Below are 52,194 nucleotides of genomic sequence, written 5' to 3'. Positions count from 1 at the left end.
GCGGTAGCTCATATTTGATTAACAAACTAAACCCAGTATCATCCGCATGCTCAGCTTTATGTGCATGTAAGGGCTGACGATCGTACTCAGATGACTAATTTAGAGTCCGGCCCTGTGATGGCCTGGCGGCCTGTCGACGGTGTCTCCTCGCCTGCCACCCAATGACTGCTGGGATAGGCTCCAGCCTCCCCCCGCGACCCTGAGAGCAGGATAAGCGGTTTGGATAATGGCTCGAATGGATAACTACAAGTCTATTAATTTATTCCCCCACACGTCTGTCGTCGAATCCAGCTACCGTAAAACGCTTTCCTGCGTGCGTCCTTTGCGACAATACGCGGGTGTAGGCTGTTGCTATGGTTACGATCACCACGGGCGACCTCTTGCCACGACACAGACAGAACTTGACGAAAAGTAATGAAGTAAGTTAATGTTGATTACTGTTCCTGGTTTTAGTCATTGATAATTAAACGTCCAATTTCACACAGTGACAGTTGCTTGTGAAAAGTTTGCTCAACTACTTGGAGAGAAGAGAATATGCTAGCTAGCTTCTTTTGCAACGCTACCTACCAATGCTAACCCACCCGCCTCCTTCACCGGGCCGATAAATCTCATGGCAAAACCAGGCCAGCGCCGTAAACATGTCCGCCCGGATGTTGGCAGGTCGAAATGTGTCTTAGTACCCACCAACTTGCAGTTTTTGTCAGTCACTCACACGCAAAATTTACGAGTAAATTCGTTCGAGCAGGAAAACTTCCGGGCGATGGTAGTTTTGATGTAGATGAGTAGATGGTAGATGCTGGATCAAATACATCTATTTGATCCAGCATCAAATAGATGTATTTGTATAAATGCATTTATACTGTGTTCACAATTGAAAAGAATTAACTGTATGCAAACTTATTTTGAATCATTTATATATATTTTCTCCACTTAATTTTTTGTTACATTTACTATGTTCCCTCTTCTATTCCCTGTTTTTGTGCCAGCATTATATTGGAGAACGTTGCACAATCTATTAGGCTATATTATAATGATATTACATACACTCCACCCATATCTAGGGTTGCCAACTCCTTGAAATGGAAATAAGGAACAGGGGACAGGGACAGGGGTTGGATGGACGAGGCGGCGCGGGCACAACAAATATAATGTGCCTTACACTATACACACACACACACACACACACACACACTATATATACATATATATATATATATATATATATATACATATATATATATATATTTTATATGTAATAAGGAACGATTCCTTATTTTAAGGAACGGTTGGCAACCCTACCCATATCCCTGGCAGAGGTCTCTGAGGTCGTTAAAAAGCTCATCGGTGGCAAGGCGCTGGGTGTAGATGAGATTCGCCCTGAGTTGCTGAAGGCTCTGGACATTGTTGGGCTGTCTTGGTTGACACGCCTATTCAGTGTCACGTGGAGGTCAGGACAGTACCTGTGGAGTAGCAGACTGGGATGGTGGTTCCCATATTCAAAAAGGGGGACCGGAGGGTGTGCTTTAATTATCGGGGCATCACATTGCTCAGCCTCCCTGGGAAAGTCTACTCTAGGGTGCTCGAAAGGAGGCTCCGACCGATTGTTGAACCTCAGATCCAGGAGGAACAATGCTGATTCCGTCCTGGCCGTGGAACAACGGACCAACTCTTTACCCTTGCGGAAGTGCTGAGGGGGCATGGGAGTTTGACCAACCAGTCTACATGTGTTTTGTGGACTTGAAGAAGGCTTACAACTGTGTACCCCAGAACACTCTGTGAGGGGTACTGCGGGAGTATGGGGTACCGGGGCAGTTGCTACAAGCCATCCGGTCCTTGTATAACCAAAGTGAGAGCTGTGTCCGTATTCTCGGCACAAAGTCTAACACGTTTTCGGTGGGTGTTGGACTCCGCCAAGGTTGTCCCTTGTCTCTGATTCTGTTTGTGATATTCATGGACAGGATCTCAAGGTGCAGCCAAGGTGAGGAGTGTGTCAGTTTTGGGAACCTCAGAATTGCATCTCTGCTCTTTGCAGATGATGTGGTTTTGTTGGCTTCGTCGAACGCAACCTCCAGCGCGCACTGGGGCGGTTTGCAGCTGAGTGTGAAATGGCTGGGATGAGAGTCAGCACTTCTAAGTCTTGAGGCCATGGTTCTCTACTGGAAAATGGTGGATTGCTCCCTCCGGGTTGGGGATGAGTTGTTGCCTCAAGTGAAGGAGTTCAAGTGTCTCGGGGTCTTGTTCACGAGTGAGGGTAGGATGGAGCGGGAGATTGACCGGTGGATTGGTGCAGCATCAGCAGTAATGTGGACATTGTACCGGACGGTTGTGGTGAAGAAGGAGCTGAGCTGGAAGGCAAAGCTCACACCTATGGTCATGAGCTTTGGGTAGTGACCGAAAGGGTGAGATCGCGGATACAAGCGGCTGAAATGAGTTTCCTCCGTAGGGTGTCTGGGCTCAGCCTTAGCAATAGGGTGAAGATAGCTTGGAGTAGAGCCACTGCTCCTTCGCGTCGAAAGGAGCCAGTTAAGGTGGTTCGGGCATCTGATTAGGATGCCTCCTGGGCGCCTTCCTTTGGAGGTTTACCGGGTACGGCCGACTGGGAGGATACCCCGGGGTAGACCCAGAACTCACTGGAAGGACTACATGTCCAATCTGGCCTAGGACGTCTGGAGTGCCCTACTTAGCTTGCTGCCACCGCGACTCAACCCCAGAGAAGCGGCTGAAGATGAATGAATGAATGAATGAATGAATGAATGAATGAATGAACTTTACAGCACCGTTTAGAAGAACGCCAAATGAAAACGCAAAAACATATGTTACTTAACGCAATGAATGTGCTGTTAAGAGCATGCCAAACCAACAGGCAGCGATATAACCCTAACCCTAACGCCAATCAGAAGACGGAAAAAAGCCAGCAACAAGCCAAAAACGAATTTTTCCCTGTCTACACGTCAACACTGAAAACGGAGTGTCTGGAATTCTTCACCCTGGAAGGAGTTTTCCAAAAGGTGTGTTTTCAGTGACCTAGAACGCAGTTTGCGTGTAGACGAAAGGCCAAAATGCATAGAAAAAGCTAAGTTTTCAAAAAATACTCGTGTACGTGTGGACTAGGCATGAGTCATTTCGGGATGTTGCAGGTGTGTGTGAGGCGAGAAGAATGACTACATTCTGTGAAGGAGGACAGTAAGTCTGTGCGTTTGACCTTTGAAGGGGAATTGCCGGAAAGAGTGTACCTTGATTATTTGAGTTGCAGGGTGAGGCGATATGAGAGAGCTCCTCTCAGGTATTTTTCGTTAAGAATATGGACATGTTGCAGCAGTATGTAATGGAGTCAGAAGATGTGAGGGGAACAACTGCAATGTGGAAGATTGTAAAGTGGAGAAAGCACAAGCAAAGTCCCTGCACTGCAAGGGAAATCACGATACGGGGTCAGCACAGTGTCTGAAAAGAATTAAGGGAGAGAAAGTAAGATGAGAGCAGAAAAGAGATTGTCATATGCTGAAGCTGCTAAAATAATAGAGCGAAACAACGAGAATGATGATGCGAAACAAGAAACTAAAGGAGGACATGCCAGTCAAAATGCATGGTGAGTTTTGCTTTTGTAAAGACCAGATGAACATTTTGGTCTTTTTGATAATGGTGATTAACTGTACTACTGGAGTAGAGATAAATTGACATAGCTGTAGATGCAGCATGGACATTTCTGAGTGTTGTGTGAGTTTCTGGAGAAGGTGTGCAGCAGCTTCTCAGAAAGACTTTTAGTCCCTCTCAGAAACCTGAGAAATAACTAGTTTCATGGAGAAAATATTAATTTTTTTTTTTTTTTTTTACATAAATAGACGTCCTGGTCCACTTTCCATTCCAGGTGGGGGCAGTACTGCACCAAATTGTTGTTTGCCAACCGCCAATAAACCAAAGAAGAGCAAGAAGAAGGTATGAAAAGTAACATTAATATGGTTTACTTTATGATTGTTGGAGTTGAAGTGTTGTTGTCATGATTTTCAGGACACCGCCATGTACATTTTTAAAAATGTTAGCTGATGAGGTTCAGTTGCAAACGTGGCCACAGCATTTATGCAATGAGAGCCATTTAAATGGTGTCTTAAAGTTAATCTAAAAGATAAGTCAAGTCAATTCTATTTGTGTAGCCCAATCTCAAGGGGCTTTACAGCGACACAACATCCTGTCCTTAGACCCTCACATTAGATAAGGAACAACTCCCTTAAAAAAAACAAAAAACAACATTTGAAATAGAAAGATTTTGAAAGGTAGAAGAATTACCCTCTTGATGAAGCGAGTATAGAAAAAAGATTTTATTTTCTAAAACAAAATGAGCCTCTTTATTTTGTTTTACAACACTTTCAGGGTGCTTCATGCATTAGCTAAATTAAATCAGCCAACACAATAACAGTTATATCTTTGTCCAGTTAGACTGCTGTTAGCCTAAAGTACATGCAAGCAAATCTGAGTCGTGCTTGGCAAAAGTAACCCCTACCCTTAGACTGATTCAGTACTCAAAATTAAAACAAACCACTTTTTTAAAATTTCATTTATTTCATAAAAAACATAGACCAACACAGAATCAACAACCTCACTGAAGCACACAAAGTGTTCTCCAAATGCTTTTGATTGCAATAACAACACAATAAAGATGAATAGTTCTTTGTGTCTACAGTCGTCAGAAAACCCCATCAGAACAGGAAAGTGAAAGAAAAAAAAATTCCATTACAGAACTGGTTAGTTGCATTTCACAAACTTTTGATTTAGGTTGTTTTTATTACTCGTGCTATGAAAGCAAATAATTTGATTAATAATCAAAAGCAGAGGCTTATCTAGTGGAAGCATACTGTTAACCTTGAGCGCGCTCCACCAGAAAGTCTGAAGTATTTTGCTCTGGCCGCACAATAGTTTCATTTAACTACTGAAGTCTTAACAATTACCGTGAGACACATTAGTGAGGAAATCAACATTTCCGTAATGAAGCTATCTCATTTATTCAGTATTGAAGAGAGACCGCTTTCTAATGTTGATCATGGAGGAGCGTTGTCGTCGTTGAATGACAGAAATGGTCTTTCCAAAAGTCCCGTTCATCACTCGGTGACATGTGGCCATAAGGGAGATTACATCTGGCTAGTGGCTCGCCATCCTCAGAACTGAGTATTTCTTTTATTCCACTAGAGGTCAACCTTTAATTCATTTCAAGATGAGCATTTTGGTTAGCTGATCACAAGCTAGGGCTGTTTTTAAAAGTGGCCCGCTACTCCAGGCCTGATTTGTTTAAGTGGTGGCTAATCAGCGACAGGTTTGTGCGAGTATGTGTGAATAAATTTATGGGTGTTGGTGTGTCTCTGCTGTGGTGTGCAAACATTGCAGCAGTTTGATACGTGCAAACCACAAAGGTGGTGCAAACCCCATACGCTGCCTTGCACCGAAGATCTAACACACTACTATCAATACAAATCCTTCTGCCGTCTTCAAAAGGATTTACCATATGACTACATTAATTTAATATTTTACACCATGACAGACTTGGATGAGGGTTAGGGTTAGGTGATTTAATCAAGAGTGACCAAATTTACGCCATGCCCCATTCCTATTCACTCATACACGCTAGGTTATTGCCTCTCTGTTTGCTCTCTGTGGCTGCATTATCACTTCTGCAGGTTTGGTAGTTGTCGTCATCGGAGGAGCCTCAAGTTTTGAACTGGTTTTCACTTACCTTTAGTTAGTTTCAATCTCACATTGACAGTCGCGTTTCCTGGATCCGGATAGGAGAGAGCTGACCTTATGATGAATGAAAAACGCAAAACAAACAGAATGTTTCCCTGTAACTGGACCTGATTTTCCCATCACATGATGTCAGCAGACACAGATTACGGGCCCCTGACATTTGAATATTGCATACAGAATACTGTTATTTACACGGATTATCACTTATGTCAAGGCCAAAAGGCCTACCTACCAGAATAGGTGGGTCTTTTTTTTTTAGTCAAAGCACAGCATCTCCTACACAAGCCAGCCTTTTAACCTGTTACGTGCTACCAGTACATTATTTACCCTGGTAGCAATTTCCCACTTTTTTTCCTGCCGTTAAGATAGAGAGTAATTCTTAGTTATTTAAGTCAACTGTGGGCTGGTTTAGTTAAAGTTGGATTCTTTGGACCTTTCGTTTTTTGGGGTAGGGCGGGTAGCGTAGCAGTCTATTCCGTTGCCTACCAACACAGGGATCTTCGGTTCGAATCCCCGTGTTACTTCCGGCTGGTCGGTCGGGGCACCTGTTCAGGGGGGAGGGGGAACTGGGGGGAATAGCGTGATCCTCCCACGTGCTACGTCCCCCTGGCGAAACTCCTCACTGTCAGGTGAAAAGAAGCGGCTGGTGACTCCACATGTATCGAAGGAGGCATGTGGTAGTCTGCAGCCCTCCCTGGATCGGCAGAGAGGGTGGAGCAGCAACCGGCATGGCTCGAAAGAGTCGGGTAATTGGCCAGGTACAATTTGGGAGAAAAAAAATGTCTGCACCCCCTCCCATCACCGAGAGAGGATTTGGATTCCAGCTAAATTATTCATCAGAATTGGCTGTTGAATAGTTTACATATTGCACATTTTAGATGTCCCAAGTCTCTGCTGTTGTTATCATATGAAGTAGATTTCCTAAACTGGACAAAGTTAAGCCTTTCAACAGCCACAACTGAAATCAGACACAGAGTCCTTCATGTGGGATAGGCCGGTGTTTTGCCCTGTATTGCCATATACTACTGTAAAACCATTGGAGACTCTGTGCTGTTTTCACGTGTGGTTAGTTTGTCAGTCTACAGTGTAGAATATGTGTACTCCTAAGTGCACGCACCGTTTGCACATGCAGCAGAGGCACATTCTCTTAACTTGTATGAGGGGCTCTTGCAAAAACAGTTGTGAGGACAGTTGTAGTCACACACACACACACACACACCCACACACATACACACACACACTCACACAATGATGGAGGTAGCACAGTACATACAGGATGTGTGATGCGTGGAAGTCAGGTTTTGAAACACCCATTTTTTGTGCACGTACACAAACACACACACACACACACACACATTTTTACTCAAAGTAAATCTAGAACAAGTTTTTTTTCTGAAAAAAAATATTTCTTTTGCATAGCGTTACAGATTGATTTACGGGAAGCCGTACAAAGTCGGATGGCAGTATTAACTACTAACAACAATGAATTATTCATGTAACTATATTTGTGATCAAAATTGAAGCTATTATAAGATCAAGGACACGTTGAGCAAAATCAGCACCTTTTTGCATACGTTCTCAATTTCCCACTCAAAGCTGAACAATCAACAAGGGTCAAAGGTTATTGCATTACATTTATAAAGTAAATATTATTAAAACTGACATGTTTCATACATGACTCAAATTACCCAAGAAGCAAACGAGAGGTAGTAATATGGTAACAGTTATGCTGAAGTCAGTACCATAAAACGTATTCTGCCGAGTTTGTATTAACATAACTGATTTAATTTAATAAAAGACAGGAAATTGAGGCACAGATGTGCAGCAGCACAGAATCAAATATGCAGTATGGAGCCTGCCCACTCTTTCAGGCCCACCTGACACACAAGACATGCATATTAGTTCTGAGTCCAGGCCATCTTCCAAGAAGATGTGTTCTTTACTTAGACGGTGAGATAACCGTGATGCAGAGTACGTGGAAAGATGGGAGACGGAGCAAAAGAGAGAGCCACGTTTGATTCCAATGCAGGAACACTGGGCCACAATCTGAATAACAGCTAGCAGGACTGCAAGAAATGCAAACATCTATTCTCATGTGGCAGGAGAGGGATCAGCACCAAGAAGATGAAGGATAATTCTGTTTTTTATGGCCTGGGTCTTATATTTGTTGTTTTTGTCAGCGTGCATATTGGTTATGGTATTATTTTACTTACCAGTTTCATTTAGGAGATTATGAAAGAAACAAGAAGAAAGCCACTCTATTTTGTCATTTTGTTCTTACAGCGAATTTGTTCTCCACATTTAACCCATCCTATTGTATGGCAGCAGTGGGCAGCTGCAGTGTCAGGGGCCAACTCCAGTTCTTCTTTCTATTGCCTTGCTCAGGGGCACAGACAGGAGTATTAACCCTAACATGCATGTCTTTTTGATGGTGGGAGGAAACCGGAGCACCTGGAGGAATCCCACGCAGACACGGGGAGAACATGCAAACCCCTCACAGGAAGGACCTGGGGCTGGGGCGGCCTGGGTTTCAAACCCAGGACCTTCTTGCTATGAGGCAACAGCGCTAACCACTGGGCCAGCAGTTACAGCTTTGCAACTGTGTCTTTTGGGGCCATGGAACATGAGAGTCAGATATTTGTCAACAAGTCCAATTCAACCCAGTTATGGGAATAGTAACAATATTATCGTAGTCGGTGAATGTCCTACCATTGCAGTAGGTGTACTGGGATTTGGGTTTTACACGGTAGTTTCTGTAAAGGTGAGCCACATTATGAACAACAGTGCGTGCACACATGGATGCCTAAGGCTAGTATAGGCTGCTCATTTCTGCAAGTTTAACCAGGAAGCCACTTAGCATTGCGTTGGACCACTAATAATGCTGGACATTTTGGGTTATAACTTTCAACTTGCACTTTAGTTTTCACTTCCATATACGTGATTTTATATTTATTTCTGATTTCTCCCAATTTAGTGGCCAATCGATCCCTATTTTAATTCAAACACCCACCCTCGTACTGCATGCGTTCGCCAACTGCATCTCTCCGGCCGGCAGTCTGGAAGGAGACGCCTCCCCACTTCCGTGACAAGGCGAAACCACTGCTTTTTCCGACACACACACGAGACGCATTCACGTGACGAACACAAGCCGACTCCGCCCCCTCCCGAAGACAGCGTTGCCAATGATTGCTGCTTCATCGAGTCCGGCCATAGTCGGATCTGACGAGACCGGGGCGCGAACCCCGGTCCCCAGTGGGCAACTGCATCGACACAAAGCCGATGCCTAGACCGCTACACCACCGTGGACATTTACGTGATTTTGATAATTTGGTTAAACTGGATTTATTGAAAGAGATGGAAACAGATGGTCCACTGTGGCGACCCCTAATGGGATCAGCTGAAACTAGCAGTAGTAGTGGATTTGTTGAAACATGTCTGACGCTTGTATTCTGTGACCCCATAAGACGCTGTTGTAAAGCTTAGTTTAGCGGTGCTGCCGTATCCAAAATCTCCACAGTGAAGCCAGTGAACAAGATGACATCACAACCAGTATGCAAGATGCCAAACATTGAGAAAAGATCCAGATAAAGAAAACCTGGATAAGATCCAGGTTGTTGAAAAACAGAATTATCCTTTAAGACAGAACAATAGCCGCGTACTCTGAGGTGTTTTCCTTAGGCCTCTGTGGCGTTTTGGAGGCCGCAAGCAGCATCTGGTGGTTCAGCGCGGCATACAGGACAGGACTCTCATCCTCCTCTTCCTCCGTCTCGTCCTCTCTTTGTCTTCGTTTCACTTTGCCATAAACAAACTCATTCTCTCTAGACACCCTCGCCTGATGGACCGGACGATCCAAGGTTGCATTTCCTTCTCGGTCAGCTCGCTTTTGTGGTTTTTGATAGATACATTCTGGATCTTTGCTCAGCTGGTCGCAATGGGAGTGAGGGACTCCTCTTTGGTATGGTGGTGTTCTGGGTTGTGTGGATGGTTGATTGGACATGGGTATGGCCATGTTCTGCAAGCATACACAATATAAATGTATTCGTGTCTCAGACATTTGTAAATTAATAACCAAACATATGTATATCAAATAGTTGCCCTGTATCCTTGTTGTACCTGATTTTCTGTTTGTCTGTCTTTTCTTGATCCCCCTGCATGATGGACATATCCCATTAGTGTCACGTGGAAGATGTTTGAGTAGACCCATGACAGTGAACATGTACCATGTGGCACATTTGGGGCACTTTCTATTTTGAACAGCTCACCTTTACAAAATGTTGCCGATAGGACTGATATTGTTATCACACCAGCGACAATCAACACGACCCCAACAGCAGCGTAGACATATTGCCACCAGATGTCTTTGGGGGTTGTTTCGGCAATCACCGTGCCATCTGCAGCGGAGGAGGATGTGAAATACATCATGAGTTCAGGTTTGCTGAAGTTTAACACATTTGGAAATTAATGTCACTTCTCCTTTTTTATGTAAGTGACATGCAGAACCAACATCACGGTGAAGATGTGTGATTAAAATCGGTCTTACTTGTAGTTTCATTTCTCCTTGTATCTGTGAAGAGCTCAATGTGATCTGAAAAATGTTGAAAGTGCACGATTTGAAAATCAGATCTACCATTACTACTACTTTTGGCTGCTCCCATTAGGGGTCGCCACAGCGGATCGTCTGTTTCCATCTCTCCTGTCCTCTGCATCTTCCTCTGTCACATCAGCCACCTGCGTGTCCTCTCTCACTACAGCCATACACCTCCTCTTTGGCCTTCCTCTTTTCGTCTTCCCTGGCAGCTCCATATTCAGCATCCTTCTCCCAATATACCCAGCATCTCTCCTCCACACATGTCCAAACCATCTCAATCTTGCCTCTCTTGCCTTGTCTCCAAGCAGTCCAACTTGAGCTGTCCCTCTAATATACTCGTTCCTAATCCTGTCCTTCTTCATCACTCCCAGTGAAAATCTTAGCATCTTCAACTCTGCCACCTCCAGCTCCACCTCCTGGCTTTTTGTCAGTGCCACTGTCTCCAAACCATACAACGTAGCTGGTCTCACAACCGTCTTGTAAACCTTCCCTTTAACTCTTGCTGGTACGCTTGTGTCGCAAATCACTCCTGACATCCCCACCCACTTTGTGCCTGCACTCTCTTCCTCACCTCTCTTCACCTCTCTTCCGCACTGCCCGTTACTTTGAATAGTTGACCCCAAGTTTTTAAACTCATCCACCTTCATTACCTCTATTCCTCACCATTCCACTGTCCTCCCTCTCATTCACGCATAGGTATTCCGTCTTGCTCCTACTGACTTTCATTCCTCTTCTCTCCAGTGCATACCTCCACCTCTCCAGGCTCTCCTCAACCTGCACCCTACTCTCCCTACAGATCACAATGTCATCCGCGAACATCATCGTCCATGGAGACGCCTGCCTGATCTCGTCCGTCAACCTGTCCATCACCACTGCAAACAAGAAAGGGCTCAGAGCTGATCCTTGATGTAATCCCACCTCCACCTTGAACCCATCTGTCATTCCTGCCGCACACTTCACCACTGTCACACTGCCCTCATACATATTCTGCAGTACTTTTACATACTTCTCTGCCACTCAGCAAACATTTTATCTGTGGTGCTCTTTCGTGGCATGAAACCATACTGCTGCTCGCTAATCATCACCTCTCCTCTTAACCTAGTTTCCTATATCTTCATGCTGTGACTGATCAACTTTGTACTTCTGTAATTACTTATGCCCCTTTTCCACTACATGGTACCGGCTCAACTCGACTCGACTCGCAGAATGTCGTTTTCCATTACCATAACAGTACCCCCTCAATGTAAGCTGGTCTGCATTGATTTTGGTACCCGCCCCATTTTTTTTGGAACCTCGACAAAGGTGGTACCAGAAAAGTGGTAAAAGTTACCAAAATGCCAGTACTTTCCAGTAATGGAAAACAAAAAAGTCGAGTTGAGTTGAGCCGGTACCATGTAGTGGAAAAGGGGCATAAAGGTCTGCATATCACCCGTATTCTTAAAAATCAGTACCAGTATGCTTCTTCTCCACTCCTCAGGCATCCTCTCGCTTTCAAAGATTGTGTTAAACAATCTAGTTAAAAACTCCACTGCCATCTCTCCTAAACATCTCTATGCCTCCACAGGTATGTCATCTGGACCAACCGCCTTTCCACTCTTCATCCTCTTCATAGCTGCCCTCACTTCCTCCTTGCTAATCCACTACACTTCCAGATTCGCTATCCCCACATCATCCAACCTTCTCTCTCTCTCATTTTCTCCATTCATCAGCTCTGCAAAGTACTCCTTCCACCTTCTCAACACACGTTAATGAGCAAAAAATGCAAATGGAGGTAATTAAACTCCCAACTGTAAGCCACGTAACGTGGCACAGGTCTGTGTTTGCACATTTGTAATTTCATTACCCATTGGAAATAGAAGCTGTTTATTATGAACAGTTTAGTTCAGTGTCGTTAAAAATTCCTGCTGTGGGGGCGCCCTGCTGGCTCACCTGGTAGAGGGCGTACAACATAAGGCTGAGTCCTCACCACAGCGGCCTGGGTTCAAATCCGGCCCGGGCCCTTTGCTGCATGTCATCCCCTCTCTCTCCCCTGCCTTTCCTGTCTCTCTCTGCTATTGCTATTAAATAAATGTGGATAATGGCAACAAAAAAAAAAAAAGGCTAATATGAGGAAAGGCTCATACTTACTTGAGACAGACACGTTGATCAAATGACTGACTTCGTCTCCATATTCACAGTGATAAGAACCTGAGTCACTTGGAAGTATGCTTTCAAACACCAGATATGATGTCCCCTCAGAATTTTTGCAGCAGTCCCATCGTTGTGTAATGGCAGTGGTCTTGTTGACATTGACCTTGGTTTTAGATTTAAACCAGTTGACAGGCATTGGTGAGTCCTTGCAGGTACGAACCGTGCAGTTAATCTGAAGTTTTTCCCCTTGTGAAGCTTTATACGCAGTGCCGTGACGTACTTTAGTTCCCGTCTCGCATTTAGAAACTTCACCTGCATGGGAAAAATAACAAGGAAAAGGGACTCTGATGTGGAGTAATGAAAGATGGCAGGACAGTTCAATGGCAAGTTTCTCACTTTCAGTGCGATCTGTATGTTGATGGCTAGCGATAAGGCAAGGATGGGCACAGTTTCTGAGGATTGAAAAAAAAACTGATTTGGTGATTTTTCTTGCATGAAGAGCAGAGGACACAATTTGCATTAGACCCAGGGGGTTAGAGAAACTGAACTATAATCCCCCGGTAGCTGTACTTCCTCAAGAGAACCACTCACAGTCATAATTATACCTCAGTTTTAAACCTGTTTGCTTTTAAAATTCCTTTATACTTTGTACTTAGATTCAATTATGGAAGTACTCTCAATACTGCCCTTAAAGGCTTGTGAGACGAATTGCAGATGCAACTGTGTATAACGATGCATTGTTTCTTTATCGGGTGGTGTGTGTCAAATATCTCAATCTTGAGATGCTCAAAGTCTCACACTCGTTCTTGCCCCGGCCTAAACAACTTCAACACAAGAAAAGTCACACTTACACGTTTACATTAAATGTAATTGTGCAGGGGTGTTTCTATTCCTAACATCACGCCATTGAAATGAAGAGCGTCTCATTATCGTGAAAACTTTGAACAGACTAATAATGGATCTTCTAGTGTGGTTCTGGATGACCCACAAGCTCCACTGTATCTTACAATGAGTGTGGTTGGTATAGGTAGCAGGTTTAATACATTTTGTGGTAACTTACTTTCGGCGTCCGAGGTGAGTAGGAGCAGGGCGAGGACAGACACCCGCAGGGTGGCCCAGGAGGTGTCGGGTGTCATGGTGGCAGCCCTCCGAACCAAAAGATCATCTCCCTTAGAGGGGTGATGGCAACAAGACTGGACATAAGCAATCCAGACACAGTTTAAAAGAAATGGCACTTGTTCCTCTCACCGTTTCCCTCTGTGAACAAATCAAACAGACTGCTATAGATAGGCTGGAGTGACGTAGCTGCCGTAATGCATTTGCTCAGTGTGTGTGTGTGTGTGTGTGTGTGCATCTCTCTCTCTCTCTCTTTGTACCTACCTCTTCCTCGTTCTCCTTAAGGTAAATGCAGAGGCTTATGGTAAGTCTAGCGCAGGTGGGCGCTCGGCGTGTGTGAATGGTTGGGGTGCGAAATTTTGCTCTTGTGCCTAATAGTGTTGTGGGCCTGATTCTATGAAACGTCTGACATGGGGGGGGCTGGGGGGGGTTACCGCATGACAACCCAAATGAGCACCCCCACACCACCCTGTTTCACCTCCTCTATTCTTGGGCCATCCTTTGTAATTTGTCAACATTTCGTAGCACATGGAATAGTTACATCAGAGAACCTCTCTCTCTCTGTCTGTCTGTCTGTCTGTCTGTCTGTCTGTCTGTCTGTCTGTCTGTCTGTCTGTCTGTCTGTCTGTCTGTCTGTCTGTCTGTCTGTCTCTCTCTCTCTGTCACACACACACACACACACACACACACACACACACACACACACACACACACAGTCGTGCAGATGCTCTCGGTTCCACACTGCCTTTCTTTCTTTCACATCTGAATCTTCAGGCAGTGTTTTGTGGTTCAGCCTCCCCAAGTTAACTTCCTCTCTCCTCAGCCCTCTTTTCATCTCTACCATCTGCAAGTTGATGTGGCCCTCTGCACAGTAAGTGTGGCGATTGCATAGTTGGTTGTGCCGTGTACCTTCCAATTATTAATGGTGTCTAAAGCTTGGTAAGTGGGTACACAAACCAAAACACTGGAACAAGTGCTGGTTGCGGTTTGCAACGTGCCGTTTATTTTGTAATAGCTTACAGCGGGAAGGCTGTGATTGGTGTCTGCTGACACAATCCACACAGGTTGCTTTTACTGTTAGTATGTTCAAGATATTTATAGTGGACTTGTTTGGTCCCCTTAGGTGCTGTAAGAAGGAGATAAGAGGAGGAGGAGGAGGAGAGGAAAGCAGAAAGCCATTTTCTTGCTCACAACATTATTATAACTCATTAATATAACTGAGAATGAATAAATAGGAAATAGATAATGAGACCAGTGCTCTTTCAATAGCAGTACATCATCACACAATCATTTGAACATGTAAAATATGTGAATTCTTCATGTATTTCCAGAGGACATTAGATGAGTGATACGTTAAGGAGAAAAGACTGATACGGGGTGACAGGAAAGGTAAATGGCATGTTTCTCACTTTCAGTGAAACTGTTAACATTGATGACTAAAAATGGGGGAAATAAACTGATTTGATGACTTTTCTTGCGTAAAGAGTGGAAACACATTTTTTATAAGACCCCCGGAGCTTATGCCTAGTCCACACATACACGGGTATTTCTGAAAAAGGGGTTTTCCCTCTGTTCTTTAAAAAAAAAAAAAATCCCACCCGGACAAGATCTCGCTCCAAATGAAAACGCAAAAACACAATCAGAATCAGAATCAACTTTATTGGCCAAGTGTGCCTATGCACACGAGGAATTTGACTCGGGTTCACAGCAGCTTCTAGCACTTGCAGACATAATTCATACAAAAAAAAAACAAGAAGCAAATGGAACAACAATCCACCTAAACATTGTGAAAATGTTGATATACAACAGTACATCTGTTGCCATCTTACAATGCTGTGATTGCAACTCTTCACCATTGTAACTCTAGTTAATGGTCACAGCAATTTGTATATGAAACTGATCATTGGTTTCGGTCGTTACGCCACTGTGTTGTTTTTCAAGGTGGAGACTGAAGACGTCACTTAGACGAGTGATGTCACCGGGCCACCGGGCCGCCCATATGGGTGAGTTTACGGTAAACATCAACAATCAAATGTCCCCCATCACCAGTTGCTATTTCAGTCTAAGAAGGCTAATCTGCCATTTTTCACATCCTCCCTGGTGAATTTTTTTTTCTTTTTTCAATTTTCCCTCTTTTTCTCCCAATTGTATTTGGCCAATTACCCTATTTTCCGAGCCATCCCGGTCACTGCTCCACCCCCTCTGTCGATCCAAGGAGGGCTGCAGACTACCACATGCCTCCTCTTATAACCATGTTAGTAGTCAATAGAATAGACCACAATGCTACCCGCACACCCCTCCCTGGTGAACTTGATGTGGTTGTCCGCAGAGTTAATGTGCAGAGTTAATGTGGTTGGTGAAATGTGGTACGTCCTTTTATTCTTGGTATATGACAGTAAGATGTTTTTCTTTTTCTCTCTTGCCCTGGTGTTTTGATGTTTTTTCTTTTTTCTCTTATTGTTTACAGTAGTTAGTTTGCATTGTGCACCACAACTTTTTTTTTTAAGTTTCCTTTATTAGTCCCATTGGGGAAATTCATTTACTGCAAATTAACCCATCCTGATCTGTGTAGCTAGCAGCAGTGGGCTGCCATTTTCATGCTGTGCCCGGGGACCAACTCCAGTTCTTTTCCCATTGCCTTGGTCAGGGGGAAAAAGACAGGAGTATTAACCCTAACATGCATGTTTCTTTTGATGGTGGGGGGGAACCAAAGCACCTGGAAAAACCCCCACTGCAGACACAGGGAGAACATGCAGACTCCACACAGAGGAAGACCTTAGGTGACCCCCAAGGTTGGGCAATCCTGGGGTTTGAACCCAGGACCTTCTTACTGTGAGGCGACAGCGCTAACCACCATGCTGCCAACTTGCATTGACTTTGAATTATCCAGTACAGTGGGAATTGAGTTTGAAATGTACAGTAGCAGAATTAATTTAAGAGTAGGTGAGAAGGGGTAGGAAAAAATAAGTGTATTCTTCCTTCTACTCCTTTTCGAACATGTAATCTGATGCATGCGGAGATTTGTTCACTGTGGATTTGTTGATCACTTCAGATTACTGGCAATGGTTTATCTGTATGTTATATTCTGCTTATTTACACGTTCAAAATAAATCTTCATTCATTCATTCCTGAGATTTAATTTTAACTCAGGTGTCGTCCACAAATCTGAACCAGTCATAAACGTTGTATCCACATGAACTGATTCAACTTTCTTTGGTTTTCTTACTTGGATTACTGAGCATGCATAAAAACACATTGCCACTGTAATTCTAGTTAATGGTCACGGCAGTTTGCATATGAAACCGATCGTTGTTTTCGGTCCTTGTGCCACTGTATTGTTTATAAGGGTGGAGAAACCTGCAGTCAGTTGAGACTGAAGAGGTCACTAACATGAGTGATGAAATGTTTCTCTCAGTAAACGCTGTATCCAGATGAACTGATTCAACTTTCTGTGATTTCCATATACCTGGGTTATTGAGCATGGATTGAGCATGCGTCAAAAAAGGAATATAGTTTTCCTAACGTCATAGCGCCACCGTGGGGCGCTCAAGAGCAGCGTCTGTGAGTGGCGCAGCTGGCGCATTGCACGTTGGTTTTACGTTTGACGTCAGCACGACGCCCCCCCCCCCTACGAGGCGAAAATGGCGGAATATTTGGCGTCCATTTTCGGCACCGAGAAAGACAAGTAAGTTTAAAATAGCGTTTCTTGCCGCTTTTTTTTACGGCAGCAAGAGAAGGAACCGAGGCCATACATGCGTTTGTCCGTCATTTCGGCCAGCTACGACTGCTCCTAGACTTGTATTGCATGTGCTAGTCAGGCATAGTTACCCTGCGAAGCGTTGAATGACACCCGGGAAGCTATCCGTAGTGTCGCTCTGCTGCGCCAAATACGAGATATTTATATTGAACCATCCTGAATCTCTCTTACAATCTCAGGAAACGTGTCTGCGGAGCGCTGTGGTCACCATAAAACAGCCGTGTGTGGTCTGCACATGTCGGATGGCGTCTTGACTGGCTAACGTCTAGCTGAACTTGGTTATCAGTTCAACCAATTAACGTTGATTAGTTAAATAGCCCTCATTCGATGGCGACAGGCATGGGCGCAAGTCCATGAATACTGGAATGGCATCCAGCGCTTTACCTGTGCCCCCGTCCATAGGGTTAGTGGTTGTGTCAGGAAGGGCATCCGACGTAAAATTTTGCCAAATCAATATGCAGATTGACAAGCCCATACCGGATCGAACAACGGTCAGCATTGGTGCTGTGCCCTCACAGGGTCCTGATGGAAACTGTAAAATCTGCTGTGGCGACCCCTGAAAAACAGGGAAAAAGCTGAAAGAAGAAAAAAAAGTTAAATAGCCCTCATTCTAGGTCGTTCCCGCTGATATCAGACTGGTATAAGCAATGTACAAATGTGGAAAAATGTATATAAAAATAAACAAATCGTTTTACTCTCTAAAACGTCGCTTTTACTGACATTGAAAATGACCAGAATTCAACATTTGACGTTAACCGAAGCCGCGTAGCCGGCAGAGTTCAGAAAGCAGTCTGTCTCCTGTAGGGGGGGGGGGGGATTTACAAAATTGAATCTTTACTTTTGATGATTAACAACACTCAGTGCTATATAATAATAATAATAATAATATTTAGATACTTTTTTTGTTTTGCCAAATGGATTATTTTTCTGTTTCTTTCATGGATTTCAGTGGAGTGGGGGGCCGTGGACTGGGACCCAAAGGAGCGTCATGTTGCCATCATGTCCAGACCTGTCTGTCTCTTAGACAAACTATTTATCATCTTCGTGTTGATGAAAACTTTTTTTTTCTAGGGTCAATTGTTCTTTTTACTTTAAAATTGGAGCCTGCAGACATGGGGACCGCTGCTCCAGATTGCACAACAAGCCAACCTTCAGCCAGGTGAGTATTGCACCGCTGTTCTTGCTTGGAGGCTTTTATACAGCACAGTGTATCTCATTATACACTGACGCTACATTCAGACAACTTGTTTTGATCACTGACTTGATGAGTAATGGCAACCAAATCTAACTCAGTATTGTATCTCTTAATCTATATACTTCACTCTTTTATAAGCATTTCTTTAAATATGTTTTCACTGAAATGTCTAATTGCCCTTATTGATGAATATCTCTTCCTTAAAAAGACACTTGGAAAATAAGCAAAGTGGGTTAATCAAGCATCTCACTTCAGATCTTGCCAAACAGTACAATATTACATTTGGTTTTTAAGATTCGGTGTATTTTTATATCACAGGTTGGTTTCCCAATTGAGTGCTAACTTGAATTTTCATGACATACCTAGGAAGCTTCTTGAAGATGTATCGTGAAAATTTTGCAATTTTTTTGAAAGTTTCAAGGTAATCCTTCAATACATTCTTAAAGCTGCCACACTCTTTGGAAACCCACTCTAGTCCTCTTTTATGTACACCCAAAAAGTTATTTCTTTAATTAAGGTTGTTGTATTGATGTCATTTGTTGAATCACATGATCTAATATTACTGTAACGATAGCATCAGTAGAAAAATGGAGCCGCAAGCTCAGTGAGCAGCAGTTTACAGTTACGAGGGATTTACAAGTAATGAGGTCAAAACAAACCTTTGCAAACATCAGATGAGCCTAAGACCAGATCAGATTAGATACAGTAAGAGTAATTAAGTGTGTAGGTGCAATGTTGCAGAGGTAGCTGCTTTGAGTTATAACTATGCTGTTTGTTGGTGTTATGAGAAATTTGACAGATCCTGAGAGGACTCATCACTGAAGTCTTTATTTGTGTGCATATCCAAAATTTCAAAAATTTTGTCATTTTCTATTTCCTAATGCTGTTAGTTGTGTTTCAGCTCCTAAGTTCTGCTGTTGTGAAACTTAATCTTTTGTTCTTTTCTTTTTCAGTGAAGTCAGGCTTTAAATCGACCAGAGAAGATGGGCGAGGCTGTTTTATCGTATCATAACTGTTGAAAAATTGAAACATTCTTTGAATTGCCTTATAAGAAACTGTTTTGTTTATATGAAAAAAAATGCAGCTTGTGATTCACACACAAACCCACACGCACCAAGGCACACTTCCTTGAACCCATTTAACCAGCCAGTATCAGTGTTAGGAAAATGGCAGGAGGTGAGGCTGAGTTTAACTTTTTAGTGGACCACAATTAACAAGTTCTTGCACTGGCTCAAGTAACAGTTGGGCACAGAGGGGCAGCCAGACTTGACATTATCAGAGCTACTGGAGAGCTAGACTTTGATCAAGCAATCCTCTCTGACCATGTGTCTCTTTATTTTTCCCTCTGCAGACCATCTTGATTCAAAACATCTACCATAATCCCCAAAACAGTGCACAGACGGCCGACGCCTCTCGCTGTAAGTCCACAGATTTGTTAGCCTATGAGGTGTAGGAGTCCCTCCTCTTTTCATCCCCTTGTTCCCTAGGATACAGGGTCACATAGCAGCAAGCTGGGCTCCTAGAATATAGGGACACATAATGGCTGGTTGGCTACGAAAAACCTTTCCCATGTGCAGGAAGACCCATTTAATTGCACCTCTGCACAAGATCAGTTACCATCTATATATCCCGTAGCAATTGTGCATGGTCCCTTGTTAAAATGGTCCATTGTAGTGCTCTGCTTCAAGAGTTATTTCTCTGGCCTCTCACACACCTCCTTGGTCACATATCACTAAAAGCATAGACGAACACTTGTTCACCAATTCCCCGTTGTCTTTCACTATTTGATTCTTCATAAAGAAAATAAACTGGTCATATGACAGTGTAGCTTGGCCCTCACGTGATCAGTAGTGTTGGTTAGATAGGTCTGTGTGTATTTTGCCCTATCTAGCTGAGCTGAGAAAACCTGCCATACAGGTAGGTTGTCAAGTGTTTGACTCATTCTGTGGGGTTGTTCTTCACTGTTCTGACATATGACTTCTGTTTCCAAGCAGGGATCTCAGAATTAGCCAGACATCTGCCTTTGGGACCTATACCACACATCTACAAGAATTCAAAGGATTGAATTCACCATTTCTGTACATGTCAAGGCACTGTCAAGTTGAGCATTCGTTTGAACCTAGCCACTAAGAGCGGCTCTTGTGTCCTTTATCAGGGCCCTTACTCCTAGAGGCCGGATCAGTATTGGTTCTGGGTGTCTTATTCAGATAATGTGTATTATTACAGACATGTAAAGATATTTAGCCAATTAGTCTACCCAAAGGTAAAGGAATGGCTTGTTGTGAGATCCCTGTGATTGCAGCTATGTACGATGCCCCAGCAGAATTCACCTGAAAAGAAGTTCCCTCTCGGCACTTATGCTCATATTGATTCCTCTTTTTTTTTCCCCCAAGCACCCGACTCATGATTAGCTGATACTCAGGACCTGTACTGATTAAGGACCGCAGTTGAAAAAACTGATTTGATATATGTAACTTCAACTTGTTTTTTTTCCCTCCCCGCCTCCATATTTTGCTTGATTTGTGTCACAAAAGTGTACGTTTTGTATTTCAGACCATTGCCCTCTTGAACATTTACCGTAACCCTCAAAACTCTGCCCAGTCTGCCGATGGCTTGAACTGTAAGTTCTCCCTTCATATGCAGGGCCCTGCGGCACTGACTGCACTTAATTTATTATATCATATGCCCCAAAAGTATAAATATTTAAGACCTCATCAGTCCAAGTGTAACATGTACTTAAGGCTTATCTGAATTGTTCCATCTTTTCCTGGATACAGAAAAAAGCTTGTCAACATTTTGTCTGAATTTCTTACTGGCCACAAGTTGTTTTGTGTGTTTTGAAGGCCTCACTCAAAGTATTTGAGCTTAAAACAATGCAATAATTGGCTTGCACCTATCCCTTCTTAAGACTTTTCAGATGGGAAACAGAAGTGATGCCTAACAAAGATTAATTTTCTTTGTCTAAGTGTGTTTTTTGCTTTGCCCTTACCAATTCCCTCTGTTTCCTACACATTAAGAACACATTACTGTTTTAATACAGTAAAGCTTCCTACAAGGGCTGTGCCCAACTTTTAAGTCCACAAAAAGTTACATTAAAATATTGAACTTCTTGAATTGATAGCACGGTGGGGGTGGGGGGGGGTCTGTTTCAGTAACAGTTTAGTCGTAAAGCAAAAACCAAGCACTGTTGCAAAAGTCCTACCAGCCAATCAAGTTGCAGGGGAAATCTGTAGTTTCCACCTATCAGTGAAATTGCTACAGTCTTCCTTTTAGAAAAGGAATACTCCCAAAAAGATGGCATAACTGGCTGAAAATTCCTCCCTTTTGTTGTGTGCATGCATTTTTTTGCAAATCTGCTGCATCTGTTAAGTTTCCAGAGAAGGGAATAAATGTATGACATAGAACAAGTTGAGAAGTCAAAGCCGAACTGTCTCTTTATATTTAGTTTTTCTCTTTGGATTTTCAAAGTCGGCCCTGTGATGGCCTGGCGGCCTGTCCAGGGTGTCTCCCCGCCTGCCGCCCAATGACTGCTGGGATAGGCTCCAGCCTCCCCACAACCCTGAGAGCAGGATAAGCGGTTCGGATAATGGATGAATTTTTAAAAGTGCAATACAGTTATTTAAAGGCTCCTTTGTTTTCCACATGTGCCCATCACATTTTGCCTTCACCCGTTTTGAAATGTTTAGGTGCTGTCAGCGATGTGGAGATGCAAGAGCATTACGACGAGTTCTTTGAGGTGAGCGACGCTGTTTCTGCCGTGTTAGTTTCTGCGGATTCAGCAACACAGCCACTCACAACTTAGTCTTTGAAAGCTGCCTATCTCGTGTTTCTATTGCTCCAGGTAGCAGTGGGAACAGTGTGACATTGCCAGTATTGGCCCAGGTTTTTTGTTTGATGAATCTTTTAACAACTTAACAGCTAATATTTGAGCAGTAGGATAACGTAGCAAGTTGTCAGTTGTTCCTCTGGTCACGTGGACAGCATGACTGAATTTCAAAAAGTGTTTAAAAATGTCTCACCCTTTTTCTGATATCTTTGCATACATTTTAGTTGCATTTTGTCTGCTGCCTCTCTGTGTGGTCCTCATTGGATGGTAGAGGGGCTTAACACTTCCAAGATTTGTTTGAAAAGGTGGGACTAGAAACAAATGTTGAAATGCGAGGGAAACCTTAAGCTTTCACCCCGCGTCTTAATAGATCTCCTAATCCAATATGAAATGAAAATCTCTGTGCCAACACTAAAGCGTGTTTGATGGGCGCAGTCATACTGAAGTATACACATTCTGTTTTTCAGTATCATGTATCATTTGTATTTCACATCTGAGGTATCTGAATCTCGTGTACCATCTTATTTTTCTGTCTGCCCTCAGGAAGTATTCACAGAGATGGAGGAAAAGTACGGAGAGGTGGAGGAGATGAATGTGTGTGATAATTTGGGTGACCACCTGGTGGGCAATGTCTATGTCAAGGTTAGTGATGGAACCAAAATTGGCAGCCATTTTGATTTGTGTCATTTGGAGGTTTTATTGAGTAAGGAGGATATTACCTGTTGAGCTAGCCATGCATGTGTGGGTTTTTTTTCTTCTTTTTTCTGTAGTTTCGTCGTGAGGAGGACGCAGAGAAAGCGGTCATGAACCTGAATAACCGCTGGTTCAATGGCCAGCCCATCCATGCAGAACTCTCCCCAGTCACTGACTTTAGGGAAGCTTGCTGCCGCCAATATGAAATGGGGTAGGTGTTATCTGTTTTAAATACATTTATTTCAGATTTTTTCCCTTTTTCTCCCAATTTAGTGGCCAATCGATCCCTATTTTAATTCAAACACCCACCCTCGTACTACGTGCGTTCGCCAACTGCATCTCTCCGGCCGGCAGTCTCGAAGGAGACGCCTCGCCACTTTCGTGACAAGGCGACTCCAGGCCGAACCACTGTTTTTTCCGACACACCCAGAGACGCATGCATGTGACGAACACAAGCCGACTCCGCCCCCCTCCCGACGACAGCGTTGCCAATATCGCTCCTTCGTCGAGTCCGGCCATAGTCGGATCTGACGAGACTGGGGCGCGAACCCCAGTCCCCAGTGGGCAACTGCATCGACACAAAGCCAATGCTTAGACCGCTACGCTACCGCGGACTCTTGGTGTTATCTGTTTTAACACCTTGTCAAAAAATGTAATTAGGAACAGTCAACTGAGAGCATATGCACCTTTTCAGCAACATTCACACAATTACACACATTCATGCTAGGGAGCAACCCAGCACAGCCACAGTCTAGTAACTGGCTACTGGTCTGATAGTTGGGGGGGGGGGGTAGTCAAGTCAATTTTATTTGTATAGCCCATTATCACAAATTACAAATTTGCCTCAGTTGGCTTTACAGCAGTTGTTAGTGCAGTCGCCTCACAGCAAGAAGGTCCTGGGTTCAAGCCCCGGGGTAGTCCAGCCTTGGGGGTCGTCCCGGGGTGTCCTCTGTGTGGACGTTGCATGTTGTCCCCGTGTCTGCGTGGGTTTCCTCCCACAGTCCAAAGACATGTAAGTCAGGTGAATTGGCCGTACTAAATTGTCTCTAGGTGTGTGTGTATGTACTGGTGGGGGGGGGTCTGGTGGCCTGTCCAGGGTGTCTCCCCGCCTGCCGCCCAATGACTGCTGGGATAGGCTCCAGCATCCCCGCGACCCTGAGAGCAGGATAAGTGGTTTGGGTAATGGATGGTTGGATGGATGGGCTTTACAGCAATACAACATCCTGTCCTTAGACCCTCACATCGGATAAGGAACAACTCCCTAAAAAAAAAAAAACCTTTAACAGGGAGAAAAAATAGGAAGAAACCTTAGGGAGAGCAACAGAGGAGGGATCTCTCTACCAATACAGATAGACATGCAAGAGATGTTGTGTGTACACAATTTGCAGAATACAACACTGAAATAGGATAACAGAATTGTAATGGAATTTTAAAATATATGAAGAGTATTATGAGGAGGATGCCAAGAAGTGTCCCGATGCCACCAGAACAGCCTAGGACCTGAGCCACACAACCACCATCACCATGTAGACCTGATAGGAGGACAGACTGCACATGCACACAAGAGACAAGAAAAGACAGTCACACATCAGAGAGAGAGATGGATACAACATTGAAACAAGATAACAAAATTACATGGATTTATGATACATAAGAATGTGATGAGGAGAATGCCAAGCAGCATCCAGTTGGCAACCACCATCACCATGGAGATCTGGGAGGAGGACAGACTAAACATGAGAGAGATTCACACCACACCATTCACATACGCAGGAGAAGAGACAAGAAAAGAAAAAAAATAGTCACACATCAGAGTGAGAGAAGGTAATAACATTGAAAAATTTTAACAAAATTATATGGATAAGAAAGGTATAAAAAGAAAATGTGAAAATGCAATGTCCAGGTGGCAATCACAAGTCAGCAGAAGCCCCTTGAATTAGTCTAATATGGTCAAATTTTCTAGTTTTAGTTAGGATTCTAGCTGCAGCATTTTGAACCATCTGAAGACTTTTAGTACTAGCATGTGGCAGACCTGAAAACACAACGTTACAGTAATCAAGTCTGGATGAAACAAATGCATGTATTAGAGTGCGTCAGCCATAGACAGGAAAGACCGAATTTTAGCTGTTATGTAAGTGAAAAAAAGGCAGTCTTGGTGATTTCTTTAATGTGCTTATCAAAGGAAAGGCTGGGCTCAACCGTAACACCCAAGATTTTTGGCTGCCACACTTTGTGAAATCACAGTTGTCGATTGTTATTGTTACTTGATCAAATTGGTGTCTGTCTAGCAGGACATCTCAGACCAGCGTTTTAGTTTTATCCAAATTTAAAATAGGAAATTTAGTGACGTCCACTTTTTCATAGCAGCCAAGCAGGTCTAATTAAATTAGTCATTTGATGATCCTCAGCCCTTACAGGCACATACAGCTGAGTATCATCTGCATAGTAATGGAAATTTTTTCCCATGACTGCGTATAATTTGGCCTAGAGGTGAAATATAAAGAGAGAAAAGTAGAGGGCCAAGAACCGAGGCCTGAGGTATGCAATATTTAATGTTATTATAGCAGACACAAAATGTGTTCTTCCAGATAAGTGGGACTTAAACCAAGAGAGAGCTAAGCCAGACACCAAAATTACAATTTATTCTGTCTAATAGTATACAGTAATCAGTGGTGTCAAAGGCTGCACTGAGGTCCAGTAGTAGAAGCACAGAAGTGGAATCAGAGGCCATAGCTTGTAGAAGATTGTTCACCACTTTGGTCAGAGCAGTTTCAGTGGAGTGACAGGCCCTGAAAGCCGATTGAAAAGGTTCTTATAGATAGTTTTCTTCTATATGGGTTGGAAGTTGTTGATACACAACTCTCTAGTGCTTTAGAAAAGAGTGGAAGATTAGAGACTGGTTGATAGCGATTAAGAGACTTTGGAGAGACTCTAGAGCAGTGTTTCTCAACCCAGTCCTCAAGGAACCCCTATCCTGCATATTGTCTTTGCAACCCTGAATTGGTACCTGTTTGTAGTTATTCAACCAATCAGCAATGAATTTTGTCAGATGTTGCCCACCTTGTATAATTAAGTACTGCGAGATGATTGGTTGAGTAAGTACAAGCAGGGCTACCTATGCAGGGTTACAATGAAAATCTGCAGGATAGGGGTTCCATTAGGACTGGGTTGAGAAACACTGCTCTAGAGCAGGGCTGGCTAACCATGTGCTATGGAGAGCCATGTATATGCAGGTTTTCATTCCACACCAGGTGATTTTGAAAACCTGCATACACATGGCTCTCCATGGCACATGGTTAGCCGCCGCTGCTCTAGGGAGCTATTCATTCACTGTCCTTTTATATTTTCTCTAAGCTTGATGCAGTTGTATTATTCTTTGGCTTGGGGAGGGCAGGGGACGAGCATCGTTGTCAATTTGCCAAAGTGGTTCCAAGTGAACTAATTGATCCATAGAAGCAAACCTGGCAGGTTTAAACCCCTCACTTACTGTTTGCCCACAGAGAATGCACCCGAGGTGGCTTCTGCAACTTCATGCACTTGAAGCCCATTTCCCGGGAACTGCGTAGAGAGTTGTATGGCCGCCGGCGGAAAAGGTATGGAATTCCCGGGAATGCAGAATTTATATTGCAGGATCACCCTGTAACTTTACATCAAACGCCAGTGTTCTTGCACTGTAGAGGTTTTTTCTTTTTCTTTGCTGTCTTGAGTTGTAATGAATTTGCTATTAATTGGCTCCATCTCTCTAACTCTCCCCACCCTGCCAGGCACCGCTCTCGCTCTCGTTCCCGGGATCGGCGTTCCCGTTCAAGGGATCGAGGACGTGGAGGACGGGACCGTGAAAGGCGAAGGTCAAGGGACCGGGAACGCTCAGGAAGATTCTAATAGAAGCCAAGATTGACCCGGTGTCCTGGGGGAACAAAAGAAAAACCCACCCCTCCTGCCCCTTATTAGTGATTTTTTTTTCATTAGGTGAATTGTTGACAATGTTTGATTTTCTTTTCTTTTATCTCCATTTTCTAAGATGAACTTGTGTTGTTTTCACAATAAAAAAAAAATTGTTACTCTTCTCTGGTTCTTCTCGTATGTTTGATCAGCGCAAGGTCATGCTTCCCCACCGCAGGTTTGAATTCCATGTCCATGTTTGCATTTAAATGAAATCTAGCAAGCAATATGGTGGCAAATAGCATAAATAAAACTGCAATAAGCAATTTATTACAAATGGTGTCGATAGCATTACCCCGCTCGGAAGAACCTTGCCGCAGGGTTTCTGTTGATGAGGATGTGGGAAATATTTTCCAAAAGGCATATTGGGAAATCATGACTTTGGTTACTGGTATATGTACCTAACAAAGTCCACCTGGCGTTACGGGTGTTATTGAAAAGCTGCAGGTGAGGCGACAATACGTAAAACGTCCGTTTTCCCTGAACTGTGCGGAGGCGTCTCCCTTCCTCTGATTGGTGGAGGAGACTAAGAGGGACGCCCTTGCTGCAGCCAATCAGCGGAGGGCATACACGTTCCCCATTCCTCCCAGTAATCGACCAGTATCATTAGGCATCTTCATTATCAGCTTCCCATCGCTTGGCATCAGCAGTGTGAGGATACCCTAACGGGAGGTGCTTCGGCGACAGTGTCCGGTGAGTGGCTGTTCTAGAGGCAGTTTGACATTAAAACCAAGCGCCACGTGTTTTCTTGCTCAGATTGTGTGGCCATTAGTGATTTTCACACAGAGCCGCTTGTTGACCCGATCTCTCGTCTTCCGAGGGCCGTTTCTTGTGTTTTCCCACCAATTTCCCCCAAAGCGTGTATGCGTCACTCTACCCCCGACCGTTCCCCGGAGCACGTCTTTAAAGTTCTTCGAATGTCTGTTTCTTCCCATCCAGGCAGACAGACAGCCGCGCATTTCCCCGCACATTTTACTGGGGTGTGGAGACGACCTCGCAGAGACTTGAAACCTGTTGGGAGACGGGTCCTCCACCCGTCGCCGTGAACGTCAAGTGAACTTTTGTTCTTTTTTTTGTTTTTGTCAAAGTTGGCGTTACCGTTGTGCGACCACGCGGCTGAGCGCGTGGACATGTTTAGTAAGTTTTCCGGGGCGCTTCTAAAATGAAGGACCTTCCTCAAGCAACGTGAACTCGCATCGCACCAAGTGTACGGGCCTGGCCGTCACCTACACCTAAATCAGCTCAGATTTAACTGAGGGAATTTTAAATTCGAGGTTTAAAGCGTTACATTTACAATCCAAACGGGTTCATAGTGCGGTTTCTATTTTTTTTTAAACAAAATTGCACTCTTGCAAATTGGTGTGCCAATTTCTTTTTTGCAGGCTCCTAAGTGTCTTTATTGGTCACTTTAATGTGAGCTCCTTATTGTGTATTGTTCAGCATGCCTGCTATGCACATGCATCTGATTTTCCAGCTCTGTTGCATTGGTAGTTGTTGCTGGAGTTACTTTCAGATTGGTCTATATGATTTACTTTCATGCACTTTGGTTTTATAAAAGTGTTGCTCAGCTAAATGGGTTAAGTTCTTACCACTGATAGGCTTTACAGCCCTCCACTTTGTGAGCTACTGCTGCCAATGAAAATAGGTTATAGTAAGTGCACTGCATCTCTTTCACAGGGGATCATGTTGCTAGATTGACCCTGTTTTAGGGCCATCAGACCCCACCCCACTGTACCCCATATTTGTCTCGGCTGTAGTGCTCAGTGTAACCTTGGCAGCATGACCAGTTGAGACTGCTTATATGTCATATTGCGGATGTATGACACTCAGTATTATTTACTTTGGCCATCCTATCCCATGCTAAGCTATTTGTGTAAGGGCACGAATGTTATGCAGTTGGTTTACTGTGTAGCTGTCACCTAGTATTAGGGCCGTCAGGCGTAGTGTGTTGACTCTGTGCAGGTCAAAGAGGGCCCATTCACGCTTCATCTTCTCAATGTGCACTGCATGTTAGTGTGGAACCTCCAGTGCCAGTTCAAATGGAGGATGGGTAAAGCCTAATGGATCCTTTTGCGCAGGGGGAAAAAAGAACCAGTTACTTATTAATAGGTGGAGGAGAGTCTTTGCCAAGGTCTTTAAGGAGCCAAGGGGTTGGAGGGCTTATTTTCTGAGTTCAGTGAAGATAAATTCCCCAGTGGGTATCTTTACTCGATGTCTATTGTCTAATGAAGTCAGGTGTGAAGTCTGAAAGCGATGAAGTGTTCCATCTAGTCCTTTTCTGAAGATATTAGTAGTCTTAATTTCAAATGCAATATTTACACGTGTATCCACTGAGACATGGTTAACTCATTAGTTGACACTTCATCAATCACATTTCAAAAACAGCATCTTTTAATCACATTGTAACCCGAGTAGCAATCCATACGTAATGCACTTTAGTGTCATGACAAAAATAATTAGCCAACATTTTTTGCAATCAGTTGTTTATCCTAAATTGTAGGTGTAATCCTTTTCTCAAATAGTGTATGTCCCGTTTGGAATGAACGTAATCATTTGTCCTTTCAGGCCACTAATATTTGCTACTTTGTACCCCAAACACTCCTGGTTTGTTAATGTTTTACACAATATTTGTTGAAATAGACAGAATTAGCTGATTGTTTATTTGCTCAAGGGTTCAGTTTAGGTTTAAACGTCTCACTCCACCATAAAAACCTCAGAGACGATATGAAGTTCACAGGGTCTGCAATGCAACATATAGCAACATTAGCTCTGCATTTTTTCTTTTTCTTTTTGGGGTTGTTGTGATGGGAATCGTTTTGTGAAAGTAGGCCGCGTGTTTCTCAAGCGGGCCAAAATCTCATTTGAACCATCCTTAAGTTTATCATAATTGTGAGAAATGCTGGCTGCGACCCCCAGGAATAGCTGCCGAATTTCTTTCTGAACCCCCTAAAAGCTGTAGTCAGTATTACTAATTAAATGAATTCCTAAAGAGGAAAGTGTTAATGATGGCAATATTGAATAATTGTGGGAGAGTAATAATACCTGTTCCTACATAGTAATTTTAATGTGTACCATAGTATAGATTTAACAGACAAAAAAAAAAGCACAAGTGTGTATCATGATGCCATTGTTTGACTTGATTTGTTATTTTATTGACCTCAAGATCAATGAAATACCATTTGTCGCTAACCATTTGTTTGCCCCAGCGGCACCTAAAAAAAACGAGTTATTATTATAATGATGATTTTGTCCTTCACCCCTCCTCTGGGTTGTGTCCAGGTGAACCATGCCGTCAGTGCCCTCCTCCAAAGAGACCAGTGCCAAGGGCCCTGTGTGCCCCCACGCTGCCAAGCTGCACACCCATGCCAACGAGGATGCCAGACTTCAGGATGGCCTGTTCCCTGTGAATGGGCTAGACATGGAAGAGGCTGAGGACGGGGACGGACCCATTCAGCTCAATGCAGGGAGAGCCGCAGGCGAGCGGAAGTGGATCCGCCCGGACCTGCCCAGCCGATGCACGTGGAGGCTGGGAGCCTCGCATGCCCTCTCGCCCCATATGCACCCAACAAAGTAAGACAGGAATACTCTGTTAAAGCAAAACAATTACAATTTTCAACATACACGTTTAAGGGATTACACTGCATTGGGCAGGCATAGTAGTGATTGAGCAGTCTTCTGTGTGTCTCTGAAATGCCGCTGAAATTTTGCCCACCAATGACATGACTAGTGGACGATCTGTGGATGTGAAAACTTGCTTCCTGGTTTGCTGTTAGTCTGCATTGTATAAGAAAATGTGAATATCAACACTAAATTCAGCTATTCGGCTGAATTTTATATATAATATATATTACATATGTATATAATATATCTATGTTATATATTTAGATAATAGTGCTTTATATAACATATAATATCATAATAATATTTGTATAAATTTGGAGAGCCTGGAGAGGTGGAGGTATGCACCGGAGAGAAGAGGAATGCAAGTCAGTAGGAGCAAGACATAATACCTATGCGTGAATGAGAGGAAGGACAGTGGAATGATGAGGTTGCAAGGGGTAGAGGTGAAGAAGGTGGATGAGTTAAAATACTTGGGGTCAACTGTCCAAAGTAACGCGGAGTGCAGAAGAGAGGTGAAGAAGAGAGTGCAGGCAGGGTGGAGTGGGTGGAGAAGAGTCTCAGGCGTGATTTGCGACAGAAGGGTACCAGCAAGAGTTAAAGGGAAGGTTTACAAGATGGTAGTGAGACCAGCTATGTTATATGGTTTGGAGACAGTGGCACTGATGAAAAGCCAGGAGGCAAAGCTGGAGGTGGCAGAGTTGAAGATGCTAAGATTTGCATTGGGAGTGATGAAGAAGGACAGGATTAGGAACGATTATATTAGAGGGACCGCTCAAGTTGGATGGTTTGGAGACAAAGCAGGAGAGGCAAGATTGAGATGGCTTGGACATGTGCGGAGGAGAGATGTTGGTTATATTGGGAGAAGGATGCTGAATATGAAGCTGCCAGGGAAGAGGAAAAGAGGAAGGCCAAAGAGGAGGTTTATGGATGTGGTGAGAGAGGACATGCAGGTGGCTGATGTGACAGAGGAAGATGCAGAGGACAGGAAGAGATGGAAACTGGTGATCCACTGTGGCGAGCCCTAACAGGAGCAGCCTAAATATATATTTTTCTTATTTTATATATATATATAGCTTATTTGCTTATATAGCACTTTACCTGTGCCCCCGTCCATAGGGTTAGCGGTTGTGTCAGGAAGGGCATCTGACGTAAAATTTTGTGAAATCATTATGCTGATTGACAAGACCGCCATCGGTGCTGTGCCCTCACAGGGTACCGATGGAAACTATCAGATCCATTGTGGCAATCTCTGGGAAACGGGACAAGCCGAAAGAAGAAGAAGAAGAAGAAGATAATACATTTATATAATTATAATCATAATTAATTTAGCTATTCAGCTAAATTCAGCTAAATTCACTAATAGCTGGACTGGGTTTGGAGTTAGGGATGTTTTTTCAGCAATCTGGCGTCATCTCTAGATATGTGAATAACTGAACAATGTAAGGGCCTTAAAATTTACACAATCACCTGTGAGTCATCACAGTGCCTTGACTTTTTGTTCACAGAGCCCCTGTCCCAAACATTCTTCCTAACATCTTGCGTAGGATTGGGGATACTCCCTTGGTACGCATCAACAAGATCCCCAAAGTCTTTGGCCTCAAATGTGAAATATGTGAGTCCTCCAATTTTCCACCAATGACACTCCGTCACACGGGAGGGTTTGATGATCAGATCTGATGACGTCGTCTGTTGCATTTTAACACACAAAAAGACCTATTTCACATCAGTGAAAGCTTTCATCTTTGACTAGGAGATGTTTTATAGGAGTTTGAGTGGTAGAGGCAGGGAAAAAACCCTTGGGGAAAAAATGGATGTGTTTCATAGTTGTAATTGCAAACTTTACAAAAGTCAACAAATCTTTTACAACTTGATAGTTTGTTATGATTAAGTATAATGTGTAAATCGTGTGTATGTGTGTGTGTGTGCGTGAGCAGTGGCAAAGTGTGAGTTCTTCAATGCTGGCGGCAGCGTCAAAGACCGGATCAGTCTGCGGATGGTGGAGGACGCTGAGAGAGCAGGGCTCCTTAAACCTGGAGACACCATTATAGAGCCCACCTCAGGAAACACAGGTAACAAATTGTGTGTGTGTGTGTGTGTGTGTAAAAGTTGTTTCCACGCACACTGAAAGAGGGTTGCAGTAAATTCACACTTTGTTGTGTGTCTGTGCTAGGTATCGGACTGGCCCTGGCCGCAGCTGTGAAAGGCTACAGGTGCATCATAGTCATGCCCGAGAAAATGAGCATGGAAAAGGTGAGCTGTGTCAAATTCTCCCTTCCCATTTTCAGATCACATACATAAAACGGCATAGGCAGCATGGTGGCACAGTGGTTGGCGTGGTCGCCTCATTGGCAAAGAAGGTCCTGGGTTCGAGCCCTGGGGTAGTCTAACCTTGGGGGTCGTCCCAGGTCGTCCTCTGTGTGGAGTTTGTATATTGTCCCATGTCTGCGTGGGTTTCCTCTGACATGTAGGTCAGGTGAATCGGCCATGCTAAATTGTCCCTAGGTGTTGGGGGGGGGGGGTGTCTGGCAGCCTGTTCAGGATGTCTCCCTTCCTGCCGCCCAATAACTGCTGGGATAGGCTCCAGCATCCCCGCGACCCTGAGAGCAGGATAAGCGGTTTGGATAATGAATGAATGAATCGATAAAACGGTCCAACCTTACCTACCTAGATGACGTGAACAGCTTTTGTGAGAGATATGAGCTGCAGGCAGTCGGTTCGGTACATCGTTTGCACATGGTGGTTTTCCCAAGCTCTTGATATTCACACTGGCACAGAAGAGGTGGTCATGAGGGAGCAGACCTAAAGAAGAGGGTCACAGGGGGTGGCTGGAACCTGTCTTAACAGGAAGCCCGGTGGCTTTGTAATTGGCACCGTTCCCTCACAGAAAGTGCATGCTGTCCTGCATGGGAGCGGGCCTCCTCTGGGTGCTCCAATTTCCTCTTACATTTCACGTCTGGTGAAAAGGAGACTCTAAATTGGCCATGGGTTGTGAATGGTGTGTGTGTGTGTGAGGGGGGGGGGGGGAGTCTGTGTCGGGACAGGCTGTGGCCCTCCATGACCCTGACCTGGATTTAAGCGGGTTTAGTGAATAAATGAATGAATCGTAAGGATACTGTAATTAAGAGTGTACGAAGTGGTGCACACTGTACCTTGGTCCACCTGTGCAGATTCTCACATCTATTTTAGGACACAGCTAGCAGCCAAGCTGTTTGTGTGCCTTTGCTGTAGGGAGATAATGCCCTCCACACATTACTGACGAGGGCTGGGTACCTCACAGTTCAATATGTTTAGTGCCGATTCAGTCAATATTTCAATTTTTTAAGTTATCACAATTTCATGAATATTGCAATTCAATATTACAATTTTAATAGTAATATATAAATATAATAATATTAATTATAATATATTAGATTAGTAATATTTAATATTCTAATATTAGTAATTAATACTATTAGTAATTATAGTTGTAATTAGTGATATTAGAATATATTTTATCTAATATTAGTAATATTTTCAATATTTCTAAGGCTCTCTGATTGACCTTATTTAATCTTTTGCAACAATGCAAAGAAAACGTGCAATGAAATGCATTTATTTAAAGCCTTTTGTGTTACCAAAGCTTAAAACGTGACTGTTTTCCCCCCGTGTAAACATGTGAACAGCTCAAACGTTCAGAGGTGTAAAAAAAAAAAATCCTTTTATCAAACCTCTTCACAGCTTCTGTTCATGCTGCTTTAACATTACGATTTAGGGGAAATAAATGCTGATATTGAAATCATCACAGTATCGCGATTTTGTCCTGAAAAAAAAAAATCCCCTGAATGACTTTTGTTTGTGCAGGTGGATGTTTTGAGAGCGCTCGGTGCCGAGATCGTCCGCACGCCAACCAGTGCTCGCTTTGACTCGCCGGAGTCGCACGTGGGCGTTGCCTGGCGCCTCAAGAATGAGATCCCCAACTCGCACATCCTGGACCAGTACCGTAACCCGAGCAACCCACTGGCCCACTACGACACCACAGCCGAGGAGATCCTGGAGCAGTGTGACGGTATGGACCGCTGTCTGAAATAAGAAGCGAGAACACAGATCTCTGCGCTTTGCTGAGTGTGTGTGTGTGTGTGTGTATGTATTTTAGGGCAAGCCAATATTAACTGTTACTCCTTACACGTAGTTTACAAAGTACTAATGACTACCAGTTTTTGAAAAGGTTGTCAGTGGAACAGTCGGGTGGTGTTTATTGTATCTGTACAAGCAAAATAAGCTCAGCAGATGTGGAAACTCATCCAGATACCTCTGACACCTTTTCCTCCTCAACTCCCACCCTTCCCTTTAGGTAAGGTGGACATGCTGGTGGCAGGAGCTGGCACAGGGGGCACCATCACTGGCATCGCCCGCAAATTGAAGGAAAGGTGTCCCAACATCAAGGTACGTCACCTCTTCATCCTGGTTTCTAATAGTTGGTTGATTTCATGTCAGTTGATTTATTGAGTCTAAATTATATCTGAAATCTGGAGGAGGAAGCAAAATCAAGTTGTATTTGAAAATTATGTATTTTGAGCATCCGGGTAGCGTAGCGGTCTACTCTCTTGCCTACCGACACTGGGATCGTCGGTTCAAATTCCCATGTTACCTCCAGCTTGGTCGGGTGTCCCTACAGACACAATTGGCCATGTCTGCGAGTGGGAAGCCGGATGTGGGTATGTGTCCTGGTTGCTGCACTAGCGCCTCCTCTGGTCGGTCGGGGCATCTGTTCTGGGGGGAATAGCGTGATCCTCTCACGCGCTATGTCCCCCTGGTGAAACTCCTCACTGCCAGGTGAAAAGAAGCGGCTGGTGACTCCACATGTATCGGAGGAGGCATGTGGTAGTCTGCAGCCCTCCCCGGATCGGCAGAGGGGGTGGATCAACAACCGGGATGGCTTGGAAGAGTGGCGGGATACAACTGGGGAGAAAGGGGGGGGGGGACCCCAAAAAAAAAGAAAATTATGTGTTTTTGCAAAGGTACATAAGTGCTAAATCACCAAGACCTCATTGGACAACACAGCAACAAGAGTTGATTATTTTGAACAGTCGCAAAGAATGTGTAAAGTGAATTTACTCGATCTCTCTCTGGTTCAGGTGACGAGTGTTGGTTGTTTTCTCTGCTAGTGTTTTTTTTTTTTATGATCGGTGTGCATTGTGTTCAGATTATAGGTGTGGACCCAGAGGGCTCCACCCTGGCTGAACCCGAGGAGCTGAACAAGACCGATACGACCCAGTATGAGGTGGAGGGCATCGGGTATGACTTCATCCCCACTGTGCTTGACAGATCGGTTAGTGGCACTTATTTCCCTCATTGTTTTGCCGTTCAGTGCGTGTTTCTCTTTCTACCTCTTTTGCTTGGCTCTTATCTGTTCTTGGATCCATGTACAATGTGTTTGGTAAGAGTCCAAATAAAAGTGTGCAAAAATCAGAAGATTGATAAACATGGCAAAAGATTATGTCATCCACAATATATAAAAGTATTGGATGATTGCTGCTCTTATCTGTCCGTCTCTCTCACTCACTCTTGGATTGCCATCTGTACTCTTTTCCTCTAGGTAGTTGACACCTGGTACAAATCCAATGATGAGGACTCCTTCAACATGTCTCGCATGCTGATCAGAGAAGAGGGACTACTGTGTGGTAAGTCTACTTGCTCTGTTGTGATGGTTTGCCCATTTAATAATTATAGGCCCGGTGTGGCTTCAAGGTGGATTGTGCCTGTTTTGTGATGTTCCCCTCAAAAACTTGACTAATGACAAGCTGAATACCTAAAGTAATTTCTGTGCCCATACACAGTAACAAACACACACTGCACTTCCTGTCAAGATGTGAAATTAGTTATTCTGCATGGGTAGGTCACTTTCCAGCAAAAACAAGTGTTGCAAGTGCCAGGCAGGAGGAATTGGAAAAAGGCTAGTTCTTTAGCACTTTGGTGTTTGTCTGTCATCTGTCTGGCACTTGATCAATCTGCTGATCCCTTCTTGTACCAGGTGGGAGTTCAGGGACAGCCATGGCAGCGGCAGTGAAGATGGCCAAAGAGCTGAAGGAGGGCCAGCGCTGTGTGGTCATTCTGCCAGACTCCATCCGCAACTACATGTGAGAGTTCCTCCTCTGCATCCATTAACCATCCACATATTCTTTGTTTAAAAAAAAACAACAACACTCTAGGACACCATCATACATACTATTGTGCTCTTTAAGATGAGGTTAGATAAAAAGTGACAAGCAACAATGCCAAGATGGGGGTAGTAGCAAGAGTACCGCCATGTCAAACTCGCTGATCTTTTTGATTGACAGCTGGTTATCAACTTTATGGGTATAATTTTTCAAACATTAGCTTATGGCATTATCACATGTTTTACAAAGAAAAAAACCCAACTCTGTTGACATAATGAGGCTCGTGAGCTGTGTGTATGTGTCTTTGCATCTTGAGGTCTACTGCTATTTGGCTGCTCCCTATATCATTTATGTGCCTTGGTCCTATTAGGCTAAGCAGCAGGGGATTGAACAAATGTTCAGATATACTTAAGGAAAAAAAACCCCATCAAAACATTTGACAGGGTGAATAATTTTATTATGGAAGACTTGATGGTTGAAGAGGTATTTTCGTAATGCATGCTGGATTAGTTTGCAAATTTCCTGTTAATTATTGTCCCCCATCTGGCCAGTTGAGATAATCCTAAATATGAAGTAACAGATGAAAAATACTGATAAATAAATGAGTTATCTCTTGTGAAGCGTTACCCCTAATTTGATTATCTAAATAATAATTGACAAAATAACATGTTATCGCTTAGCTGAAAAGGATTTGTGGTTAGTCTAGGCTGACCCCTAGTGGTAATAACCAATACTACTTGGTTTCTCCTAAATGTAGCTAACACCATTCCTGGCTCTGTCTTTCAAGGTCAAAGTTCCTCAGTGACAAGTGGATGTTCCAAAAGGGCTTCCTGAGGGAAGAGGATATCACGGTGAACAAACCTTGGTGTGTGTGTGTGTGTGTGTGTGTGTGTTTTGTGTGTGTACTTGTGTGATTCAAGTGTTTATTCGTATTGAAGTTTACTCTTGTTTTTTCAATCTGCCAGGTGGTGGAACTTGAAGCTGCAGAACCTAAACCTTTCAGCACCTCTCACTGTCCTGCCCACAGTCACCTGTCAGAAGACCATCAAAATCCTGAAGGAGAAGGCTTTCGACCAGGCACCTGTGGTTGATGAAGCAGGGTGGGTATCCCAGAGAACCATAACCATAGAAATGAATTAACTATACTTACAATTATCGTTTTAAAATCAGCGATGCTTTATCATTGCAAAACTGAGTATGCAATATACTTCATCATATTAATTTGTTACATCATAATTCTCCCATGATTATACATTACAGTGTAGGGAGGACAGTAAAGATCATCATCATCGGCGGTCACTCGAAACGAGTATGACTATCCTCTCCATTGGGTTGTCAACTTACATTAAATATAATGGTTGGATAACAGCTGCAGTGATATTGATAATACATTTCATTGTCCAAAACTGCTTTTTCTTCTTTGAATGCTGAGAATATTGATTTGTACTCCCCTTAGCTACAAACTTCCCCCTTTTTCTCCCTAACTGTATCTGGCCAATTACCCCACTCTTCACTGCTGCACCCCCTCTGCCGATCCGGGGAGGGCTGCAGACTACCACATGCCTTCTCCAATACATGTGTAGTCGCCAGCCGCTTCTTTCCACCTGACAGTGAGGAGTTTTGTCAGGGGGAAATAGCGCGTGGGAGGATCATGCTATCCCCCCCCAGTCCCCCCCCGAACAGGTACCCCGACCAACCAGAGGAGGCAATAGTGCAGCGACCAGGACACTTACCCACATCCGGCTTCCCACCCACAGACATGGCCAATTGTGTCTGTAGGGACGCCCGACCAAGCCGGAGGTAACGCGGGGATTCGAACTAACGATCCCCGTGTTGGTAGGCAACGGAATAGACTGCCATGCCACCTGGACGCCCCTTAGCTACAAACTTCACTCGCTGATAATTGTAACGCACCATTTGTGTGGTTAAGTTACCTACAACTAATAGCATTGCTCTTTTTATTACACTAGCAAATATTTTCTGAAGGGGGCGGGTCAGCCATGCGTCGTGCACTGCTCACTGACCGTCAGGGTTAAGCCAACACTGATTAACACCATCATCTGTACCTCTGGACACACTCCTGGCAGAATAATGCACTTACATTCTCCCTGGTCTGCCATGTTCTTAATTACTTGAGAACCGAGTTGCCGAGGAACCGTTTGTGTGCGTGATTCTGCATTTGTCTTTCACTCTTTCTGTCTCGTTTCCATCTCGTCATCGTTTGTGTGTCTTTGCGTCTGTAGGTTAATCCTGGGAATGGTGACCTTGGGCAACATGCTGGCCTCTGTCCTGGCGGGAAAGGTGAAGCCATCAGATCATGTCAGCAAGGTGCTCTACAAGCAGTTCAAACAGGTCAGGCACTGACTTCAAGTCACCACTGAAATATCACATATTCAGGTTGTCACTTAAAATCTGTTTATCGAGGTTAAATTCAAATTTACATACCAACATGCATTTCGATAATGAACGGCGGACAGGCAGCGACCATGGGCACAATTATCTAGAGAGATTTAATTAATCTTGTTATTATTAAGTCGTTTTTTAGTGGCCAACTCTCCGGTAGATGTTTTAGAAAGTGTTGCACAATATTTCTGTTCCCATTTTGCACCTTTTGCCAATATGTTCTTCAGAAAGATTACTGTCTCTGCTTTATACTCCAATGCCCGAGTCTCCATACAAATGGAAAAACGTGTTTGACAACTAATCACCAGCCACCGGACAGGCCTATATTTAGCCTCGAACTCTGAGACATTTTTGACATGCAGTTTCCATTATAAATTTAGACTCGCCTACATATGTTTTGAATATTGAACAGGTTGGGTTTTTTTTTTTTTTTTTTTGCGAAAGTACCAGCCCTATCATGTATCATAGAATATTATGTACACCGTATTTCCCGGACTACAAGTCGCAGCAGAATACAAATCGCATTCAGCAAAAAAACGTGTTGTTGCGAGGAAAAAAAAAAACACAAGTCACTTCGGTGTATAAGTCGCATTTATATGGTGGTGATGTGCGAGTCAGGGTTTTTTAATACTCGCACCCACCCGACCCATTATGAGAGCAAATCTGCACCGTCGAACGCGCTAAAATATGTGTTAATTAACCACCTGAGCCGCAAACCTCCAACTACATTTGCAAATTGATGATAAAGCGGCTTGCGTGTGTGTGTGTGTGTGTGTGTGTGTGTTTGTGTTTGAGAGAGAGTGACAGAGAGAGGGGACGAGAAGGTGGACTGCTAATGCACAGCCTAGCCTATTGCACGCAGTGTTTCTTCAGGTTATTTATAAATTACTTCAGAGCGCTGCTTTGTCACTTTTTTTGACCCGCCCGCCCGAACCCGTAGTATTTTTTTCTAGTAAGCTTACCCGAACCTGCATCTTACCCGTTCATCATTATGGTTAAGTATTTTCAGTTGAGTCACAAAATTAAACAGTGCCATCTAGTGGCCTTAGTTGAAATGCAGTGTATTTGTCCCACAAAATTACTGGTATGAAATTACATTGTATAAGTCGCTTTGGAATGTAAATCGCAGGACAGGCCAGATGAAGGGCTAGCCAGACGAGTAAAAAAAACAACAGCGACTTACAGTCCAGGAAATACGGTACTGCAATATTTCAGTAGTGGACAGATGGGGCTTGCCAAAACAATTTGAAGTTGACACAGCCAGAGAACGCAGCACAGTATTGTTGCTTTTGATGATGAACTGAAACCCTCTCTTCCTAACACTACTCATGTTGCTTTCCATATCTGTCTTTTTCTCTCCCTCCTGTTGATGGCAGATCCGTCTCACCGATAATCTCGGGAAACTCTCCCGCATCCTCGAGACTGACCACTTTGCCTTGGTGGTACACGAGCAGATCCAATGTAAGCCTTCCCCACCAGTTCAAGGCCCTCATTTTATTCCACTCCAGCCCATAGAGCAGTCTGTCAAGAAGAATGTGTATGTAAAAATGGCAGCTCGTAGCAGTAAAAAAAAAAGAAAGAAAAAGATCCGCCCTTGAGATAAATTTAGGAACAGGCTCTGGGATAAATCTTTTTCAGTAATGACATTGATACAGAGTTGCTGACACATCATGTATTCACAATTACGAAATTGGCCAGTGCTCTTAATGAGAGCACCTTACACAAAGAGAGCCAGCAAGAGTTCAGGTGCCTTGCTCAAGGGCATGATAGAGTTGTACATTAACATACATCGCCTGTTGTTAAACTGTGACTGCTGCATTTTTAATCATCTTTGGGATCATCTGGTTTAGCTTTAGACTGGGTTGAATGGCCTTCTCACTCATCTGTCTGACATACGCAAGTATCAAAGTCCAGCTTCTGAGCGAGGGTGCCCATATGGATGTGGATTGGATGGCGCTTGGATACACCCCATGCCCGAGTGTGGTAGCGTGTGGAAGACCTGTGTTTTTTGGCAACCGTGAACACAAAAATACAAGCAAACTTACGTACTCCGCTGGCTGAACAGCACCTGTGAATGTTATGTAACCGGTTGTTACTACATGCATTTCGTAAAACCACTGATCAAGGTCACTGTTGACCTGCTGGAACACATAACGACAGGTTGAAATTTACCATAGCCACCAGTTAAATGCAAATGTTGGTTATGGTAGGTCAGTTTTGTTTATTCTACTTAGAACCAGTCTTGTAGCTATGGCAAATATTTCAAATTTATTTGGCACTGGCAGATAATCAACCTGTGTGTGGGTGGAGCTGACATGTTGATGGGTTGAGAGGGAGATAAAATCTTTGCTGTTTCAGGTAGTAGTGTTTTTGTAGAGCAACATCAAAAATTTTGGAATGATGACATGAATATTAGTAGGCTTGTAATTCCTTTGGCAGGAAAAGGGTGAACAGTTTTGCCCCGGGCAGTCAAGAGGTACTCTGCTGTACACCTGCTCCCCTCCTACACCCATCACTCATCACTCTCCCTTTCCTATTGCCCCTCGCCAGATTTGACAGACGGCTCCCCCAGTCTGAAGCAGATGGTTTTCGGGGTGGTGACTGCCATTGACCTGCTGAACTTTGTCACGGCCAGGGAAAAGAGAGAAAGGTGCATATCCGAGTGCATTGACGAACTGTGACAATCATGGATGGGATACGCAGGCACTGGTCTTGTAGACGTGCATGCTGTTCTTATCTAGCGCTAAACACGTGTACACTGCCCACAAAAGCAGGTACAAGCTTGTCTTTGTTAGACATGCCCTGGCCAAATACACTTCTCTTACACTTTTACACTTAAATATTTATCCTAAATGTGTCATTAGGTTTTGCAATGTATGAACCCCCTAAGATAAACGATTCATTCAAGAGTATATGTTGACTTGTGATGACTCAAGATCCATAGAAGAAAATTGGTTAAATGTATTGACATCCATGTACTTGCAAGGGATCTAAATCAAAATGGAGCCTGGCCTTATCCACCCCCCTTCGCCAAATAGCACTGCGTACACACTACTAAAAAAAGGGAGCGAAGAACATGATAAAATAGATAAAAAGGTAGACACACTGTTATTTTCAGAGAAAGAGAAAAAGACGCCAATCTGTCCTAAACTGGAATTATGCTGACCTTGCCTGTATTGATTACTGTGGCTGCACACCGTGTAGCAACTGGCAATACCAATAGATAGTTCATGTCCACACCATCTAGCTGTAACGTTATACTTGGGCAGTGTGAAAAGGTTCGTAGCGTGCTGGTTGTGAAAAGTGGGCATCAGCATTGCTAACAATTCCTTCAGATGATTGATCAATACCCATACGTTTACCTGACGTAGTCCAAGGTTATTTAGGAGGCACACTGGGGCTTTGCTTCTCTGTAGAACTGTGGCGCTTTAACACTTATAAAGCGGGATTTGGGCTTGATGGGAGCGCACTTCAGGGGAGGACCTAATTTACGGTCTCGTATTCCAAAGTGCCCGAATTCAGGCTGCAATCACAAACCAAATGCGGAGAGAATTGGACAGAGGTTCATTCCCTGGACATATCGCCATATGCATAGACTCAAATTATAGACTAGACTGAGGTAAAAGTCCTACGTAGTATACCTTTAATACTTGGTTATGTCTTCATGCTACTATCAAAAGCAAAATCTTGTGTGTCTTGTTTTTCTACACTATCATTTATACTTTGTTTCACTATGCTTTTCTGTTTGTCATTGATGCCTGAGAAGTTATGTTTCTCTTTGTGTTGATGTGGCAACTGCATCATCTTTCACTGTAGTTTTATCTTGTGTGCGGTAATGAAACTTTAGAAATGATTAGGAATGGGAAATTAGAACACCTTAATCGGTGTCGGAGAGGCCGAGGTGTATATAACTATATCATTTTCCACTGTTGCTTATTGTATGCTGCTCTCAGTTGTGTATGTGTATACACAATAAATACATATGAAACATGTTTATATTTAATTTTTTTCAGTAAGGACTAAGGATAAAAGCCATTGCTTGTTGATAATATATGCTAAAGTTAATTATAAAATCACGCATACCTAATTTTATCACTTCTCAATGCTTAACGGGTAGAATATTTGGTCTTAATTGTAAAACACTGCAGCTCTCCACGTTTTAAAGCAAAATAGACAAACTTCTTCATATGAAATAAGTAACATAACTTGAGTTTTAATTCTCATGGCATGGAGCTCACCAGCAGTCATTAGTAGCCTAAAGATGGATCCATATTCACTGTATAGTCAACTACCGAGGATGTGGACAGACAAACAGTATGAAATGGACAAATGTAAATTAAGCATATTTATTTTGGAGGTTTAAGACATTACGACAACAGTGGGAAATGTTCCTGATTCTCAAATTAATTGGCTTATTGTCAAATGATAATATTATGAGAATGTTGACCTGCAAACAGGAGCACAGTATACATCCAGAAATTTGACGGCACAAAAGCACACAAACACAAATCATCGCAATGTAAACACTATCACAGTTATTGCCAGTGGAGGTGGATGAGAATTTGAAAAGCTGCAGGTGGAATACCCAAACGAAATATGGAGTTGTACGTTTTCCTCACCCTTTACCTTTCAGTAAATTGTTTTAAGATTTCCACCTCTTCAAATGTGATTATATTATTAAGCGTGGCTAAATGATAAACTAAATGATAGGCCTACTAAATGGAGGAATACAGGTCACGTTAGACTGGATACTTCTGTCCTCCAAACGAACTTTGTCACCTACTTTTTGCCATACTATAGCACGCTCGAGAAGAGATCCCACATTTTATAGCCCTCATATTTCACTCAATATTTAGTTATTTAATTGCCTATTTATACATTATTTGTTTTACATTGATTTTCTTGTTTAGTTATTTCATTGCGTATTCGTTTATTTTATTGTTTAGTTTAATCTCGTTTGGTTTTTCATACAGTCACGCTGGTGGTCAGTGCCAAATCAAAAGTTTTGTTTGGGTTTTTTTTTTGTCCTTTTAATTGCGCCTTGTTTACGTGAAGTGTGTGTTGTGTTCGGTCTGTATATACGGCTGTCCCGCCGGGGCACATTTCCGCGGAGCATCCGCCGTATGCACCTGCTGCACAAGACGATTGTTTTTGTTTTCTCATTCATTGCGTTGTTTGGACTCCGGCGTGACTCCGGGACGCGCCGGGATGAAAATGAGCGCACCCGTGTACGTTGACGTTATCCAATCAGTGCGTTCGACTCGATGCGCGATCCCGCCCGTCGCGTCGAACGTGTGTTGTCGTGTGTTGAACGTGTGTCGCGGCTACGCGCCAGGCTAGACAAGCAGTATGGCGGAAGAGGACGGCACACTCGAGTTAGAGGGGTTTGAGAAACAGCTACGGAGTTTATTCGGCCGTCACTCGAGTCATGAGCTGCAGATCGAAAGTAAACCGTTCTGCTCGGAGTTCTGCAAGGTAAGGAGGCGGATTTTAACTCGCCAGCGTCTTTGTTGTCGAAGATATTGGGCATGTCGGCTCGCTCCCCTCCCCCAGAACTGCCCAGCTGAACGTAGCTCACGCACGGGTCAAGCGTCTACCAAACGAAACTAAGCTAAGCTAAACGAAGCTAAGCTAAACTAAGCTCGATACTAAGTAGCGGCGAGTTGTTTGTGGAAACAAACGCGATGTCACTCCGCTCGGCTGACGCCACAGCCGTCATTGCGGGCTAGGTTGTTTATAATATCAGTGACGCAGCTAAGGCGAAAGCTAGCAATTGCGAATTACATTTCAAAAGCGACATGGGACACTTAAAAAAAACTAACGCTAGCCGGCTAACTTAGCCTGTTAGCCAGCCCAGTTAACCTTAGTTTTCTGCATGTTTACCTCAAGTAGCGGCCGTTTAACGCTGGCGTTAGGGAAGCTGTCAGGCAGGAATGTGTTGGGTACCTGGTGGTCATGGGAACAAAAGTGAACATTAACGCCCAACATGCTGCTCACAGCCGTAACCTCAACCCCAAATTCCAAAGTTAGGCTTAGCAGTTTGTAATTGTAAATCCTTTCAAGTGCAACATCCAAGACTTCAAAGCAGCCGTTACTAATCGATAGCAGTTCCTTATAGATGAGTTTAGCAGGTAATACCCCATGGACCCTTAGACCTGCGTCCTATACAGAGCTCATTTAAGTCAAGACCAGTTTATTTGTACAGCACTAAGACTCGGAGGGCTTAAAAATCACATTTCATCCTCCAGCAGATGTAAATAGAATTAATGTAACGGATGACACCCCCTTTCCTTGGACCCTTGATTGAGATAACTCCGGAGTAAGGCCCTTAGTGGTTATGCGTACAATGAAACGATATTGTAAATAAACATATAGTAACGTGCATGGATAAGCAGACACGTTGGTCCTTGACTAACAGGTCGGACCCTTTAATCGACTGGTTAACGTTGTCGCTTGCGGAGAGGGAGACACGGGTTCGCGTCCCGGCTGTGGTGACGGTCTCCCAGGCGGCCCCCTGTATTCGCTACATTGGTGTCAGAAGTGGGATGGTGAGACCGTGAGGTCATCGGAAGCGTATGCGCCCAGAGGCGTGAAGGAGCTGATATGCTTAAGCGCGTTCCCGAAGGAAGGGGGTAATGTAACGTGCATGGATAAGTAGACATGTTGGCCGCTGGCTGACGGCTCTGCCTTTTTAGCCGAGCGGTTAGCGATGTCTTCCGCGGTGTGGGCGATACGGGTTCGCGTCCCGGCCGCGGCAGTTCCTGTGGTTGCCCCCCGAATTTGCTACATTGGTGTCAGAAGTGGGATGATGCGACCGTGAGGTCATCGGGAGCGCGTGCGCCCAGAGGCGTGAGGGAGCGGAAGCGCGGGGGCGCGTCCCGAAGGAGGTGGGGTAGTGTAGTGTGCATGGGTAAGTAGACGCGTTGATCCTTGACTAAGGCGTCGGATCTTTTAGTCGACTGGTTAACGTTGTCGCTTGCGGAGCGGGAGACACGGGTTCGCGTCCCGGCTGCTGCGGTCCTGGACTGCCCCCCCAAATTCGCTACAATATGAAGGGCTGTCAATCGGTTAAAAAAATAACTATTGCACAACTTGCTGTGATTAATCGCCTTTTTTCTCCCCAAGACTGAAGCTTGTAATAACGGATATTTAAATGTAAAATCACGAAATTAATGTAGAATCAACACAAAGGAAGTATATTTAAATCAGATATTGTTTTATAGTGTCTTCTTTAACTCTGAACAGATTCTCCTCTTAATTAAACCATCAAGACCATCAAAATTGAATGTCAGCTTGAAAAGCATATTTCTTATGTGCACTATGCTGCCCAGTCTCACATTTAATCTATTGATTCGTGTACTTGGACACGAATTTCCATATTATTTTTTTCGTGACACTCAGCACGACTTTCAAACTCGCTGAGGATCATGGGTAGGCTAACGTAGCCTTCTGCTATTGAAACTGACCAAAACAAGCGTGATTTCTCAGAATCGAAGGAGAAATAATGAAAACGGATGGGCGTAACACTAGCCTGTCATATTGTTGAGGTATCAAGGACACTTTCGTGTTTTTGTGTTGAGAAATGTTAAAGATGTCTTTAAAATCCACAGGTCGATTATATGCGACGGAGCCTGTCTGGCCCGCCTACTGACCGGACTGATAAAATTAAAATAAAGAAATAAAAACAAGGACAAAATGTCTTGATTAACTGTTAGGGTTAGTTTCAATAGTGGAAGGCTATTGATTCGTGTCCATGTACATGAATCAATAGATTAAATGTCGTGACTATTTCACGAACTGCCGTGAGACTGGGCTGAATGTAACATTGACCACCAAAGGCGGGTGTTAGCGGGTTTTTTGGCCAGTGTGAAAGGGGTATCAGAAATGATAACAAAACCCAGGTCTATGTTACAGAGCCAGTTGAATTTCAAAAACACCAAGGCCATTAAAATAAGATGTCAGCTTAGAAGGCAATGATTTCTTGTATGCTCTAATATAAATGATACTGTCAACAAAAAAATGTGTTTCATGGTCAAGTGCCAGTTGAATTTAAAGTGTCATTAATTCGCAACGTTCATTACATGTTCATCACAGAACCCCATATTTCCCCCAATGGCACAGCATAGTAGAATATCTAAAATTCTCCATCATGAGGGGATGAGGGCTGGGGACAAACAAAGCCTATTGCTGTGAGGAAGCAGCGACCAAGGTTCTGCACTATAATGGTCCAGCCAGGAGCAGAGTAGGAGGGTGGGAAAAAGACAGCTCTCCATGTGCCGACAAGCAGCACACGACCCAATCCCCGATATGTCTGTGGCACAACCTGGCACAGTTGCCACAGGAAGTAAATAAAATGTAGCTGCATTCATTGCGTTATTAACATGTTTAACATTTCAAATTAAACGCAAAAATTTGTTTTGACCGCCCAAACACACACACACACACACTCACTTTGTTGTTAGATATCTAACACCAACCGCCTGACTTAGTTTTTTTCCCATGTTTTCAGATATGTGTAGGCCATATTCTGAAAAAAATACATTTGGATTAATATCACAGGTGGAGTAAGAGGAAGGAGTAATTCTGATATTTAGGATAACAACTTTTGCATAATGTGAAATATAATCCTAGTTGTGATTGCACAATTGCAGATCTTTGCAATTCCAAGATCCCCACACCGGCATTGGTGGTACCATTTGAAGTTTGTTTTAGATATCAAGGCCTAAAAACGGAGACCGTTGGTATTCTCGTAAGGGAAAAGCACAAGCCACTTTTGAGCAGATTCAGCCAGCATTTTGTACATCCTCTGTATTTATAGATAACCACAACAGTAAGATTTCTGAAACTACCATTAGAGCAGTAGTGACAAACAAGAACTTAGGCGAATTAGTTGCACCCTTAGTAGTGTGTAAACTGTTGAACTCCACTAAACATTATGTCTAGTTGTGGACAAGCATGTTTTTAAGGTCTGTATCCTCATGCATGTAGTGATACAGTCGATGTGAGGGGTTATACACAGGTTTAATTGTTCCTGTCAAGATTGCAGTTTTACTTGCTTTATCTCATACCTAATTGCATCACTGTTAAATTCATAATCAAATGAATCCCCTCTTGGGTATGGTGTGTATAATGAGCTACATTTGTGACAATGTTCTGGTTTTCCTGTTGTAACAGTATTGTGCTCATAATTAAAAGCAGCTCATGCAAAACATTCTTTCTATTCATAATGACTAGCGGCAGTAGCTGTTCCTAACAGTAACGGTACTTGAGTGCAGCTTCCACTCACTCACCAGTAACTCCAACAACACAGCCTGTCTATTTGTTACCACACTAACACTTTGTGATCAATTTCTGGAAATTGTTTCTGGGAAAAAACAGCCGCTATACTTTCTACTTATGCCTTTTCTGTACTGACTGTGGTTGGTGTTAATGTTTTACAGTTAGCTGTCTGGTATGTGTGAAATGCCTGGCTGTTTTGTTGCTTGCTGTTTGCTCACAAAAAAATATTGCCCACTACTTCGTGTGTGTTGAACTTTCTTCAACTTTGTAAAAGTGCTTCACTCTGCCAAAAAAGAGGCCAGGCACAGTTTTCTTCCAAAGTGGTTACTTTTTTCTGCCTAGCTGTCTTTCCCCTTCTTTGCCCTTTAACTTCCATGTAAAATAAAACTGCATGCATTTTAAAAAAGTGGAATAGTGGGAATTTGGTCCAAAAAAAAAAAACCTCAAACAAGCGATGTCTTTTCTAAAGCGTACAATCTGCCACTTAGCACCTCTCCTCCCTATTTGTTTTAATATAAATTGAACATACCTTGATGTTGTATTTGAGCTTAATTTCTCCCACTCTTTCTGTCCTCTTCTCCCCATAGCTGGTGGAGGAGTATACCTGTCTCTGGCAGACACCACTGCCTCAGCTCAGGGTCCTTGAGATGGCTCTCTGCTACTTTGTTCGAGCCTCCACCTTCCTTCCAACAAACTGTGACCATGTGCACTACACACTCAACCGTCTGGCATTGTAAGTAAAGCATGGCGGAGGCTGTTATGAAACGCTTGATAAATGGGTAGCTGGCATGCACATTTTAAGACTTTACAATATTACCATTTGATTTGCTCAGTGAGTACCTAAATGAGTTTCCTGTGGGATTTTTTCCATGACACTTTTGGTCGCGCCAAGTCAAACTATGCTGCATTGATTTGCGCTTCAATTACCAGTTTAATCACGCCAAGTTGTGCCGAGGCACCCCCGAGATGGACCATCTCTGGAGTCAGGCCAGACCCGCTTCTAAGCGGGTTCCAGTGACACCAGATGGGCTTTGTCTGTTCAGTGACTCCTCTAGATCCATTTCGTCATACTGTCTCAATTTTTCAAGCAATAAGCGGTAGATGCCAAGCAAACTCGTAACAACGGTAGGCGCCGATTGATGTATTTGCCTGTGGGTGCCCAAGTTAAGTGAATATTAGCAAGGTGATGATTGTCACAAAAATCACTTTTATTGCACTTGCTTTAGTAATTGCTGTGATGTAGGCTTACTAAACTGCTGTTGTCTGTAGACAAACTGCAATGAAATGTGACACTGCTCTGCTAGAAATCATAACTGGCTACACCATACCAGCACAGTTTGAAGGAGTAGAATTTACATACACATTGGCCACATTCACAACTTAACACTATGCTGTGTGTAATAGTAAATAGATGCAAAGATGTCATATTTATTAATTCATTTATTTTTTTGATCAGCCTTCCCCGTGGGTGCTTGAGCAACCACGGGATTGGTAACATCAGCCTGAAAATCCATGAGTATAAGTATTATACATACACAATAGTAAATGGCACTAAAGAGGGCGCTGCTTTTAAACATCATCGACTTAGTGAAAGACACACCTTCAGGTAAAGACACACCTTCAAGCAGGTATCCCTGTTGTAATGGAAATGGAAATCCCAGTCGCGTTGGGCTGATGCGCCAAGCCAACTCGTGTATGGAAAAGTGGCTCTAGAACCCCCTCTTGCTTGTTAACTTTCTGTTCTTTTACTCATCAGTTGTATTTAAGCTGATGTTGGCTAACACCCTAGTTTGGAGAGCAAGGTAGTATAGTGAGTTGAGGGTTATCCTTCAGTGGGATGACCTGGATTTTGCACTACTGTGTTGTCAATTCTCTGCCCTGCTGAAGTGTCTTAGCCAGTTGCTAATTCCTTGCATGCTTAAGAAATATTGTTCCGTAGCTGTCTGATCCTGCAATTCACTTGGCTTGAGGGATGCATGCATAAAAAACTGTCTCTCCGTGGATCATTAAGTTTATGGTATCAATTTCCCACTTCAAAATGTGAGCAAAGTCTGTCTTTGCTTTTATTTTTGCTTGGTACATCTGTAATACTGTGCATCTTCAAGTTAACTCAGTTAATTGGTTCTTGTGCCTACTGCCCAAGAGGTGACCTGCTCATGTTTGTGCATGTTTTTATCTTGATTTATTTAAGGGGGAGTTGATTAAATGTGGATGCTGTTTTTTCATTACCTTCCCTCACATTGATAGTTACACATAGTCGCACCTGGGGGATGAAGTGCCTTGCCCATCAGCACTTTGGTGGTAGTTGTTGAGGGAGGAAAGAGGATTTCCTGTTCATAGTTTTTCTCAAGGAAACCAGAGATTTGAACTGGTGACAAGCCAGGCATATTTACGTTTTGATGAAAAAAATTACGAGAACTAGGATATGTTCTGCTTAACCCATATTGGCTCTAATTTGAACACTTATCAACGAGCAACCATGTCTTATCTGCTGTCAATATGTTGATGAAAACACAAAAGCCCTTGAAATCAGTGTCCAGGGCTCCAGAGTGCGACAATTTTGGTTGCACATGCGATCTGTCAAGTGCGAATAAACATTTTCATTGGTTGCACCAGTGCACCTGGAATTTAGCGTGTGTTCGTGTATGTGTGTAGGGGGTTATTTATTTACCACCCGCATTCTGCGAAGACATCCTCTACTGGCATAGAGTTTTAATGCAAATATATGCACTTTTGGGAGCATTCAGGGAGCAGCATGTCTATATCTTTTTTTTTCCACAGTTATTAAATTTTCCACAGTTATTAAACTTTGAAAATCCAAAACGGTCAAAATGATCGCCTTGATCATTCTAGTAGTTTTTAAAGTAAAGCAATTGTGTTACACAACAAGAAAAAATGGCATAAATTTTTTTTGAAACTTTTGCACTTGCATTGCGTTGGAATACGTGCCTTGATAATGCCAAAATGTTGGGCCTAATTCTTAAAATAAATAAAAAATAGACAACTGCAATGGTGTTTTTCTCTTGCTTACCAAGGCATCTACTGTATCGTATTGAGTTGAAATTGTGATCCCTGAATTGTGAGACGTATCGAGCCATGAGCTTTGTGAATCGTCCCACCCCTAACAGGGACTGTAAGACAGTAGTTCGATGTGCCGTGGGAACAACAAGAAAGAGCCACCATGGAGCATGATGTTTGCTGATGAAATTGTGCTAGCAAATGAGGACGAGGACAAGGAAAGGTTGGAGAGAGATCTTGAGAAGATTGGAGAGAAGTGCTAGAGATCAGAGGACTAAAGATCAGCAGAACAAATACTGAGTACCTGTGTATAAATAAGCAAGTAGAAAGTCCAGGATTGACCTTAGGAGACAATGTCCCAGAAGTTAACGAATTCAAGTGCTTAGGATCGAGAATACAGACAGAATGTGGTGGTGAAAAGGAAGTTAATAAAAGGACACAATCTGGGTGGTATTCGTGGAGAAAGGTAGCTGGAGTACTTTGTTACAAAAGACTGCTGTTGAGGCAAAGTATACAAATCAGTGGTTAGGCCTGCCATGGTCTACGGTATGGAAGCAGTGACAACAACCGAGAGGCTAGAATCTACATTACAGGTAGCAGAGATAAACAATGCTGTGTTGTTCCCTGGAAGTGACTAGAAAAGACAGGAAGAGAAATGAAGACGAGAGCTATGTTCAAAATCAGAGGAGTGGATGAAAAGTTGAGAGAGACAAAATGGAGATGGTTTGGACATGTACAGAGAGGAGGCATAGTCTATTT

The 52,194-nt window shown here is 43.4% G+C and overlaps 4 protein-coding genes across 9 annotated transcripts; 3 read left to right on the top strand and 1 right to left on the bottom strand.

Annotated features, from left to right (window-relative positions):
- Positions 1-9,364: 9,364 nt before the first annotated feature.
- On the bottom strand, positions 9,365-13,584 carry LOC130131820 (uncharacterized). Its single transcript, XM_056301595.1, has 4 exons — positions 13,509-13,584; positions 12,446-12,760; positions 10,009-10,121; positions 9,365-9,742 (listed from the first exon to the last, which is right to left on the bottom strand). The coding sequence occupies exons 1-4, from the start codon at positions 13,582-13,584 to the stop codon at positions 9,365-9,367; spliced, it is 882 nt and encodes a 293-aa protein (XP_056157570.1).
- A 3,604-nt stretch (positions 13,585-17,188) lies between these two features.
- On the top strand, positions 17,189-27,102 carry LOC130131456 (splicing factor U2AF 35 kDa subunit). 5 transcript variants are annotated; one of them, XM_056301133.1, is made up of 9 exons: positions 18,418-18,480; positions 18,883-18,937; positions 19,868-19,934; positions 21,070-21,136; positions 22,203-22,252; positions 22,886-22,984; positions 23,113-23,246; positions 26,536-26,628; positions 26,800-27,102. In XM_056301133.1, the coding sequence occupies exons 5-9, from the start codon at positions 22,223-22,225 to the stop codon at positions 26,915-26,917; spliced, it is 474 nt and encodes a 157-aa protein (XP_056157108.1). In that variant the 5' UTR covers positions 18,418-18,480; positions 18,883-18,937; positions 19,868-19,934; positions 21,070-21,136; positions 22,203-22,222; the 3' UTR covers positions 26,918-27,102. The 5 variants fall into 5 exon arrangements, with proteins under 5 accessions (XP_056157106.1, XP_056157107.1, XP_056157110.1 ...); XM_056301131.1 differs by lacking the exons at positions 18,883-18,937; positions 19,868-19,934 and adding an exon at positions 17,189-17,249 and having other exon boundaries at positions 18,393-18,480; XM_056301132.1 differs by lacking the exons at positions 18,883-18,937; positions 21,070-21,136 and adding an exon at positions 17,189-17,249 and having other exon boundaries at positions 18,393-18,480.
- Positions 27,103-27,577: 475 nt separating this feature from the next.
- Positions 27,578-43,130, top strand: cbsa (cystathionine beta-synthase a). Of its 2 annotated transcripts, XM_056301066.1 has the most exons (15): positions 27,578-27,670; positions 30,257-30,547; positions 32,104-32,210; positions 32,533-32,667; positions 32,769-32,848; positions 34,439-34,643; positions 34,929-35,020; positions 35,781-35,906; positions 36,174-36,258; positions 36,609-36,714; positions 37,523-37,600; positions 37,701-37,835; positions 38,979-39,087; positions 40,515-40,599; positions 41,689-43,130. In XM_056301066.1, exons 2-15 carry the CDS (start codon positions 30,264-30,266, stop codon positions 41,817-41,819), a joined length of 1,758 nt encoding a protein of 585 aa, XP_056157041.1. In that variant the 5' UTR covers positions 27,578-27,670; positions 30,257-30,263; the 3' UTR covers positions 41,820-43,130. The 2 variants fall into 2 exon arrangements, 1 of the variants encoding a protein (XP_056157041.1); XR_008812380.1 differs by lacking the exon at positions 41,689-43,130 and having other exon boundaries at positions 37,523-37,586; positions 40,515-40,536.
- Positions 43,131-44,473: 1,343 nt separating this feature from the next.
- On the top strand, positions 44,474-49,154 carry LOC130131819 (zinc finger protein 654-like). Its single transcript, XM_056301594.1, has 2 exons — positions 44,474-44,613; positions 49,005-49,154. Exons 1-2 carry the CDS (start codon positions 44,488-44,490, stop codon positions 49,152-49,154), a joined length of 276 nt encoding a protein of 91 aa, XP_056157569.1. The 5' UTR covers positions 44,474-44,487.
- Positions 49,155-52,194: the final 3,040 nt, after the last annotated feature.

The sequence above is a fragment of the Lampris incognitus genome, chromosome 21 (assembly GCF_029633865.1).
Source record: "Lampris incognitus isolate fLamInc1 chromosome 21, fLamInc1.hap2, whole genome shotgun sequence".
Lineage (NCBI taxonomy): Eukaryota > Metazoa > Chordata > Actinopteri > Lampriformes > Lampridae > Lampris > Lampris incognitus.
This window is presented reverse-complemented; position numbering and strand designations above follow the sequence as displayed.

What these genes read in the sequence shown, in the direction of transcription:
- LOC130131456 (XM_056301131.1), top strand. Translation starts at nt 17,206, where the DNA reads ATGGCGGAATATTTGGCGTCCATTTTCGGCACCGAGAAAGACAA. An exon ending in GTCTGCCGATGGCTTGAACT is followed by an intron (nt 21,137 to 22,202) that starts GTAAGTTCTCCC and finishes TGAAATGTTTAG; the next exon opens with GTGCTGTCAGCGATGTGGAG. An exon ending in TGGGCAATGTCTATGTCAAG is followed by an intron (nt 22,985 to 23,112) that starts GTTAGTGATGGA and finishes TTTTTTCTGTAG; the next exon opens with TTTCGTCGTGAGGAGGACGC.
- cbsa (XM_056301066.1), top strand. Translation starts at nt 30,264, where the DNA reads ATGCCGTCAGTGCCCTCCTCCAAAGAGACCAGTGCCAAGGGCCCTGTG. An exon ending in CCCCATATGCACCCAACAAA is followed by an intron (nt 30,548 to 32,103) that starts GTAAGACAGGAA and finishes TTTTGTTCACAG; the next exon opens with AGCCCCTGTCCCAAACATTC. An exon ending in AGAAAATGAGCATGGAAAAG is followed by an intron (nt 32,849 to 34,438) that starts GTGAGCTGTGTC and finishes TTGTTTGTGCAG; the next exon opens with GTGGATGTTTTGAGAGCGCT.
- LOC130131819 (XM_056301594.1), top strand. Translation starts at nt 44,488, where the DNA reads ATGGCGGAAGAGGACGGCACACTCGAGTTAGAGGGGTTTGAGAAACAG. An exon ending in TCTGCTCGGAGTTCTGCAAG is followed by an intron (nt 44,614 to 49,004) that starts GTAAGGAGGCGG and finishes TTCTCCCCATAG; the next exon opens with CTGGTGGAGGAGTATACCTG.
- LOC130131820 (XM_056301595.1), bottom strand. Translation starts at nt 13,584, where the DNA reads ATGACACCCGACACCTCCTGGGCCACCCTGCGGGTGTCTGTCCTCGCC. An exon ending in GATCAACGTGTCTGTCTCAA is followed by an intron (nt 10,122 to 12,445) that starts GTAAGTATGAGC and finishes CCTCCGCTGCAG; the next exon opens with ATGGCACGGTGATTGCCGAA. An exon ending in TAACAATATCAGTCCTATCG is followed by an intron (nt 9,743 to 10,008) that starts GCAACATTTTGT and finishes GTATGCTTGCAG; the next exon opens with AACATGGCCATACCCATGTC.